Here is a 72,089-nt window from a genome sequence, read left to right as displayed (position 1 = left end):
ACACTGAAAATAAAGATAACATAACAATCCATAGTTTTCTTTTTCACTTAAATTCTTGTCCACAGTGTCTATTCTGATTCCTTGTTTGCCTTTTCTAAGATTCGTGCTAATAAAAAAAACAGAGGTAGAGAAACTGGTGATCACTTACCGACCCTCCGTGAACTTTCCAAAGTAATTTTGTCCACTTGGTCAATCTTTAAATCAAATTTATCCTATAACTCCAATTAACAAATTAAAAAGTGAGTGTGGAGTGTGTGTATGTATGCATGTGTATATACACATATTTGAAAAAATTACCCCAAATAATTCCGACCTCCAAAAATACACTATTGGATGAAGAAACCATAGCTTTCAGAAAGCATAAAATCACATTTAAAAAGTATTCCACTCCAGGAAAGGAATGTCATTTCTGATTTGTAAAGCACACAGGCAGAGTGAGGATCCCTTCATTTGTCATTCCTTCAGATTCTGCGGCAAGGGACCTTGCCGTCAACAGCAGAGAAAATCACTGTTCTTTCTGAATTTCCGTCATCATCACAGAGAAGCTGTAGGCTAAAATCATTCTTTTTTTCTCCCATGCTCAGATAAAATAATCTACATTAAAGACAAAAGATACTAAACACAAGCGTACATATCCCCAAGCCAACAATCTAATATGATTTGTTTAAAAAGTTCTTCTACACTGATCATAGTCCTCCAGATGAGGTCTTCTGAGGAAGGCCAACATGGGGCTGGGGTACCATCATCAATCTTTGTATCACAGAGCACTCAGCTATCATTAATCATTTAAAATAATCATTCAAAGTGATTCATGGTAGGCAAACATTTCAAAGAAAGTTAGGTCGCCCAGTCGTGTCCAACCCTTTGCGACCCCGTGGACTGTAGCCCACCAGGCTTCTCCATCCATGGGATTCTCCAGTCAAGAATACTGGAGTGGGTTGCCATTTCCTTCTCCAGGGGATCTTCCTGACTCAGAGATCAAACCCAGGTCTCCCGCATTGCGGGCAGACGCTTTAACCTCTGAGCCACCGAGGTTTACATTTCAAAGGCATTGACAAAATTTAAAGGTAAGTTATAAACAAGAATATTGAATTTATTTGACCTGGTAAAGTTCTTTCATTTATGAATTATTAGTGATGATCTCTAAAAATGTTCTTCTGGGACTTCCTGGGTGGTCCAGTGGTTAAGACTCCTTGCTGCACTGCAGGGAGCATGGGTGCGAGCTTGGGTCAGGAACTAAGATCCCATTTGCCAATGGCCAAAAAACTAAAAAAAAAAAAAAATTTTAATAAAATAAAAATATTTTTCTTCTCAAAAACCCAAAGCACTAAGCAGTCAAATTCTAGTTCCTTCTTAGAATGCCTGACTCAACAGATAGAAAGAAGACACTAAAGTGTGTCCACTTCCAACACAGAGACATCGAGGTCTTTGGTACATCTCTCTTTCTTTATCAACATTTGGACCCCTAAAGTGCTGTTTGAAAATTCAGTGATAATCAGAATATTTTCAAAGGAAACTTTATAAAATGTGGATGCCCAGGCACCACCCACCATCCAACCACGTATTCAGACATGGTGGGGATGATGATGCATGGCCTGCACTTGTTTAGTGAAGATGAGGCTGAACTTATTCTTTGGTCTTTGTGGGGTTTTCATGTTTGGGTTGGTTCAGGTTCTCAGTATCTCTTGGGACATTAAGCTTAAATTTCTTGGAAATTCAATGTGTTATAAGGTTGAACTCAGTGTAGCTATCCTCCAAGAAACACACCCCAGAGAGCAATTTCCAAAGAATTTAGGTCTATAACAGCATCAGAGAAAAAAGGAGGTTGGTTTTTCAGTGGGTACTGCGTGAACAACCACTTATTCACTTCTTCCTGAAGTAACAGTAGAAGCAACCACTTCTATGAAAAAAACAAAATGGAGGGGAGCTCAGACTATTATTTACCTTTACACAACTGCAATTATAAAATAAAATAAGAGTTTAAAAAAATCATTTCAAGTTGGAGCCAGGAGAAGCGCCTTAAGCATGTTGGAGCCAGGAGAAGTTACGGGATATTGGTAGAATTCAAGGCAGGAGAATATTGGCGGAGTTCAAACGTCTATTTTGTTCTGTGATAACATAGCTGTGCATACATTTGCAAGGAATTACTGGCTGTATAGTTATAATAGTAAAATTAGTATATGTGGCAAGAAGGTAATTCCAGCACATTGGAAATAATTCCTCTTTGGAATTCTTCAGGAATTAGAGTTGAAAGAGCACAGAGCAAGATAAACAAGGGGAAGAAAGAAGAGTTGATGGGACCTTTTCTTGAGCTCAGGACTGCCAAATATCCCTGGTCTGTGAAGAGAGTGATGCCAGATGATGACCACACGGAGAAACCGGGGAAAAACCTCAGGGGCATATAAGCTTCAAAATCCAGTTAGGGAGGCTATTGCTGACTATCCAGGGAAGCAAACTTGCAAACCCACTGTGCTTGCAAGTGGGTTTGGCCTTCATGAGTGGTTCCCAAACCATTGGAATCACCTCAGTTCAGTTCAGTTCAGTTGCTCAGTCGTGTCCGACTCTTTTCGACCCAATGAATTGCAGCACGCCAGGCCTCCCTGTCCATCACCAACTCCTGGAGTTCACCCAAACTCTTGTCGATCGAGTCAGTGATGCCATCCAGCCATCCCATCCTCTATTGTCCCATTCTCCTCCTGCCCCCAATCCCTCCCAGCATCAGAGTCTTTTCCAATGAGTCAACTCCTCGCATGAGGTGGCCAAAGTACTGGAGTTTCAGCTTCAGCATCATTCCTTCCAAAGAAATCCCAGGGATGATCTCTTTCAGAAGGGACTGGTTGGATCTCCTTGCAGTCCAAGGGACTCTCAAGGGTCTTCTCCAACACCACAGTTCAAAAGCATCAATTCTATGGTGCTCAGCCTTCTTCACAGTCCAACTCTCACATCCATACATAACCACTGGAAAAACCATAGCCTTGACTAGATGGACCTTTGTTGGCAAAGTAATGCCTCTGCTTTTGAATATGCTATCTAAGTTGGTCATAACTTTCCTTCCAAGGAGTAAGCGTCTTTTAAATTCATGGCTGCAGTCACCATCTGCAGTGATTTTGGAGCCCCCCAAAAGAAAGTCTGACACTGTTTCCCCATCTATTTCCCATGAAGTGATGGGACCGGATGCCATGATCTTCGTTTTCTGAATGTTGAGCTTTAAGCCAACTTTTCACTCTCCACTTTCACTTTCATCAAGAGGCTTTTGAGTTCCTCTTCACTCTCTGCCATAGGGTGGTGTCATCTGCATATCTGAGGTTATTGCTATTTCTCCCGGCAATCTTGATTCCAGCTTGTGTTTCTTCCAGTCCAGCATTTCTCATGATGTATTCTGCACAGAAGTTAAATAAGCAGGGTGACAATATACAGCCTTGATGTACTCCTTTTCCAATTTGGAACCAGTTTGTTGTTCCATGTCCAGTTCTAACTGTTGCTTCCTGACCTGCATACAGATTTCTCAAGATGCAGGTCAGGTGGTCTGGTATCCCATCTCTTTCAGAATTTTCCACAGTTTATTGTGACCCACACAGTCAAAGGCTTTGGCATTGTCAATAAAGCAGAAATAGATGTTTTTCTGGAACTCTCTTGCTTTTTCCATGATCCAGTGGATGTTGGCAATTTGATATCTGGTTCCTCTGCCTTTTCTAAAACCAGCTTGAACATCAGGAAGTTCACGGTTCATGTATTGCTGAAGCCTGGCTTGGAGAATTTTGAGCATTACTTTACTAGCGTGTGAGATGAGTGCAATTGTGCAGTAGTTTGAGCATTCTTTGGCATTGCCTTTCTTTGGGATTGGAATGAAAACTGACCTTTTCCAGTCCTATGGGCACTGCTGAGTTTTCCAAATTTGCTGGCATATTGAGTGCAGCACTTTCACAGCATCATCTTTCAGGATTTGAAATAGCTCAACTGGAATTCCACCACCTCCACTAGCTTTGTTCGTAGTGATGCTTTCTAAGGCCCACTTGACTTCACATTCCAGGACGTCTGGCTCTAGGTCAGTGATCACACCATTGTGATTATCTGGGTCGTGAAGATCTTTCTGTACAGTTCTTCTGTGTATTCTTGCCACCTCTTCTTAATATCTTCTGCTTCTGTTAGGTCCATACCATTTCTGTCCTTTATCAAGCCCATCTTTCTAAATTCCATATATATGCATTAGTATGCTGTATTGGTGTTTTTCTTTCTGGCTTACTTTACTCTGTATAATTGGCTCCAGTTTCATCCACCTCATTAGAACTGATTCAAATGTATTCTTTTCAATGGCTGAGTAATACTCCATTGTGTATATGTACCACAGCTTTCTTATCCATTCATTTGCTGATGAACATCTAGGTTGCTTCCGTGTCCTGGCTATTATAAACAGTGCTGTGATGAACATTGGGGTACACGTGTCTCTTTCAATTCTGGTTTCCTCGGTGTGTATGCCCAGCAGTAGGATTGCTGGGTCATATGACAGTTCTATTTCCAAAGTTTTAAGGAATCTCCACACTCAAACTATAACTTTGATTGGAAAAAAAGAAGTTAGATTTACAATTAAGAATTGATCCACATGTGTGAGCTCAAACGTTTGTGTCTGGTACAAATAGATACAAAATAGCATTTGTACCAAACAACTAATTCTGCAACAGATATTGATTTTTATTTTTCCAGCCTAGGCAGTGGTATTTTTGCTTCAAAATAGTCCAGATGCTAACAGTGAGTAGGCACAAATGTAGGGTTGTAAAAAATGTGTTTTTTTAAATAAGAATTTCTTTATTATGACTATAGAAAGCCAAATAAATGATTGAATCCATTAGTTGTACTTTCTCAGCATGATTTCCAAAACTGGGTCATGTATGGAGTCACCCTGTTGAAAATATAGCATCTTAGGTTCCACTGGATCAGAACATGCAAGGTGTTTCCTTCTTTCTCCTTCTTCTTTCTTTAAAGTTTTATTTTGGCTGTACTGCAGAGCTTGTGTACACTTCCCAGGAGACTGAACCCTGGCCCTGGCATTGAAAGCAGAGTCCTAACCACTGGACCACTAGGGATTCCCCAGGGTCTTTCCATCTTTGAAAAGACTTTAGGAAATCCTATAATCAAAGATTGTGGGTCTAACTGGTACATACTAGCAGAGAAGGCAACGGCACCCCACTCCAGTACTCTTGCCTGGAAAATCCCATGGATGGAGGAGCCTGGTAGGCTGCAGTCCATGGGGTTGCTAGGAGTCGGATACGACTGAGCGACTTCACTTTCACTTTTCACTTTCCTGCATTGGAGAAGGAAATGGCAACCCACTCCAGTGTTCTTGCCTGGAGAATCCCAGGGATGGGGGAGCCTAGTGGGCTGCCGTCTATGGGGTCACACAGAGTCGGACACGACTGACGTGACTTAGCAGCAGCAGGTACACACTAGAGGGACACTGAACACTGAAATCTAATTTGCAGAGAAAAATAAATTTTTTTCTTAAAAAAAACCCCACAGTTCTGAGTTACTAAGATGTATAAAAATATCAATCTATTTTATAAGCTTTCTTCACTTTGCTTCAGTTTGGAAATCTTTTCAAATAAGTAAAATGTATTAATCTCAGAAAAACTCATATCATAGTTTGCCTGGACATGGGCTATAAAGTATTAGCAGACCGGCTGCTGGAGAAGTTAAATCTTTAGGGAGTTTGCATTTTGGGAGGCAAATGCTAACCCTATGTTTATATCCTCACCATTTCCTGAGAAGGTATACTCTTTGAACAGACTAAAATAAAGATATTGCCAAGCCAACATTAAAAATAGGAGCACGGTTGGAACCTGCACACTCATTCGGCTCCGAGCACTTCCTGCAGACGCCCACAGCTCTCTCTAGCTTCTATCTGACGCGGCAGAAGCAGCACATCCCTTTCCTAAAGAGGCTTTTCTCTGGCTTCATATTAACGCAGAGACCACTGATGCTATTTCTGTGTCAGCAACAATTCTTGTCCTTCCTGTGTCATCCAAGGAGCCCTGAATTCTTTCTGAACTCGAACACGCTGGTCCTGTCCGCATTGGCACGGGGCAGCCGGGGGGAAGGGGTTGGGGAAGGGGGGTGATGGGTGAGTATTTTTTTGAAAGAGGCTCAGCATGAACTCAGCAGATTCACAGAGTAGGTCGATGTACAAGGTAAATCAAAACTCGGAAATACAAATATTTTCTGCTGCTATTTTATTTTTAAAAAAACAATATTTTTTCTAAATTCAGGGAGAAAAATCAGCCTAAAATCAACAATTTGCTTATTTCTGCCAGTTCCTGTTTTACTTAGTAATTTTCTCTTTGCCTTATTCTGAACATCCATTATTATCTTTGCATCCTCATACTATTAGACATCTGAATTAGCAATCATTTGTTAAGTGCTCTGTCAGTTAGTTCTTGCCGTATAACAAATTACCCCGCAACTTACTAGCTTGAAAAAACAAGCACTTAGGTAGCTCATGATTCTGGGAACTGAAAAGTGGTTCCCCTCCAGGCTGTCTTTGCTGGGCTCTGCTGGGCTTACGTGGCCTGTGATCACTGCTGGCGGGACTGGAGGCTGGCTGGCCTAGGATGGTCTCACCCGTACGTCTGGCTATTGGCAGGTGGCTGATGGGCATCCAGATGCCAGGGTACCTCGAATTTGCTCCTTATATCCTCTCATCTTTTAGCAGGCCAGTTTGGGCTCCTTGTAACCTCAGGGTTCCAACCCCAGTGAAAGACAGCAAGGCCTCAAGTGCCAGTGTCTGCTGTGAATTTGCCGATCTCCTTGTCCAAATCTAGTCGTGTGTCCACATCCAGACTCCAGGTGTGGTGAAACAGACTTCACCTCTTGATGGGAGGAACTTCAACTTCCCATTGAAAGGGTGTGCCTGACAGATATGGGAAAGTGATGGCCATTTTTGCAATATACCACAAAGGCCTAGTGTGTGAAAAGTTTTCCCGTTTAAAAAACAGATGAGGTATTTCCCATGGTGTAATGACTGGAGTTTATTTTTTATTTTAGCCTTATGTCTTGACAGAGTTCCAAACCAGGCAAATCCACAAAACCTCATCCAGCAACACAAATCCCTACTTTCCTTTCACCATTTGAGCTTTCGGATTATCCTCAGAGCTAGCTGCGACTCCGAGCTGCTGCAGATGGACCGCAGAGTGGTGAGTACGGCTGGGTGGACAGTGAGGAAGGGCTCCCAGCACAGGCTTCTAAGTGAGCCTTTACCCTTCCGCGATTCCACCACGGGTTCAAAAGTGACAGACACGGAAGGACACTGTTAGCTCACAAAAGCACAGGTGGAGTCCCTGAGCCGAAAAAAAAGAGCTCATTTATTTTGTTTTGTTTGCTTATTAGCTTTTTAAAAGTCCATATATGAGTGAAATCAAAGTATTTGTCTTTCTCTGACTTATTTCGCTCGCCATAATATCCTTAAGGCCCAAACCAAGCCAAACCAAAGCGAACAGCTACAATGAACAGCAGAGGTTACCGCAGGGGGTGGGGTGGGAGGCGAAAAGGGTAACGGGATTAGCCATACAGCAAGGAATGAAAACTACATTTTTGGTGGCAAGCACATTTTAGGGTATACAGAAGTATAGCATGATACTCTACATTCAAAATTTACAAAATGTTATAAAACAATGTTGCTGCTTCAATTAAAAAAAAAAAGTATGCGTGCCTGATTTTGCAACCAGGCATACTTGGTGACTGAAAGAAAGGCGTTGAGCAAGACCCAACCCTTGGATAAGAGACAGAAAGTGAGACAAAAACTCTGTCACAAGGCGAGCTCACGCTCCACGTGATAATGTCTGAGAGTCCTTCTGTCTGAGGAGGGTGGCGATTCTAATTAGTCTGGATGTCAGTGCAACTTGGCCCTGTTTTTTGATTTCCTGGTTTATAATGAGGGGGAATCAAGTTGTGCTAAGATCTCTTCTCCCTATGCCATCCTCTCCTTACCCATGAACAAGTTTTGCAGATTGTGGTTTTTAGAAAATATTCTCCACTTTCTCAAATGGCCCACTTGTTAAAGGCCCCTGATGGGCACAGAAGAAATAGATCCCTTTCTGAAATGTAGTAAGGTTCAGTTTTACTTAGTGTCCTCTAGGACAAAGTGTCTTCTAGGTATCAGTCATGGGCAAATAACAGTGTTGCCTGAATTTTCCATTACCTCAGTTTTAGAAATGTGGGAGGGAATAAATGTAAAAGCAGAGCTTTGAAATTAGGAGCTTTGAAATCAGTTTAGTTCAGTCGCTCAGTCATGTCCGACTCTGCGACTCCATGAACCGCAACATGCCAAGTCCCCCCCGTACGTCAACAACTCCCAGAGTTTACCCAGACTCATGTCTATTGAGCCGGTGATGCCATCCAACCATCTCATCCTCTGTTGTCCCCTTCTCCTCCTGCCCTCAATCTTTCCCAGCATCAAGATGTTTTCAAATGAGTCAGCTTTTCACATCAGGGGGCCAAAGTATTGGAGTTTCAGCTTCAACATCAGTCCCTCCAATGAATACCCAGGACTGATCTCCTTTAGGATGGATTGGTTGGATCTCCTTGCAGTCCAAGGGACTCTCAAGAGTTCTCTCATACAGTTCAAAAGCATCGATTCTTCTGTTCTCAGCTTTCTTTACAGTCCAACTCTCACAATCATACACAGCTACTGGAAAAACCATGGCCTTGACTAGACAGACCTTTGTTGACAAAGTAATGTCTCTGCTTTTTAATATGCTGTCTAGGTTGGTCATAGCTTTCCTTCCAAGGAGTAAGCGTCTTTTAATTTCATGGCTGCAGTCACCATCTTCAGTGATTTTGGAGCCCCCCAAAATAAAGTCAGCCACTGTTTCCACTGTCTCCCCATCAATTTGCCATGAAGTGATGGGACCAGATGCCATGATCTTAGTTTTATGAATGTTGAGCTTTAAGCCAACTTTTTCACTCTCCTCTTTCACCTTCATCAACAGGCTCTTTAGTTCTTCTTCACTTTCTGCCATAAGGGTGGTGTCATATGTATATCAGAGGTTATTGATATTTCTCCCGGCAATCTTGATTCCAGCTTGTGTTTCTTCCAGCCCAGTGTTTCTCATGATGTACTCTGCATATAAGTTAAAAAAGCAGGGAGACAATATACAGCCTTGACATGCTCTTTTTCCTATTTGGAACCAGTCTGTTGTTCCATGTCCAGTTCTAACTGTTGCTTCCTGATCTGCATATAGATGTCTCAAGAGGCAGGTCAGGTGGTCTGGTAGCCCATCTCTTTCAGAATTTTCCACAGTTTATTGTGATCCACACAGTCAAAGGCTTTGGCATAGTCAATAAAGCAGAAAAGGATGTTTTTCTGGAACTCTCTTGCTTTTTCGATGATCCAGTGGATGTTGGCAATTTGACCTCTGGTTCCTCTGCCTTTTCTAAAACCAGCTTGAACATCTGGAAATTCATGGTTCACGTACTGTTGAAGCCTGGCTTGGAGAATTTTGAGCATTACTTTGCTAGCATGTGAGATGAGTGCAATTGTGCAGTAGTTTGAGCATTCTTTGGCATTGCCTTTCTTTGGGATTGGAATGAAAACTGACCATTTCCACTCCTGTGGCCACTGCTGAGTTTTCAAACTTTACTGACATATTGAGTGCAGCACTTTCACAGCATCATCTTTTAGGATTTGAAATAGCTCAGCTGGAATTCCATCACCTCCACTAGCTTTGTTCGTAGTGGTGCTTCCTAAGGCCCACTTGACTTCACATTCCAGGATGTCTGGCTCTAGGTGAGTGATCACACTATCATGATTATCTGGGTGGTGAAGATCTTTTTTGTACAGTTTTTCTGTGTATTCTTGCCACCTCTTCTTAATATCTTCTGCTTCTATTAGGTTGATACCATTTCTGTCCTTTATCGAGCCCATCTTTGCATGAAATGTTCCCTTGGTATCTCTAATTTTCTTGACGAGATCTCTAGTCTTTCCCATTCTATTGTTTTCCTCTATTTCTTTGCATTGGTCACTGAGGAAGGGTTTCTTATCTCTCCTTGCTATTCTTTGGAACTCTGCAGTCAAATAGGTATATCTTTCCTTTTCTCCTTTGCTTTTTGCATCTCTTCTTTTCACAGCTATTTGTAAGGCCTCCCCAGACAGCCATTTTGCTTTTTTGCATTTCTTTTTCTTGGGGATGGTCTTGATCCGTGTCTCCTGTACAATGTCACGAACCTCCATTCATAGTTCATCAGGCCCACTGTCTATTAGATCTAGCTAGTCCCTTAAATCTATTTCTTACTTCCACTGTATTTGATTTGGGTCATGTATTTGAATGGTCTAGTGGTTTTCCCTACTTTCTTCAATTTAAGTCTGAATTTGGCAATAAGGAGTTCATGATCTGAGCCACAGTCAGCTCCTGGTCTTGTTTTTGCTGACTGTATAGAGCTTCTCCATCTTTCACTGCAAAGAATATAATCAATCTGATTTTGGTGTTGACCATCTGGCGATGTCCATGTGTAGAGTCTTCTCTTGTGTTGTTGGAAAAGAGTGTTTGCTATGACCAGTGTGTTTTCCTGGCAAAACTCTATTAGCCTTTGTCCTGCTTCATTCTGTATTCCAAGGCCAAGTTTGCCTGTTACTCCAGGTGTTTCTTGATGTCCTACTTTTGCATTCCAGTCCCCCATAATGAAAAGGACATTTTTTTTGGGTGTTAGTTCTAGAAGGTCTTTTAGGTCTTCATAGAACCATTCAACTTCAGGTTCTTCAGCATTACTGGTCAGGGCATAGACTTGGATTACCGTGATATTGAGTGGCTTGCCTTGGAAACGAAGAGAGATCATTCTGTCGTTTTTGAGATTGCATCCAAGTACTGCATTTCAGACTCTTTTGTTGACTATGATGGCTACTCCATTTCTTCTAAGGGATTCCTGCCCACAGTAGTAGATATAATGGTCATCTGAGTTAAATTCACCATTCCAGTCCATCTTAGTTCGCTGATTCCTAGAATGTTGATATTCACTCTTGCCATCTCCTGTTTGACCACTTCCAATTTGCCTTGATTCATGGACCTAAAGTTCCAGGTTCCTATGCAATATTGCTCTTTACAGCATCAGACCTCACTTCTATCACCAGTCACATCCACAACTGGGTGTTGTTTTTGCTTTGGCTCTATCCCTTCATTCTTTCTGGAGTTATTTCTCCACTGATCTCCAGTAGCATTTTGGGCACCTACTGACCTGGGGAGTTCCTCTTTCAGTATCCTATCATTTTGCCTTTTCATACCAAGTGGTTTGCCATTCCCTTCTCCAGTGGACCACATTCTGTCTGACCTCTCCACCATGACTTGCCCGTCTTGGGTGGCCCCACATGGCATGGCTTAGTTTCATTGCGTTAGACAAGGCTGTGGTCCGTGTGATTAGATTGGCTAGTTGTCTGTGATTGTGGTTTCAATCTGTCTGCCCTCTGATACCCTCTGTCAGCACCTACTGTCTTAATACACACTACTGTATATAAAATAAATAACCAACAAGGGCCTACTGTATAGTACAGGGGACTATACGGAATGTTTTGTAATAACTTACACAGGAAAATGTGATGGTGACTGCAGCCATGAAATTAAAAGACGCTTACTCCTTGGAAGGAAAGTTATGACCAACCTAGATAGCATATTCAAAAGCAGAGACATTACTTTGCCAACAAAGGTCCATCTAGTCAAGGCTATGGTTTTTCCTGTGGTCATGCATGGATGTGAGAGTTGAACTGTGAAGAAAGCTGAGCACCAAAGAATTGATGCTTTTGAACTGTGGTGTTGGAGAAGACTCTTGAGAGTCCCTTGGACTGCAAGGAGATCCACCCAGTCCATTGTGAAGGAGATCAGCCCTGGGATTTCTTTGGAAGGAATGATGCTGAAGCTGAAACTCCAGTACTTTGGCCACCTCATGCGAAGAGTTGACTCATTGGAAAAGACTCTGATGCTGGGAGGGATTGGGGGCAGGAGGAGAAGGGGACGACAGAGGATGAGATGGCTGGATGGCATCACTGACTCGATGGACGTGAGTCTGAGTGAACTCCAGGAGTTGGTGATGGACAGGGAGGCCTGGTGTGCTGTGATTCATGGGGTCACAAAGAGTCGGACATGACTGAGCGACTGAACTGAACTGACTGACACAGGAAAAGATCTTGAATAAGAATGTATTACATACACTTCTCTGGTGGCTCAATGGTAAACAATCTGCCTGCCAACTCAGGAGACGTGGGTTCAATCCCTGGGTCTGGAAGATCCGCTGGAGAAGGGAATGGTGACCCACTCCAATATTCTTGCCCGGGAAGGCCCATGGACAGAGGATCCTGGCGGGCTACAGTCCATGGGGTCCCAAAAGAGTCAGACATGACTTAGTGACTAAACAATAGCAACAGCATATGCATACATACATACATATTTTTATTTATATGTAACTGAATCACTTTGAAACTAACACAACACTGTAAATCAACTACACTTCAATCAAATAAATAAATAAATAAATTTTAAAAATAAGAATAAAAACAGAGCCTTGGAAGGGCATTACGGTTCCATGGACCAATGCCCTAGGGTGAGAAAAGGGCTCTTGTGAGCTATTGGTCCCCTTGGAAGGAGTACGACCCAGGGGGTCTCAGGTACCCGGCCTCTCAGGCCCTTCTCTTTCGGAGGACTCTGCTCTTAACCATTTTGTACATTGAGATTTTGCAAAATATTTCTTCTGATAAAAGATTTCTGAAGCAAAGACTTCATTTTGTAGGTGAGGAACTGGAGGCCCAGGGATGTGGGGTAACATGCTCAGGTCCACAGTGGTTGTCAGATGCAGAGCTGAGGGCAGAATTCAAATCTCAATTTCTAGGCCAGTCTTCTTTGTTCTACCACATGCCATCTTCCACTTCTATGCCTAAGCTGGGCATCTTCTTTTTAATAGATGCTCACTCGGATGGCACTATAAATATTGCCAAAATGTTTGACACAGATTAGAAGATGAAAATTGTTATTTCTCATTTGAACAACTGCTATGACGTGATCTGAGTTCTGGCTTCAAATTCTTACCCTGTTTTCCACGAGCTGGGTGACCGAATTTCTCTCTGTTGCACTCTCATTGTAAAATAGAGGCACTGACACTCAACAACTGCTCAGCTTTTTGTAAATAAGCAGGTAGCTAATACAGAATGCAGCTATGATTACTGGTTTATTGCTTTGATTATACAAAAAACAATTACTATTCATGCATTGTAAAGGCTCCACTACAGTGAATTGTCTCTTAACACTTTTGGAAAAACTAAAGCAATAATCAAAACAGTCACCCTTTGTATGGAACATAACTTGAGTTAATCAAACCATGATCAAAGGACCTGTGTTGCCTGCAAACCATGCACTCTGAAGGGCAATAAGAACTAAGGAATGAGCCTTGAGAAATCATCTGACTGTCCTGAATCTTATAAAGCCTGGAACACATATGAAAGCAATACTGGAGAAGAATTCACTGGGGCTGTCTCTTAACTAATAAACAACATAAGCACCAGAAACTTCAGTTGGTCCTGAAATTCACTGCTTCCCATTTAGAAGCTGCTTCTAAATGAGGCAGCTCTCCCACTACCTAATTAAAATGCCTTCCCAGAACAGCTTCAAATCTGACAAGGATGAATTGTTGCCAAAGGGGCCCCTTTCTTTGCTGGGCCTGCAGATCATTCGCCTCCAGCTAACAGGAACTGAGCCAAAAGTGGGGCATCAGAAGGTTTCAGTCACTGAGTAAGGACTGTTCTATGATGCTCAAATGTGGACTGAGCTCTGTGGTAGCTCAGATGATTCTGTAATATCAGTAAATTGTGCATAGCTATGCTACAAGGCAGGAAAAACGGTGTTCACATGAACGTGACTCTAGTGTGTGCAATGGTCTCCGATTTCTTTCATGATTGTGTAAAACATCCAGAGTATGTCAGATTACATCTCCATTTGTAGAGCATGGATTTGAAATCTTCATGGGGTAATGGATTGGTGCTGGGAGATTTGTGCTCAGATTCTGGGCCAGTTACTGAGTATCTTTGCTGGATTAAACTTTGGGCCTCTGTTTCCTCATCTATGAAATAGCCAGTGAGGCAGAAAGTTAGGTTAGCAATTTTTAAAGTACTTTTCCAGTTCTAATAGCTTCTTAATTTATGGTTAAAGGTAGTAACTACCAACAGCTTTCCTTCTCTCTTTGGATTATTTAAATTGTCTCATATATCAAATTACAATGGACTTAAAAATTATATTGAGTCTGTGGCCTATTACCCATCTATGTAGTATGTTAAGGAAGTTTATTGCTTTGATTACTGCCTGGGCTAGTGATTTGGTAAGAACTAAGCTTCCCTGGTGGTTCAGATAGTAAAGTGTCTGCCTACAATGCAGGAGACCTGGGTTTGATCCCTGGGTCGGGAAGATCCTCTGGAGAAGGATATGGCACCCCACTCCAGTACTTTTGCCTGGAAAATCCCATGGACGGAGGAGCATGGTAGGCTATAGTCCATGGGGTCACAAAGAGTCAGACACGACTGAGCTACTTCACTTTCATAAACTGTGCTGTAAGAAACAAAATCTGGAATTCCCTGGCAGTCCAGAGGCTAGGACTCTGTATTCTCACTGCTGAGAGCCCAGTTCAGTGCTTGGTTGGGGAACTAAATGACCATAAGCTGCAAGGTATGGCCAAAACAAAAAAGAGAGAGAGAGAGAAACCAAAATCTGACTACTGCAGTTTAAAAACACAAGGTTTTCTTCTCTGACATGAACTCTAGAGGTAGGAAATCCACAAACACTGTGGCTTGATGAAGAAGTTCCACTGCATGTGGCTACTAGCCTCTTTTACCTCCTGTGAAGCGAGGTGAAAGTCGCTCAGTCGTGTCTGACTCTTTGTGACCCTATGGACTATACAGTCCATGGAATTCTCCAGGCCAGAACACTGGAGTGGGTGGGTAGCCTTTCCCTCCTCCCAGGGGATCTTTCCAATCCAGGGATTGAACCCAAGTCTCCCGCATTGCAGGTGGATTCTTTGCCAGCTGAGCCACAAGGGAAGCCCAAGAATACTGGAGTGGGTAGCCTATCTCTTCTCCAGCAGATCTTTCCAACTCAGGAATCGAACTGGAGAAATCGAACTGCTTTGCAGGTGGATTCTTTGCCAACTGAGCTAATCAGGGAAGCCCAAGATTACCTCCTAATACAATATCATTGCTAGCATGCCGACTCTTGCATCTATATTCCAGGAGCAAGGGGAAACTGACGAAAGCGGGGCACCCTTTGACTAGGGAAGGCTGTTCATCTCTGGACATGCTGCCATCCTAAATAAGACTGGGGTCCTGTTGCTAAGAAGAAATAGGACCAGCCATCTGGCTCTGCCACAGCCAGTTATTTCAGCTGGATTCCTTGGCCATTTCTTCAGTCCTGAATAGCTTTCTCCAAGAGCCAATCTAGACAAACTCCTCTGCTTTTCAACACCTATAAGTCATGTAAGGAGCCTGGGAGGGAAGGCGCTATCTTGCTGATTGAGGATTTGAAAACTCATTTTCAAGGTGAAAGGCAGCAAATTTATTCTAGGGTAGGTGCCACTTGAAGGATTTGCTGTTTTTGAACTATTACAGTAAGAGTATTTTCCAGTTTTCCTAGGAAATAAACTAATTTTCACCTTCCTAAAAAATATTTCAAAACTATTTAAAGTAATTCTGTTCTTGCTATGAATAAGTTCCACAGCTTAGCAACAGAGAACAGAGGGGAGACATACAAAGCTTTTTCTTTTTTAAAAAAATAATAGCTCACCCCCAACTTTGGATTAGGTAAAATAGTCACTTGGGCAAAAGGAATTCACTTCCTAAAGTTCTGTTTTTATCTTTGCTGCTAAAAACCCACCGGCTGCATATCTCACTATGGTATTTTGCTTTTTTAATAATCATAGTTCATCTGACTAGTCAAAAATGCCAAAGAGGTATATAGGTTTTTAAGAAATTAAAAACAGAACCCCATCAAAACCTAAGCAGACCAAAGGCTGAAGCCATTTGGGGACAGTGCTTCAGTTCAGACACTTTGGTTCCAGGTTCATATTTACCGCAGATCCCTGTTCCCCATCTGTGACAGTTAATTCTATGTGTCATCACGGCTATGCCACAGTTAGTCAGATATTTGGTTAAACAACAATTTATTTTTTGTTTATTTTTTAATTGGCCATACTCTGCAGCTAGCCAGCTCTTAGTTTCCTAACCAGTGATCGAACCCATGCCCTCTGCAGTGGAAGCACACTGTTCTAGCTACTGGAGTGCCAGGGAATTCACAAAACAGCAGTTTAGATTTTGACGTGAAGGCATTTTCTAGATAAGTACATGTATACATGTATGCTCAGTCATGGCCGACTCTTTGTGACTCCATGGGCTATAGCCCACCAGTCTCCTCTGTCCATGGAATTTCCCAGGCAAGAATGCTGGAATGGGTTGCCATTTCCTACTCCAGGGGAACTTCCCAACCCAGGGATCAAACCCATGTCTCCTGCATCTCCTGAATTGGCAGGCAGATTCTTTACCACTGCACCCACTGGGAGGCCCCCTTTTTAGATGAGACTGCCATTTAAATCAGTAAATTTCGAGTAAAGCAAATTACCTCCACGGGGTAGATGGGTCTCATCCAATCAGTTGAAGGCCTTGAGAGATAAAGACTAAGTTTGTCAGAGGAAGCAGGAATTCTGCCTTCAGGCTGTCTTCTGATTTATGACTCCAACATCAACTCTGCCCTGGTCCCTAGCCTGCTAGCCTTCTCTGAAGACCTCAAAACTTGCTCCCACAAATGCATGAAGCAATTTCTTAAAAGTTTAATAGACAGATAGGTACACAAACACTCAGAGGACACAAACAAAACCTTGTGTGCACCAGGACCCAGAGAAAGGAGCAGTGACCTTCATAAGAGACTGACTCAGACCAGACTTTGAGTGTTTCAGCATCTCCTGCAGAGGCACGGGTCAGGAGTGGTCTGTCACGGGGACAGGGACTCTGGCTGCAGCAGACCTGGGAGGTGGGGCATGTGGCATAAGTCCTCTTGGGGGAGCTCGCCATTACCTCCACCATAGAGCCACTGAGCAGATGACCCACAAACGGGAGAACAATTACACCAAAGAAGTTCTTGCACTGTTGCAAAAGTTCTAGGGCCCACAACAGATTTCCCAACCTGGGCATCTGGCAAAAAGACTGAGAATCCCCAGGGAACTTGACTTTGAAGGCCAGAGAGATTTGATTCCAGAACTTCCACAGGACTAGGGAAACAGACTCTTGGAGGACATAGACAAAACCGTGTGTGCACCAGGACCTGGGAGAAAGGAGCAGCGACCCACAAGAGACTGAAACACACTTGCCTGTGAGCGTCCAGGAGTCTCTGTCGGAGGTGTGGATCTACTGGGGCCTGCCTCAAAGTCAGGGGCACTGCATACAACAGTCCTGGGAGCCAGCGTGACTGCCTAAGTTCTTTTGAAGGAGGTTGCCATTACCGCCATTGCTCCTACCACAGTCCGGCCTCAGGCCAAACTACAGTGAGGGAACACAGTACCACCCATCAGCAGAAAATTGGATTAAAGATTCACTGAGCAGGGCCCCCTCTCACCAAAGCGGGGCTCCCACAGCCAGTCCCTCCCATCAGAAAGCTTCCACAAGCCTCTTATCCTCATTCATCAGACATCGGACAGAATGAAAACCACAATCACAGAAAACCAACCAAACTGATCACATGGATCACAGCCTTGTCTAACTCAGTGAACTATGAGCCATGCCATGGGGGGCCACCCAAGATGGATGCGTCATAGTGAGAGTTCCAACAAAACGTGGTCCACTGGAGAAGGGAATAACAACTACTTCAGCATTCTTGCCTTGAATGGTATGAAAAGGCAAAAGGATATGACACTGAAAGATGAACTCCCCAGATCAGTTCAGTTCAGTTCAGTCGCTCAGTCGTGTCCAACTCTTTGCAACCCTATGAATCGCAGCACGCCAGGCCTCCCTGTCCATCACCAACTCCCGGAGTTCGCTCAGACTCACGTCCATCGAGTCAGTGATGCCATCCAGCCATCTCATCCTCTGTCGTCCCCTTCTCCTCCTGTGGAGAAATAGCTCCAGAAGGAATGAAGAGGCTGAGCCAAAATGGAAACAATGCCTTCTGGATGGTCTGGTGGTGAAAGTACAGTCCGATGCTGTAAAGAGCAATATTGCATAGGAACCTGGAATGTTAGGTCCATGAGTCAAGGTAAATTGGAAGTGGTCAAACAGGAGATGGCAAGAGTGAACATCAACATTTTAGGAATCAGTGAACTAAAATGGACAGGAATGGGCGAATTTAATTCAGATGACCATTATATCTACTACTGTGGGCAGGAATCCCTTAGAAGAAATGGAATAGCCATCATGGTCAACAAAAGAGTCCAAAATGCAGTACTTGGGTGTAATCTCAAAAACGACAGAATGATCTCTGTTCATTTCCAAGGCAAACCGTTCAATATCACAGTAATCCAAGTCTATACCCCAAACACTAATGCCGAAGAAGCTGAACGGTTCTACGAAGACCTACAAGACTTTCTAGAATTAACACCAAAAAAAGATGTTCTTTTCATGATAGGGGACTGGAATGCAAAAGTAGGAAGTCAAGATACACCTAGAATAACAGGCAAGTTTGGAGAACAAAATGAAGCAGGGCAAAAGCTAACAGAGTTTTGCCAAGAGAACGCACTGGTCATAGAAGACATCCTCTTCCAACAACACAAAAGAAGACTTGACAGATGGACATCACCAGATGGTCAACATTGAAATCATATTGATTATATTCTTTGCAGTCGAAGATGGAGAAGGTCTATACAGTCAGCAAAAACAAGACCAGGAGCTGACTGTGGCTCAGAGCATGAACTCCTTATTGTAAAATTCAGATTTAAATTGCAGAATGTAGTGAAAACCACTAGGCCATTCAGTTATGACCTAAATCAAATCCCTTATGATTATACAGTGGAAGTGACAAATAGATTCAAGGGATTAGATCTGATAGATAGAGTGCCTGATGAACTATGGAATGAGGTTCGTGACATTGTACAGGAGACAGGGATCAAAATCATCTCCAAGAGGAATAAACGCAAAAAGGCAAAATGGTTGTCTGAGGAGGCCTTACAAACAGCTGAGAAAAGAAGAGAAGCAAAAGGCCAGAGAGAAAAGGGGAGGTATACCCATCTGAATTCAGAGTTCCAAAGAATAGCAAGGAGAGATAAGAAAGCCTTCCTCAGTGATCAATGCAAAGAAATAGAGGAAAACAATAGAATGGGGAAGACGAGAGATCTCTTCAAGAAAATTAGAGATACCAAGGGAACATTTCATGCAAAGATGGGCATAATAAAGGACAGAAATGGTATGGACCTAACAGAAGCAGATGATATTAAGAAGAGGTAGCAAGAATAAACAGACGAACTATACAAAAAAGATCATAATGACTCAGATAACCACAATGCTGTGATCACTCACCTAGATCCAGGCATCCTGGAGTGTGAAGTCAAGTTGGCCTTAGGGAGCATCACTACAAACAAAGCCTAGTGGAGGTGAACCTAAAAGATGATGCTGTGAAAGTGCTGCACTCAATATGCCAGCAAATTTGGAAAACTCAGCAGTGGCCACAGGACTGGAAATGGCCAGTTTTCATTCCAATCCCAAAGAAAGGCAATGCCAAAGAATGTTCACACAATTGCACTCATTCCCCATGTTAGCCAAGTAATGCTCAAAATTCTCCAAGCCTGGCTTCAACAGTACATGAACCGTGAACTTCCAAATGTTCAAGCTGCATTTAGAAAAGGCAGAGAAACCAGAGATCAAACTGCCAACATCTATTGGATCATAGGAAAAGCAAGAGAATTCCAGAAAAACATCTACTTCTGCTTCATTGACTATGCTAAAGCCTTTGACTGTGTGGATCACAACAAACTGGAAAATTCTTCAAGAGATGCAACTACCAGGCTACCTTACCTGTCTCCTGAGAAATCTGAATGCAGGTCAAGAAGCAACAGTTAGAACCAGTCATGGAACAATGGACTGGTTTAAAGTTGGGAAAGGAGTACCCTGCTTATTTAACTTATATGCAGAGTACATCATGTGAAACGCTGGGCTGGATGAAGCACAAGCTGGAATCAAGATTGCCGGGAGAAATATCAATAACCTCATATACACTATGACACCACCCTTATGGCAGAAAGTGAAGAGGAACTTAAGAGTCTCTTGATGAAGGTGAAAGAGGAGAGTGAAAAAGCTGACTTAAAACTCAACATTTAAAAAATGAAGATCATGGCATCTGGTCCCATCACTTCATGGCAAATAGATGGGAAAACAGTGGAAACAGTGACTTTATTTTTGGGGGGGCTCTAAAATCACTGTGGATGGTGACTGCAGCCATGAAATTAAAAGACACTTGCTCCTTGGAAGAAAAGCTATGACTAACCTAGACAGCATTTAAAAAGCAGAGACTTACTTTGCCAACTAAGTTCCATATAGTCAAAGCTATGTTTTTTCTAGTAGTCAAGTATGGATGTGATAATTGGACCATAAAGAAAGTTGAGCAGTGAAGAATTGGTGCTTTTGAATTGTGGTATTGGAGAAGAATCTTGAGAGTCCACCGGACGACAAGGAGATCCAGTCAATCTTAAAGGAAATTAGTTCTGAATATTCATCAGAAGAACTGATGCTGAAGCTAACACTTTGGCCACCTGATGCAAAGAACTGACTCACTGGAAAAGAGCCTGATGCTGGGAAAGATTGATGGCAGGAAGAGAAGGGGATGACAGAGGATGAGATGGTTGGATGGCATTACTGACTCAATGGACATGAGTTTGAGCAAGCTCTGGGAGTTGGTGAAGGACAGGGAATTCTAGTGTGCTGCAGTCCACGGGGTCGCAAAGATTCGGACACGACTGAGTGACTGAACAACAACAGATAGACAGACAGACATGTTGGTTCTTTTTTTCTGGAGAACTCTGACAAATAAACCACACCAAATTTTGGCTCATGAATGTTTGTAAAGCCCGTTTGCACTACTTCTCATTTCTGCAATCCACTATTCAAAACAGACTGAATAAGGCTTTTAGGTCTAAAGGAGTAGAGGGTATGGATCATGGCATGAGATTGGCTTGGTATCACAGTAGCAAGGTTATATTCCCTGGATAAATCTCTGACCTCTCTGGGCCTGCATGTCTATTCCTGTAAAATGGGTTATGATGCTGATTGAGGGATAAAATGATAATGACAGCAAAAAATACATTACTTTTTTGGAGCATTTACTAAGTGACGCGAACATAGATTCTCTTTTCTCTCCCAAACAGCCTTAGAAGTTGAAACTGAGGTTCACAAAGGGTTAAGGAGCTTTTCCAAATTCACACAGCGGCATGCGGTAGACGCAGCATCAGGACCAGCACCATGCTGTCTCCACAGCACACGTGAAGGCTCCTAGTCTATGCCTGCCCAGAGCAGACAGTCTATATTAACTCCTTCCACTTCCCTCTTCATTATCTTTTGTCTGATTACTCAGCTGTTTCTGCAAAGGTCAGAGCCTGTGAAAGCAATAAAATGCTGTACCCTTCAATTTGTAGCTCTCAGGCAGTCAGGAATCTGCCCTAAGGTGATTCACTCTGCAATTTCTTGCCAGGAGTTGAATCTGAAAGCAAAGACTGCCTGTTCCACCACAGCATCTAGAGTGGCCGATGGTCAGGGTGGGATTGTCTAACCGACTGGACACAGCCACTGTCTATACTGCTGAGTTCACGCCCAGAGTCAATCACAAGCTGATGTGTTTGGATGTATACCTCATTGCCTCCATTTTCCTGGTGTAATTTCACCGTGAAATCACACATGGAAAGTAAGACTAAAAAGAGTGGACGGTGGTCAGACTCTCCCTTCCTAACTTGGTGCTGCCCAGGGGCTGTGATGCCTTTTCTTACTTGGTTATGTTGATAGGGAAGCCATGCAAAATGGCACAAGAGCCACCCTTCTGCTGTCTCTTCTCTCTTCTCTTTGGAAAACACTGAAGAGATCTGTTCCATTAGCATGAAGAGTGCATTTATGCATTTTTTAAAGTGGTTTTTGGCAAACCAGAGAGCTGTTCTATGACAGGCTACAGACACAGTGTCTGGCTATTTATCATAATAATAGGCATCCTTACAATATGGATGTCTCTGAGTGTAACATTAGCTCTTTGAAAATTCATTTTGTGTGAGGATGTTGATGTTGGTAACCAAGTTATTCTCTAATTCTAGGGACGAGGTTTTGAGAGTCCTCTGTAGTTGACATAACAACTGCTATACTCATGCTCAGATTTTGATCAACTTAAACAATTTAAATTTTAGCAAAGATTGGCTTAATTCCAGCTAATTACTTTAGGGCTTCCAATATAAATGGTAATGTAGGCAGTAGTATTTTTATTATTAAGCTTTTGCTATAAAACATATTTTTCAAAGATAATTTAAAAATTTAGGACTTGAATTACACATTTTCATAGCACAGCTATATCTACAAACACGATGTGTGGCACGGGTCAGAAGTCACAGACATTGGGGTGTCAATTCCTTTCTGGCCTCCTGTCCCTCCATTCTTCTACAGTGATGCCAGGCTTCTTCTTGGGTCATAGAGAACATGTCCCTCTTCCCAATGCTACGCATGTGCTATCTCCTTGGTCCACGTGACCCTCCTGTCCTTCATCCCCCTCTTCCCACTGTGCAGCCCAAATTCTTCTCCCTAGACATTCAGATTCCCTGATTTTCCCATACTACTTCTTCGGAGCTTAATGTCTATTTATCTCCTACAAGTCTTCAAAGACATATAAGTCCAAATGTAGTTAACTCTCAGCTATCCACCTGGACATTCCTGGTGGTCCAGTGGTTCGGAATCTGCCTGCTAATGCAGGAGACACAGGGTCTATCCCTGGTCTGGGAAGATCCCACATGCTCTGGAGCAACTAACCCCGGGCACCCCAACTGCTTCAACCCACACCTAGAAGCCCCGCTCCACAACAAGAGGAGCCACGATGGTGCCCCCGCAGCAAGGAGGGCACAGCGCCACCACAAATACACAGGCGACCTATCTACCTAAGCATCCTAGAAGGCACGTAGAGACTAGGAAGGAAGCCATGCTCCTTGCAACAAGGAAGTGGGAGATGATTCTATACAGTTTGATCCAGTACCTTAAGAATAGAACCATGTCTTCTAGGATTCTGCTTATCCCACAGGACCAGATGGCAAGACTAATACAGACTGTTGAAGAGAATTTAGAAAGTGCTAACAAAAAGGGAAAAACAACTCGATCCAGTTACCCGGTGATAACCTCTGCTGATATTTAGTGGATATCTTGGTGCTTTGTTTTGCTTTCAGTGTGCATGTCTATATGAATTTTGATTCTCCTCATTCCTTAGACTGTAGGACAACCACTCACCATGACCACGCTCATTGGACCTAGCCTGTTCTTAGTAAAAGCTGTATTAGAGGTACATATGATATGTACCGGAAGGTTCACACACAAATCGAGTGTACAGCTTGATGAATTTTAATAAAATGAAGACACCCATGTAACCAGCACCTGGATCAAAAAGTAGCATTTTACCAGTTCCCTAGATGCCCCTCTTCTGTCCTCTTCTAGTTACTGCCCTCCCCCAAAGGTAATCATTATGTATACTTCCAACAGATTGTCATTTTGCCTGTTTGGGAACTTTACATAAACAGAATAATACAATATGTACTTTTTTATGTGTGTATGTAATGACCACGCTGAGTTTAGGTTGAGGAAGAAGCTGAGGGTATCCACCAGGGTGAAGCAGATATTGGACTAATTTGTGTACATAAATGTGCTTGCGATATAGGGACTAACTCATTGATCCCCCAGAAAGTGCTCCAGGGCCCCTATGTTCATAGCCTAAGTTCTACCATATCATTTGGGACAGTCTCAGAGCCAGAGGATACCACCATACCAGCCTAGGCTTAAGTAGCACGAAGTGAAGGATAATTTCCATTTGTACAAACTGAGAATAAAATCCAGTTATTAAAAAAAAAAAATACAGGACTAACCCCCCAAATTATTTGAAGCATGAGAGAGGGCTTTGGCTTCCTGGGAAGCTTCTAGATCTGTGTGTGTTGAATACATTTTCCTGTGCCAGAAATTATGGTCCTATGGATTCAATGAATCAGATCTATTTCTAACAGGAAAAATGAGGATAAATCCAGTAAAAATAGCTACCTTTTATTAACCACTTCTCTTATGCGCCAGACACTGGTATATATACACGTCAACTGCTTTATGTGAACGTAGTGAGTGCACAGTCCTCAGGAGAACCTTAGGAGGTAGAACTCATTACCCTCGTTCTACAGTCGAGGAAGCTAAGGTAAATCCGCAGTTCTGATCACTGCTGCTGGCATGGGGCTGGCTGGTGAGCCGGTCAGCAGAGGGTTTCGAAGGAAGGACCTCCCTGGCAATCCAGGAGCTAAGACTCTGCAGGGGGTACAGATTTGATCCCTGGTCCAGGAATTAAGATTCCATGTGCTGGGTGGCATGGCCAAAAAATTAAAAAAAAAATTTTTTTTAAGAGAGAATGACAATACAGTAAGAATCTGAGGGTCTACTCCGTGAGAGTGGTTCCTTCCCTGAAACTGGATGGAAAGGAATTCAATCTGTCTAGCTAATATGGAGTGGAACAGATCTCCTTGAGAAAAAGAGCCCATGTCCACGGAGGCCTACAAAGGAGCTCAGTGCTGGTCTGAGGAGGGGAGGTAGGGTGTGATGGTCTGGTCAGGATTCTGTTCCTGTGGCATGCCATCCAACTATCCCCTGGACACTTGGGCAAAAGATGCCAGCCTGAATCCCTGGCATCAGAACTTTCTTAGAATCCTGGAGAGGCCCATGTCTTATGAGCATATTACGAGGGAATTCTCTATGATCTCCTGGAAATCCACTCCTCTGAGCAGGCCTCAGTGATCGAGCCTAGGATTTAAAATGTAAACCAACCCTCGGGCTTCCCTGGTGCTCCAGTGAGACTTCCCTGGTGGCTCAGATGGTAAAGCATCTACCTACAGTGCGGGAGACCTGGGTTCAATCACTGGGTCAGGAAGATCTCCTGGAGAAGGCAATGGCAACCCACTCCAGTATTCTTGCCTGGAAAATCCCATGGATGGAGGAGTCTGGTAGGCTACAGTTCATGGGGTCGCAAAGAGTTGGACACGACTGAGCGACTTCACTTTCCAGTGGCTAAGACTCTGTGCTCCGATGCAGGCGGCCCAGGTTTGATCCCCGGTCAGGGAACTCGATGCCATACGCCATAACTGAGAGTTCACAGGCTGAAACGAAACATCCTGCACCCTGCAACTAAGACCCGGTGCAGCCAAACAAATAAAAATAAATATATTTAAAAAAAAAGTAAACTAACCCTGAAGCAAGAGGTTGAGTGTTCCTCTTTTTAAGACTCTGTGAAACTGCTGTCAGCCCACACCCTTTGGCTTCTAGCCCTCAGGACAAGGAGTAGAATTGAGGCGAGACACAGCCAGAAGACTCTTTCACTCACAAGTGCCAAGAAGGGAAGGGAAACGTCCTTGAGGATCGCAGCGGTTTAAAGTGGCGCCAAGACAGTGGCCAGATTCCTTTGGAACATCCTATTTATTGAGAAGCTAGTTAGCACCTTACCTGACAAATCAGGCCTGGAGAATCCCTTCAAGGGTCTCCTCCTGGGCAAGAAACTGGCACATCCGAGGACTAGATGGTAAGGGATATTAACAAGCAACACTGTTCCAGCTATCAAATATAAATACAGCACGGGGCTTGTTCCCCTGAGAACTGACTGAGGTCAGCAAATCTGCAGGGAGGTTCTCAGAACAACCATCCTTAACAGGTCCGAGGAATAATTTGATGAAGGAGCCTTAAGAGGTTGAAGCAGGGAAAACTGGTGGGAAAAAGACAGCTTTTATCCTTTCAAGTCGAGAAAGCAACTCTGTCCACTGTCTATATTAACTTCTAGCTTTCTGCTCACTGCAAATGCAAGTGGAAAGTAAGAGTGGGAAGATGGGTGTGAGAGGAACAGCGGGGCAAAGAATAGGGAAGGAGAGGATGGGGGAGGTGAGAGGAAATGGGGTAAAAGTCCAAATAAAAGATAGCTTAGATGGTGTGTCAATTAAATTAAAAATAAGCGAATTAACAAAGTAATGATCAAGTCTGAGAGAATGACGCCTACTTTAAAATGGGATACAGGAAAAACCAAAAGCAGTAAGACAAAAGGGAATTAAGCACAGAGCAAAATATTCCAAATTAAGATTAGGAATGAATGAAAATAGAATCAAATAGATATAATTTTTGAAAAGACAGGGTCAGGAGACAAAAGCAATTAAACTGAAGCTAAACCCAAATGAGAAAAAGAAAAATAAATAAGGTGAAGTACAAGAAAGTAAGAAAAAAGGAACTCATAACAACACAACTCAAAACAACAGCCACCACCTGACCAGCCAGACCACTCAAGGGAAAGGAGGAATGAGGAAGTCCTTTGGACAGCCAGGCTCTCCTCCTAAGAGAATTCTCCCGAGGCCCATCCCTGCCGTCAGGTTTTTTTAGTCTGGTTACATAGTCATCTATTTCTATCTCCATTCATTCATTCCCAAATATTTATTGTGCTGAACTGGAAATTCAACTGTGTAAGTCAAACAGAGAAGAATTTTGCCTCCATGAGGCTCACAGTCTAGTGGCATGAGAAGGTGGTGGGAGAGAACACAGATTTTAAATAAATGACTACACAAGCAAATTAAAAATTACAGGGCAATGAAGAAAGGGCTTCCATGGTGGTTCAAAAGGTAAAGAGTCTGCCTGCATTGCAGGAGACCTGGGTTCGATCTCTGGGTCAGAAAGATCCCCTGGAGGAGGGCATGGCAACCCACTCCAGTATTCTTGCCTGGAGAATCCCATGGACAGAGGAGCCTGGCAGTTCACAGGGTCGCAAAGAGTCAGACATGACTTTCACTTAAGAAAATCCCATAGCGCTAGGGGGATATATGAATTGGTCATTGATTGAACATACATTAGGAATGGGGGATGTGGAGTTGGTGTGGAGATAGATGGACATCGGGGGAGTCTTTTCTGCCAACATATTTGTCCTGAGATTCAGAGGATATATTAGGAATTAACCAAAGCACAGTAGGGGTAGAGATAGGCAATATACACCAAGGCCCTGAAATAGGAAGGCTTTAATCCATTTGAGGAACTAAAAGAATGCTGTGGCTGAAGCCGATAGGCCTAGCAGGGGAGAAGTGTTGGATGCAGTAGGGGAGGATGGTGAGGGACAGAATAAGATTTTTGATGTTTATCTAGGAGCAATGGGAAGCCAATTGTTTGTTTCCTTCAGGCAACTGAGGCAACAAAAAGTGTTTCATCCATTTTTTTGCCCTTTTCTTGGTGGGTGGGAGTTCTCTTCCTTTGGGGCAGGGCACCATATCTGACACAGTATTCCCAGCACCTATGCAGTGGACAATAAGTATTTTGAATGAATTAATGGGAATTATTTTGGTAGGACCACAACCAAAGTCCAGGTCTTCTGCAAAATCTGTTTCCTCCAAGAAGTCATATTACCACCTCCGTAGTTTGCTTAGAGTCCTATCTGCTCATCAGTAAGGTGGATATTAGATGTCTCGCTCAATGCTGTTGCCATCCTTAAAATAACAGCTCAGCTTCTGAAGCACTGGTTACTTCTGAAAGTTTTGAGAATCACTAATGAATTCTGCCACCTTCCATGATGTCAGATGGATGCCATGGCTGGCTACTGGCAGCCAAGTAGGGGGAAGGAATTTATCATTGCATGTCCATGTGCCCTGGCATTCTTTTCCTGAAGAACTAACCCACGCAGTGGCAAACTGCTTTCCCATCAACAATTTTCACAAGTCTCAGGGAAAACTTAGCAACACTTGGCTTCTTAGCAAGTTTTTTCCCCAAGCGATGGGGTACCTACGGTACTTGACACCTGAAATAGATCAGTTTTCAACAGCCTCCTCTTGTAGAAGACAACGTTATTTTTAGTAATAGTCATATAATAATCAGGAATGTTAATCCTTGTTTCCTTTTTTGTTTTGTTTAAAATAAACAATAGTTTTTTTTAAAGAATAAATATGAGTTTTAAAAAATAATACTTTAAAATTAGTAAACTATGTAAATCAACTATGCTTCAATAAAAAAGTTGTTTGTTTTGAAAAAAAATTGAGGAGAGTGCTAAAAAACATCAGTGAACCACTTCACACATGAACTAAAATTTGCACTTACTAAACAGAAGTATCACATCTTGCATTTTGCACTCTTTATCACTATTTAAAATTTAAATACAAATAAAAAACTCAGAGTGGTCACAGAGAATGTCAGAATTAAAGTAGCAACTTCTGTTTCTTTGTTTTTAAAATCACTATGTCATGATTGTCTACTTCAAATCTACTTGTTTAAATCAGGTGATTGCCTATTTTCCATATTTTTTAAAAGCACTTTGGCAAACATTCTTTTGTTCTTCACTTATTGCTTAAGTGTTAAAGTTGCTCAGTTGTGTCCGGCTCTTTGCAATCCCATGGATGGTAGCCCACCAGGCTCCACATTCCATGGGAATTTTCCAGGCAAGAATACTGTAGAGGGCTCAGTTCAGTTCAGTTCAGTTGTTCAGTCGTGTCCGACTCTTTGTGACCCCAAACTCATGCCCATCGAGTCGGTGATGCCATCCAACCATCTCATCCTCTGTCATCTCCTTCTCCTCCTGCCTTCAATCTTTCCCAGCATCAGGGTCTTTTCTTCACATCAGGTGGCCAAAGTATTGGAGTTTCAGCTTCAGCATCAGTCCTTCCAATGAACACCCAGGACTGAGCTCCTTTAGGATGAACTGGTTGGATCTCCTTGCAGTCCAAGGGACTCTCAAGAGTCTTCTCCAACACCACAGTGCAAAAGCATCAATTCTTCAGTGCTCAGCTTTCTTTATAGTCCAACTCTCACATCCATACATGACCACTGGAAAAACCATAGCTTTGACTAGACGGACCTTTGTTGGCAAAGTAATGTCTCTGCTTTTAATATACTGTCTAGGTTGGTCATAACTTTTCTTCCAAGGAGCAAGCATCTTTTAATTTCACAGCTGTGGTCACGATCTGCAGTGATTTTGGAGCCCCCCAAAATAAAGTCTGGCACTGTTTCCACTGTTTCCCCATCTATTTGCCATGAAGTGATGGGACCGGATGCCATGATCTTAGTTTTCTGAATGTTGAGTTTTAAGCCAACTTTTTCACTCTCCTCTTTCACTTTCATCAAGAGGCTCTTTAATTCTTCTTCACTTTCTGCCATAAGGGTGGTGTCATCTGCATATCTGAGGTTATTGATATCTCTCCTGGCAATCTTGATTCCAGCCTGTGCTTCTTCCAGCCCAGCGTTTCTCATGATGTACTCTGCATATAAGTTAAATAAACAGGGTGACAATATACAGCCTTGACATACTCCTTTTCCTATTTGGAACCAGTCTGTTGTTCCATGTCCAGTTCTAACTGTTGCTTCCTGATCTGCATACAGATTTCTCAAGAGGCAGGTCAGGTGGTCTGGTATCCCATTTCTTTCAGAATTTTCTACATTTTATTGTGATCCACACAGTCAAAGGCTTTGGCATAGTCAATAAAGCAGAAATAGATGTTTTTCTGGAACTCTCCTGCTTTTTTGATGATCCAGCGGATGTTGGCAATTTGATCTCTGGTTCCTCTGCCTTTTCTAAATCCAGCTTGAACATCTGGAAGTTCACAGTTCACATACTGTTGAAACCTGGCTTGGAGAATTTTGAGCATTACTTTACTAGTGTGTGAGATGAGTGCAATTGTGCAGTAGTTTGAGCATTCTTTGGCATTGCTTTTCTTTGGGATTGGAATGAAAACCGACCTTTTCCAGTCCTGTGGCCACTGTTGAGTTTTCCAAATTTGCTGGCATATTGAGTGCAGCACTTTCACAGCATCATCTCTTAGGATTTGAAATAGCTCAACTGGAATTCCATCACCTCCATTAGTTTTGTTCGTAGTGATGCTTCCCAAGGCCCACTTGACTTCACATTCCAGGATGTCTGGTTCTAGTGAGTGTGAGTGATCACACCATCATGATTATCTGGGTCATGAAGATCTTTTTTGTACAGTTCTTCTGTGCATTCTTGCCACCTCTTCTTAATATCTTCTGCTTCTGTTAGGTCCATACCACTTCTGTCCTTTATTGTGCCCATCTTTGCATGAAGTGTTCCCTTGGTATCTCTAATTTTCTTAAAGAGATCTCTAGTCTTTCCCATTCTGTTGTTTTCCTCTATTTCTTTGTATTGATCACTAAGGAAGGCTTTCTTATCTCTCCTTGCTATTCTTTGGAATTCTGCATTCAAATGGGTATATCTTTCCTTTTCTTCTTTGGCTTCTCTTCTTTTCACAGCTATTTGTAAGGCCTCCTCAGACAGCTATTTTGCCTTTTTGCATTTCTTTTTCTTGGTGATGGTCTTAATCCCTGCCTCTTATGCAATGAGACATTGTACTGGATAGGGTAGATACCGCTTAAAGACAAACTCCTAAATGTGGAATTGCTGAGTCAAAGGTTACAAATGTGTAAGGCTTTTCAAGCTGTTTCACTACATATCAGACAAGCAAATATGAAGAATCATCACAGCTCCCTCTCTCCAAAGTTTCCAATAATGGTACCATAGAAACTATTCCTTTAAAAAGTAAAATGTGCAGGGGGCCTTCTCCAGTGGGCCAGTGGCTAAGACTCTGCATTCTCAGTGTAGGAGCTCAAGGTCCATCCCTGATCAGGGGTCTAGATCTTGCATGCTGCAACGAAGGGTTCGCACGCCACAACCAAAAGAGGCCGTTATAGCAACTAAGACCCAGAGCAGCCACAGTCAAAGAAACACATTTTTTACTTTTTAATTTTAAAGTGCAGCATTTAGAGACTCAGAAGGATACAGAGGGGACTTCCCTGGCCATCCAGTGGTTAAGACCTGTGCTCCTAATACAGGGGTGTGGGTTTGATTCCTGGTCAAGGAACTAAGATCCCACATGCTGTGTGGTGGCCAAAAAAAAAAAAAAAAAAAAAATGGGCAGGGAATAGCCAAGGTCAGCAGGGAGGCCGAGGGGAAGGCGGGATGGCTCCTGGTGTGGCTGTCTCTGGAGGACGTTCCACCCATCTCAGAATAACGTGCCTCCTCTCTCCCAACTGCTGAGACTTTTCAGCTTCTCTTGACAAGTTCCTCACTGGAGACCAGACTCCTCTGAAGAGGTATCTGAAGTTTCTACAATGGGCAAGGCAAATTTTGCTTGAAGGTGGGGTTTGAATCGTGAGGCACATGGGAGGAGCTTGCTAAACCCTATGGAGTATCAGACTGCCAAGCCAAGGCCACAGGGAGACACTGGGTGTGCTGGGAGGCGGGGGCCAGGGGAGAACGCTGAGACACAGAGGGGGACAGAGAACTTGTCAAAGACCCCATTTCCCCTCCTTCGAAACGGCCCAGAATAAAAGCTTTCTCTGACCCCTACTCTTGTATGATCAAATGATTCTCTACTCATAGGAACTCAAACTGAAACTAGCACATTGGTTTCATTTATGGATTAAATAGCACTTTAATGGATAAACTGGGAACTTCAGCTTTGTATCATATATACTTTTATATATGGGCATATATATGAAATATGGTTTATATAGAAAACTACATTCTAAATAACCAATTTATTAATAAGCAAATAACCCAACAAATGCTGGAATCCATGCAAAGGGTTTAGTACCCAACACACAGTAAGCACTAAGTGTAAGCTATACTATGCTAATAGAACTAACATTATACTCTGATTGCTCACACACAGTATAAAATATTTACTCCAGTAAATAAATAAGATACAGTTGTTGCAAACGACACTGAAACCCCTCAGCGGTAAGACCTCCTTAGCCTAGGCAGGGGGTGCTCCTGTGAGAGTCTCCAAGGACAGATAAGCCCAGGGACTGAGGTGGGTAATAAAGGCTCTGGGAGCCACACTCTGCTTCTGCAGCAAACCCAAAGAGAGGGCTTGCGGAGCCAGTGGGGAAAGGTTGGGAGTGGCTACGACCTTCATCGGCCTCGTCCTAGAGGGAACGGCAGGGAGCGGGACCAGACTGGGCCAGGAGAGGAGGGGAGGTTAGGAAACCTCAAGGTTTGTTACAAGTCTCTCTGCAAAGGGAGCAGGCACATGGGAGGTCATTACCTGGGACCTTCGGCGCCATGTATCAACTGCACTGGTCGGCGGGGTTCTCTCGTGTCGACACCCTGACAGCCTGTGGGATTCTCTTGCTAAGGAGGCTGGGGGGTGGATGCCAGGCAGTCAACCAGCATGTGGGCACCCCAGGGCTTGCGCCCCCGGGGAGGGCTTCCACTCTGCCTCTGGGGACAGACAGAGCTGCTCTAGATCTACTTCTCACCTGTGGGGGCGCCTGAATAACTTACTTTACTTTTCTAAGCCGCATATGCAAATAGAGATAATAATAGATGTTTAGCTCTTAGGACAGTCATGAGAGTTAAATGAGACATACAGTAACTAGCGTGGCACCTGGCCCTGAGCAGGAACCCAGAAAATATTGGTAATGATCATATGTTCAGCCTGGATGACCTTACTGGTTTTATTTTTGCCCAGATTACATGATTTCTCTGTTCCACGATTTAACAAAAAGAAACATGCCCTAGAAACTAGAGTTGCTTTCCGGTGAGGCACAATTGTTTAAGAAGGTCACCTTTAAAGGCATTTCAGTAAAACTTTTTATCTGTAGCTGCAGAAACAAGTCTCTCACCATCTGTCTGCAGAGCCGTCACTTATTCTTCCCCCTTTTGTGCAACTGGGTTATTTCATCACACTTCATGCCCACTGGAAGCTACAGCTGACAAGCACCATTGTTGCTTCGCAGGGTACCTGGCAGCATCGTGGGCTCATTTTTCCTCCTGCTGCCAAGCTGAAGAATCCTCAGAACTCTCTCTTTGTTGTGTTTCAGAGCTGGCATTTATAAATATGAGAAAAGATGTGAGGGCAAAATCAGTCTTTCAATTATGTGAAGGTTGGCTTTGCCGGTGAATGAGAAATAGTGGGTGGGGGGGTGGGAGGCGGTGCTGGTCGAGGAGTCTGACCAGGAATATGTCTCTGGCCTGGATGCTGGATCCTAAGACACTCCTGTCTCCATGCTGAGCTCTCAGCTACCTGACCCCTTCAGCCCTCACCCCAGGCTTCAGGACCACAGCAAGGAGGAACTCACAGAGCCCACGTGGTTCTGCAAAAAGACAGCCAGCCACCTCCAAGGTCGGCTCTGACGTCCCATCCCAGCTCCAGCCACGTGACTGAGTCCTAGCATTGTTCTCTTACCCTTAGATCTGTTCTGATATTACAGTTCTTCTCCCAAGGCTGAGTTCTGCCTTGTTCCAAGCATGCCTCCAAACTGGGACTGGGCCCCTACCCCTGACTTCCAGCACTGTGGCCGGGGCCTGGCTAATCAGTTTCCAAAGTCTCCCCAGTGCCACAAGCCACAAAGAACGGCTTGCTCAGTTGCTGTATCACTGTGCTCTCGTCGTTTTCCTGAACCCGCAGGTCCCACTGAGCGGTTTGGATGACCACCCACCACCTACCCCTTCATCGCCCTCACCGGAGCTGGCTTCGCCATCCTGGCAGCACGCGCCTTCTAACCTGGCTCCACATGCAGCAGCACTTCTGGGCCGGGCGGGGGTTGCTGGTGGGTCCTGGTCCCTCTGTGCTGTCCTTGCCAGTGCCACTTTCAGTTTTGACGTGGGTTCCTGCCCAAGTGTGTCACTAGCTGCGAGACTCTGGGTGAACACCATCACTGGGAAGCCACAAACTCAGTTCTCTACAGGGTCCATGTGGGCAAGACAGCCCAGACTGGGTGGCATGGGGCACAGCACACTGTGGCTGTGTGGTTACTGCACGATCGTATGGCTGTGTGGTTACTGTAACCGCTGGGTACTTACTGCCGAGCTAGACTACAAGCCTCTTGTGGCTGTGTCTCCAGCTTTCCGAAAGGGGTGTGTGTGTGTGTGTGTGTGTGGGAGAGAGAGAGAAGCCTGCTTTTTCAGTCTTTACAACAAATTCTTGTTCTAAGGCTGTGCGGGCCACCTTTGGTCTACGAGTCGCCAGTACATAAGCAATTCATAAGGACCTCTCTGTGCCACATTTTCTCATTTGTGGGAGAAGGAAGCTTTTCTAGATAAAGCCTAGGGTCCCTTCCAGGTCCTATGTCCTGCTTCAGGGAAGAGAGAACTCTGGACAGGAATGCTGCGGCTGCTGCTAAGTCGCTTCAGTCGTGTCCGACTCTGTGCGACCCCATAGATGGCAGCCCACCAGGCTCCTGTCCCTGGGATTCTCCAGGCAAGAACACCGGAGTGGGTTGCCATTTCCTTCTCCAATGCAGGAAAGTGAAAAGTGAAAGTGAAGTCCCTCAGTCGTGTCCGACTTTTCGCGACCCCATGGACTGCAGCCTACCAGGCTCCTCCATCCATGGGATTGTCCAGGCAAGAGTACTGGAGTGAGCCTTCTCCGTGGACAGGAATGGGTCATGGACAGTTTCCTATCCCTTCAGTAGGAATAAGGAAAGGATATAACAGGGGAGGGAAAGGAGGAAGAGGGCAGGGGAAGTCCACCTGCTGTCTGCTCCTGTGTTTCTCTTCACCCCTGACTAACTCTCGCTTCTCTGGAGTGTGGCTCCCTACCCCGGGATTCTTTGGGACATGAGTGATACGCCATCACACCAGGTCACCACCTCTCCTCTCTGAGGCTCCTAAACGGTGAATCCTGAATACCAGATTTCTCAAGAGCTGTTCTAGCTCCAGCTGGGTCACGGAGACTCGAAGTCATTCTCTGTGGCTTGTTAATTCAGTTTACCTGATGAGCTTGCTTTATGATGAGAAAGTCACAGGGCTGTTCCAGTTGACCGTGGACAGTATCTCAAGCAGGGTCTGCTGAGGAAAGAGTGTGAAGAGCATGGGTCCGTCAGGGCTTCCAGGGAAGTCACTAGAATTCTGAATTCACTCACCTTTATGAGCCCCATCCTGTGGGTTTAGTTATCAGGCTTGTGGTCACTGATATAAAAGAAACACCTGAACACTCCCCAAAGCTGAGAGGATGGTAGAATGGAACGTTGCCTGCCTCTGTTTCGACCGAGGGGGTGAGATGAAAGACATGGAAGAGGTCAGATGCCCACATGAGCGAGACAGACACACCCGCTCCTAACTTGTACAAGGAAAATGGAATGTCTCTAAGAATCTGTTTCAGAGTCCTGGGACTGCTCCAGGAGGTCGAGATGAGACTGAGGAGACAACGTCTCCTTAGAGGGAGTGGGGAGCGGGTGGGTGTCGTGGATCCTGTTAACACCCCTGCAGAGCCCCTTGAAAACTGACTCACTGCCTGCCCCACCATCCTTCTCTGGAGAACGGCCCTTAGCTGGCAGGCCCTGTAGGCCACACCCCCCGTCCCGACCAGCCCAGCACACCTCAGCTCAGCCAGCGGAGGAGGACCCGAGCTCCTGGCCTCCAGGTGGGTCTGTCTTCGCCATGCCCTTCGTCAGCAATCTTTCCCTCAGGAATCAGACTGAAGCTGGTCTCTAGCTGGGACCAAAGTCCTGCTTGGCTGCTCTCTCCTCCAGCTTTACCCTGCTCTCTTCACTCCCCTTCTAATGAGAACAGTTCCTCAAAAAATCACTTGAAGAGGAATCCCCATTTCAGGCGCTGCTTGTAGGGAGGCTGACTGAAGACAGAGCCCTCCTGGATCCTGAAGATGGAGTTGTCGTGTGGGTCGCTCAGTCATGTCTGACTCTCTGTGACCCCACGGACTGCAGCCCGCCAGGCTCCTCTGTCCATGGCATTTCCCAGCCAAGGATACTGGAGTGGGTTGCCATTTCTTTCTCCAAGGGACCTTCCTGACCTAGGGATCGAACCCATGTCTCATGTCTCCCACCTTGGCAGGCGAGGTCTTTCCCACTGAGCCACCAGGGAAGCCAAAGATGGAGACTTTAAGGCAATTGCATCGAGTGCCTCTTAAGTGTCCCCTACAACTGGAGGCCAAAGAGGATGGGCCCCTCCAGGCTGGAGGAAGGCTCACTCCCACCTCGGAATTCCAGCAGCAGCAGCTCCAGGGTGGAGCCAGGAGGGTGCTGCTGCGTGGACTTGGCTGACACCAGGTGGGGGAGGAAAGCAATGTCTGATGCAGGATGGACCAGCGCGGCGTCCTCTCAGCCTAACAGGGCCGCCTGCAGGGGCACGGAGACCTCAGGCAAAGAGTCAGAGGCCTGACCTCCCAGTGAAGATGGCATCACAGATGGCCACCAAGAACAGAGATTGATCACGCCAGGCCCAGGGAACTGCGAGGGCAAGGAAGTCTGGGACGTCCCTGCTGATCTGGTGATTAAGACTCAGCACTCCCAATGCAGCGGATGCAGTGTGAGTGCTAGTTCGGGAACCATATGGCACACAGTGTGTGCCCCCACCAAAAAAAAAGCAAGGAAACCAATAAGAAACCCCTGAAGAACCAAAAAGCCCCCACAAGAAGAGAATTCATCGTGACCACCTGCCAACCCCATCCAGAAGTTCCAGCTTTCAAGATTCAGCCAAGAGACAACAGGGCTTTCTGTCCTTTTCCCTCACTTTCCCTACACTCAGGCCAAGAGAGAAATCACAGGCACTGCAGTGGAGCTGGGAGAAAGGGAGAACGGAAGGATCACAAACTCCTTCCCCAGCCACAGCTGTGAGGAGCAGGCTGGCCTGGAGACTGCGTGATGGTTTAACCTTGACTTCAGGTGCAGATTTTTTTCTGTGGATTTTTTATTATTAGATGAGACTGAATATATTGCTTTTAAAATGAGGCTGTTGTTTTTATAAGTCCAAGTAAATAACACTCAGAGTGATGCAAGACTTTATCAACAGAGAAATTTCTCCCCGCTGAATTCAGTTTAAAGTGGTGGAGGGAGATGAAAGCAATGTCTAGATCCCATACTCGTGCAACATATGGTTATGTAAAGGCAGAGCGGTGGCAACTTCCCTCTGCTTCTCCAAGCAAGCCCTGTGCCGACTCAGGCAACTGCATCCTTGGGCCTGGCTCCTGGGATAAAAATGTCCATTGGGTAAGGATCTGAAACAGCAGGCTCTGAAACTTTTGACGGGCCAAGTGCCAGGTGACTCAGAGCTATGTATGTAAATGAATCATGTCATCTCTCTGTAGGAATCTGGAGGAATCTACATTTTTTTTTTTTTTTTTGCCACATGGCTTGCAGGATCTTAGTTCCCCAGCTAGGGACTGAGCTCGGGCCACCGCAGTGAAACGGCTGAGTCCTACCACTGGACCACCAAGGAATGCCCGGAATCTGCTATCTTGAAAATGGTGGCAACCTTCCTCCATGACCCTGGTTAGAAATAGATGTGTTGCCACTGCTTTGCTGAATTCCTATCAGGTACTGAAGATTACAAAACAATGAAACAGAGCCCTGACTTGCAAAGATACGACTTGCTATGTGGTCTCCTTTTAGTGTGGAGGACAGAATGATTCTAACAGAGGTGATGGTTAAAGTGAGGCTTGGTCAGGGACTACTTGAATTGGTGGATCTAAACTTTGACGAAACATGGTCAGAAATATCCTCTGAAGGAGGGCATGGTAACCCACTCCAGTATCCTTGCCTGGAGAATCCCACAGACAGAGGAACCTGGTGGGTTACAGTCCATAAGGTCGCCAAGAGTCAGACACAACTGAAGTGACTCAGCGCACACATACGGGAATCACCTGGCATTCTTTTTCAAAACACCATGTTCCACTAAAAGATTCTGATTTATCGGCCTGAGCCGCTGCCTGGGGCAGCAGGATTTTTTTGTAAATCCCCTGGATAATTCTAATGTGCAGTCAAGGCTGTGAACTACTTTAGATCATCATAACAAAGCTAAGTACCAAGGCACCAAAGTGATAATAAGTGTTTTAAAATGTTATATTTGTATGAATAGTTTTAGTAGGAATTTTCACTTTATGAAATGAAAGCCAATATAAACATTTTAATTGTATGCACGGGCCTTTTGCAATCTTTCGTGTTCCTTAGTCAGTTGATTAGTAAAAGAAACACTAGAGCATGTTTTCATCTCCCTGGAACAAAAGGCTTTTCAATTATCATTAGAGTACATTACTACTTTCCACTTTTCTATAAAATCTATTTTTGCCAAGTGACCCAGGTGTCAAACTAGTCTATTAAAACAAATTTCCTATATTAAAATATTGAGTAGAATTATAAGACACATCTGTTTAAAAAAAAGAATAAGTAGGACTTCCCTGGTGGTATGGTGGATAACCGTCCACTGGCCAATGCAGGGGACATGACTTTGACCCCTGGTCTGGGAAGATTCCACATGCCGAGGAGCAGCTAAGCCCAAGAGGCGCACGGGCTGAGACCACGCGCCCCAGAGCCCACGCGCGGCAGCGAAGAGGAGCCCCTGGCTTGCTGCGCAGCAAAAACCCAGTGCAGCCAAAAAGAAATCAATACAATAAGAAAATAAAGAATAAATAATGTCTTGTTTTTTCTGTTTTGCTATTAAGGCTAAAGGTTAAAATTACTCAGCAGTAATCTCCGGTCCGTCATTAGTCATCTGGCTTGTTCTACACTCCGGAGGCAAATGCACAGAGTGAAAGAGCACCAGGCTCTTTCACTGTCTGCTTGCTAAGTCGTGTCTGACTCTGTGACCTCAGGGACTGTAGCACGCCACTGTCTCCCAGAGTCTGCTCCAGTCCACGCCCACTGAGTCAGTGATGCCCTCTAACCGTCTCATCCCCTGCCGCTCCCTCGGGAGGGTCCCATCTCTGATCAGGGACTTAAGATCTTACAGGCCTCGGGGCCAAAAAACTAAAACAGAATACAGAAGCAACCTTGTAACAGATTCAAGAAAAGACTTGAAAAATGGTCCACATTGAAAAACATCTTTGGGGACACGACTGAGCGAATTTCACTTCTCCTTTTGCCTTCAGTCTTTCCCATCACCAGGTATATTACTCAAGTAATTTAAATAAATTGTTTTTATACACACACACACACAGCCATATGTAGGAGTGATTTTTGCCTACACAGTGAAATTTATAAGTGGGGTGGGGTAGAACAGGACCATGGCTTCTTTTTTTCTTTTTATATCATTACGTATTTTGTTTACAACCTACAACCTATTCTTTTAAGTTCTCTGCATCAATTTCTCTCTCTTTTTAAAGCAGTCTTTTCCTTTTGATTTTTTTTTTCTGCAGCCTTTCCTTCTATTAGTCAAACTGTATTCTCAGTTATAATAGACATGTCCACCCACTTAGTTCACTCATTCATCCCTTAATCCACCATTCGTGATATGACAATTCATTCTATTGTAGTCAACTGTCACACCACAGATAATGGCTTCAGAACTTTGAAAAGAAAGGACATGATTTCTTTATTGATAGATCGGGTCGCCTGCTTCATAGCACAACTTTCTGTGAGCAAAATTTAATTGCCAAGAGAGAAACTCCTTAGTGGATAATAAAACCCAAAATGAGTGCTTCTGGGCAGCCCATCTTCACACCTCTTACCTTCTCCCACCCCACCACACCTCCCGGTGGCTGGGAACCGGCTATAATATAAAAAAAGAGCAACAGGCTTCACTACATTCAGAGGTTGGAGAGTATGAGTCATAAACTGTTCCTCTGCTTTTATTTTTTAAAAAATTCCTTCCTGTCTTGTATTTCGCCTTCTTCTTTTTACTCCTATTGCTTTGCTGTCTATATGTGTTTATTTTCCTTCCGTCCTTTTCCACCTTCTACTGTCCCCACTGATGTCAGGACCAGGGGTCCCTGGGCATCGCTGATCATCAGTAGTAGCCCTATAGCTGGACCAGTGCCCTGTGACAGGCCCTGAGCCAATCCTCTCTCAGTTTAGAGCAGTAAACTGGGACAATTAAGGAGGCAAATACTGAAAGACAGAGGGGTGCCTGGTGGGAGCTATACTCTATGGAGCGTGACTGCAAAGGGATGTAGTGAATTTTTTTTTTTAACAGGGATTTATAAGCCAGTTACAAGAATAAATGGGCTTCCCTGGTGGCTCAGAATCAGTAAAGAATCCACCTGCAATGCAGGAGACCTGGGTTCGATCCCTGAGTTGGGAAGATCCCCTGGAGAAGGGAATGGCTACCCACTCCAGTACTTTTGCTTGGAGAATTCCACAGACAGAGGAGCCTGGCAGACTACAGTCCACAGAGTCGAAAAGAGTCAGATATGACTGACACTTTCACTTTATAAGAATAAATATCCCAAAATGTTTGGAGCATTGTTAATAAAGTGTTGAGCCTCTCAAGGCGATTGCTTTGAAATGGACAACACTAATTCAGCTCTGTATCAGAACAAAAATAATTCCTGTGTGGAGGTTCCCTGTCATTTCCTTTCCCTCCATGTGCCAAACACAATTCTGACTTGATCATTATGGCTGCCTGCCCTTCCTGCCACAGTTCTGGACCTTTCTGACGCATAATGGGGAGACAAAGGGAGAGACGAGACGAGAAACAGGGAGCCAGGGAGTCTTCCTGGGAGTTAGCTGAAACAGAATCTTAACCCCCAAGGGTGACAGAATTAGTAGGTGCGGCCTTGGGGAGGTGCTTCCGTCCTAAAGGAAGGCTCAGAAGGGGATTAGTGCCCCACCATAACAGACCCACAGAGATCCCTTGCCTCTTCCGGCGTGTGAAGGCCCAGTAAGAAGCGACCAGCATCAAACCAGGAAGAGGACCTTCAGAAAGTCACTATGTGCAGCAGCTTGATCTTTGACTTCCCAGCTCCAGAGCTGTGTGAAATAAATTTCTGTGGCTAATAAGCTACCAAATCTGTAGTTATTTATTTCTTTTTTTATAGCAGCCAGAACAAACCAAGACAAGAAAGTGTGTTTCAGGGATTCGCTGGGAGGACACTGTCTTATTCAAGGCTGAGAGTCCAGCAAAAGGATGCAAAGCAAAATCAGCAAAGAGAAGAGCCATGTGGGGCAACGCTTAGAGGAAACCAAGCAAAAGTTTCTAGGAGTCCTAACTCACACAGGACGCACTTCATTCTCCCACTGCTGGGCGTGGTGACACGGGAGAAGCGCTGCTCACGGGAGAAGCGCGTGAGAGACTCGGTGCCTGGCACTGTCCCTGGGGGCTGGACACACAGGCACTCTGCCAAGCGTGCGCCCAAATTCCAGACTCCAGAAGGGAAAGCAGGTGGTCAGCACAAACCACATTACTTCCCAAACCAGTTTAGGCCCAGGGAACCAGTATCATCAATTAGGAAATGGTTGAAACCCTCCTCAAATCCCCAATTCCCAGACACCAGCCAAGGGCCGACCTTGTAATCAAGTCTTTCTCATGACAGCTGCCACAGGCTTGCTACGTAACTCTTTTCTGCACAGTAAGTATGTGTTTATCCCCACTCCACATATGAGGGAAAGGAGGCTAGAGAAATCAACTACAGTTGACCCTCGAATAACACGGGTTTTGAAATATGCAGGTCCATTTATACATGGATTTTTTTTTTTTTTTTCCAGTAAAAAAGTACTACAGTACCGAAGGGCTTCCCTCATAGCTCAGTTGGTAAACAATCTGCCTGCAGTGCAGGAGGCCCGGATTCAATTCCTGGGTCGGGAAGATCCCCTGGAGAAGGAAATGGCACCCCACTCCAGTACTCTTGCCTGGAAAATCCCATGGACAGAGGAGCCTGGCGGGCCACAGTCCACGGGGTCGCAAGAGTCGGACACAACTTAGCGACCAAACCACCACCGCAGTGCCAAATAATCAGAGGCTGGCTGAATCCAAGGATGGGAAACCATGGATATGGAGACCCAACTGTAAGGTTAGACTCAAGCTTTCAACTGCATGGGGATTGGCGCCTCTAACCCCCAGGTTCTTCTGGCGTCAGCCCTGATTACTCAGCTCACGAGTGGTGAACTGGACTCTAAACCCAGGTCTCTTTGACTCCCAAGCTCACGTATTAGCTTGTGACTCAAAGCACACTGGAATGTGATGAGGGAAACTTGAGAGGAGCAATGGTTCCAGCAGAATAAGCGGTACTCAAGGAGTTCGGACATGTCGCCCCAAATTATGCTGCTTTGGTATATTAATTGAACTAAAGGCATTTGAAGAGAATAGCAGATGCCAGAATCTGACCTTCTTTTTACCTCCTAAAAAGCAAGAGAGAAAATTTCTATGTGAAAGGTGCCCTCTATGCCAGGAGGAAGAAACATCCTTATTGACAGAAGTGGTGTCGAGGCTGAGAGAAAGCTGTACACACAGACCTTATTAAAATAACCCTTTCACCTCCTCAAATATTTTTATTTATTTATTTGTTCATTTGGAAACTGAATATCATGAACATCATGATCAAGATTCCTCTAGCTTTAGGGAAGAGATGCCTGTGTTTCTGATGAGTGGGAAAGGCCACAAATGGAATTAATTAACATGCTCATTTATCTCTTAGATCTTTTTATAGGGAACACACAGGGCTGATGGGTGGAAGCCACTGAGGTTATGTGTTAGATGCACATATCTCTGCTTTTAAGATTTATTGGTTGGATTTTTTTAATCTTCTTTAAAAAATATTTTTTGAAACATATTTTGCATAAAAATGTATGTTAATATATAACAGCTTTCTCATTGTTTGTTGTTTTAAAGTGATTTAATAAATATTTTAAAAGCTCTCAGTTTTAATGTCTAATATAGTAAATAAACCTTGCATATTTTAGTTACCTTTCCTCAACTGCTACTCTTTGTTCAACCTAGGATGTACACACTTGGGCCTAGTCACTTTGTTGTTGTTTGGTCACTAAGTCGTGTCCGACTCTTTGTGACCCCGTGGACTGTAGCCCACCAGGCTCCTCTGTCCATGGGGATTCTCCAGGCAAGAACCCTGGAGTGGGGTTGCCATGCCGTCCTCCAGTGGATCTTCTTGACGCAGGGATCAAACCTACATCTTCTGCATTGCTGGCAGATTCTTTACCACTGAGGCATCTGGGAAGCCCCGTCTCTTCTTCAGTTCTAGTGAGGGCTCCCATGTACATGCTATTAAAGCTTGTATGCTTTTTTTCCCCATTAATTCTGTCTAATGTCAGTCCCATCCAGAGACTCTAACATGATAAAGGAAAAGTGATATCTCCCCTCCTGTGCATTTAGAGAAGTGTTTTTTATTTTTTAAAATCACTGTTATGGATGTCTATTTAACTAGGCTTGTACAGCTTAGAAAATGCAAGTCACATTTAATGAATGCAGGAAACTCTGCCACAAATGAGTGGAGAATAAAGAAACCAGTGTGCCAAAGCTACGAGTTCTTAGAAAATATCTTAAAATTAGAGGAGATTGTGGAGCTTTGACTTATCCTAGCTCCTGGAGGTAACAGACAAAGCTCACACAGGAGAAAGGAGGTGATTCTAGGTATTTCAGGCAGAAGGACATGAGCACAGGGCACTCCTAGCTTGGCACCTACTGTGGCTTCTCCTTTCTCCTGCCCAGGGGCGCCCCGACATGGCCCCAAGGTGCTGTCGCCCCTGCTCGGGAGAGGAGTCCTGACTTCCCTGATTCTTTCTTCCCTGCTTGGCTTCAGTGCCAGTCAAGGATAATCCTTATGAGAAACTGTCACTTCTACTCAGATGTTCCCCTCACACTCCTTCCACTCTTGCTTGTGAATTCTGGTCAAAATGGTATATATTTTGATGGGGGGAAAAAAGGAATCCTAGCAGAAACATAGGCTGCATTCCTTACCACCCCCCACCCCCCAAGTTTGCCTGCTTTTAGTCTGAAATCTGGTAAAGAGAATAAAACAAAGGACGAGATGAGACACAGAGTGAAGAGCCACACTTCTTTGTTTCCAAATCACAGATTTAAAAGAAAAACCAAACAAAATCCTCTCTGACAAGAGATTCCTGCAGCCTTGAAAGGCCTCACTCAATTCCCTCCCCTGCTTTCCAAGGGCTTCCCAACCTAATGCTCCTCAACGAGGAGGTTGCAGGAGCCAACTTTCCTGGTCCCAAACCTCTTCCTTCTGTCTATCTTTCATTCACTTTGCCTTACTAGGGCCACAATAGCTTAAAGTCCCCAGATTTTCTACATGTGGACCATAAAGGTGAGTGACAAAAAACTGAATAAGAAAGTAAAAACCGAGTTATTAGATAATTCAGGGTTGTCTGTGGATTCAATATATTCCTTCAACTATAAAAACTTTTTGTCAAAATTAATATTAATGTTATCACTGCCTCCTAAGGCCACATTCAGGAGTGGGTGGATAATGTGCAGAGCAATCTTCAAAGCCCCTGAGCTGCCTCCTTTTCCCCCAACATGGCTAACCTAGTTTTGGTAGTACAGTGAATTGAACGGTTCCCCCCTAAACAAGTCCTAGCCCATGGTACTTGTGAATGTGATTTTATCTGGTTTTTGCAGATATAATTAAGTTATGGATCTCAAGATGAAATCACTCTGGATTTAGGTGGGCCCTAAATTCAATGACATGTCCTTATAAGAGACAGAAATGGGGAAGACACAGAGAGGCATGGGGAGAAAACCACATGAATACAGAGGCAGAGACTGGAATCCTGTGTCTCCAAGCCCAGGACTGCTGACAGCCACCAGAAGCCAGGAGAGAGACATGCAATCCATTCTCCTTCAGGACCTGCAGAATAACCAGCCCTGCCCACATTTTGATTTTGCAATTCTAGCTTCCTGAGCTATGAGAGAACAAATTTCTGCTGTTTAAGTTACCCAGTTTGTAATAATTTGTTACAGAAGAAATTAATACTCCTGGTAATTCTTGGTATTTATCTTTGTTAAAGCTTACTTTTTACACTCAGAACTGTTACTTCATATAGTTAGGAAACTAATACACTTGGTAATTGTTGGCATTTCTCTTTGGTAGATTTTACTTTTTGCACTCAGAAGTGGTGCTACAATTTTGTTATATCAGGGATTGGCATATTTTCCTGTAAAGAGCAAACTAGTAAATGTTTTAGGCTTTATGTGCCATACAGTCTCTATCACAGCTACTCAGCTCTACCACTCCAATGCAAAACTAGTCATAGACAACATGTATATTAATGGACATGACTGTGTTCCAATAAAACTTTATTCATAAAAGCAGATGGTGGGCCAGATTTGATATATGCCATAATCAGCTGACCCTGGGATTATAATGTTCTCATCTGAGATCCTGGTGCCCTATCTCTTGGCCATCCTCCTAAAGTCCTCCCTATACCATTTCTCCCAGAAGCACTGGAAGGTCTTCATGCAAACAGACTTCATGTGGATTGTTTTGGTGCCCCAGATTCTCTGATGTAGATTTGCTTTTAGTTCCCACTCTCACTAGTGGTTATTTTAAAATAAACATGGCCCAGTTTATTTCTCATTTCAAAAACTTGCAGCCACAGAATATCATTTTCTCTTTTCTCTTTCCTCCCCCGGACCCGTTTCCATAGTGGATTTGTGAGCAGACGATGGCGGCACTCACCACTGCCGTTTGATTGTGTCGCGCTGTCGGATGCCGGAGGCGATATGTCAGAAGTGCGTGGGTGCGTCAAAGCCTCGAGGGCAAGCAGCCTGACAGCCCTAAAAGGAGGAAATCACAGGAAGAGAAAAAGGAGGCTGTTCACTGTATGTGACTTTTCAGATTAAGCACAGTAGAAGGGGAGGGGGTAGGGGAAAGAGGCAGAGAGATAGAAACTGATTCTTCCCAAACAATGTATGACTGTTTGGAGGTAGAAAATGTAAGCCGAAGGGGAAGGAGCCAAAACAAACAAAATATTAATAGAATTCTGTACTAGCGAATCAAAATCAGTTAGTCTGTAGAGGACAGTATCAAGGTGAGACAAGATTCACTGGGATTCAGAAAGAAATATTTGGGGTTGAAAATGGAAAGCAGAAACCTTCTTGAAAAACCCTGAGACAAATAGGCTCTGATCTGGATTGTTCGCAGCCTCTTCTACTGACTAGTTGAGACCGCAGTTAATTTCCCATGACTACTGCAAAAAACTTCCACTAACTTGGTGATCTGAAACAACAGGAGTTTATGCTCTCCCAATTCTGAAGGCCAGAAGTCTGAAATGAGCATCACTGGCCTGCAGCCAGGCTGTCAGCTGGGGCTGCGCTTTCGAGGGAAGAGCCCTGTTCATTTCTGGTGACTGTGGCTGTCCCCCAACTTATGGTCACGCCGCTGCAGCCTCTGCCTTGTGGCCACATTGCTGCCTCCTCTCTATCTGCCTTCTCCTCTGTGTCAAACCTCCTTCTGCCTCCCTCTTATAAGGATCTATGCAGTGGCCTTTAGGGTCCATGCAGATGATCCAGGTTGATCTCCCCATGTCAAAGTCCTTAATCACATTTGCAAAGAGCCTTTGTGGTCCTGTGAGGCCAAAGGCCACATACGGTGACATTCACAGGTTCCAGGGATTAGGATGGGGGTATCTTTTTGGGGGGCATGTTTCAGCACTCTATAGCCCCCAAACCTTACACCCAACAACAAAGAAAAAGCAGCACAGCTCACAGACTCAGCTTCCTCAGAGGGCAGTTTAGCCAGTCCCTTGAGCAGGCTGATGGGGTGGGGAGTAGAAGATTTGTTCAATATTTCTTTCAACCACATTTAATATTTCAGCTTCTCCCCTTAGCCTGGCTCTCCAGACATCTACAGGCCTGGCCTTTTCTTTAATCGGGCTCTGCAGGAGAGAGTGATTATGAAAAGGACCTTAAAAAAGCAAAGGGAGGGTCATATTTTAAGTAAACAGAAACCCAGGAAATTTTTTTACAATGAACATTTTTCTAAGAAAAAAAATTTTTCTAAATATGGACACAGGAGAATGTGGACTCCTGGGATGGGGCCCATTGTGCTGATGCATACCCACCCACTTCCAATTAAGCACAACAACAACGCAAAGTCAAACAAAACCAGGAAGCATTTGAAACTGCTCCTGGGACGTTTCCACCTGAACATCCTCCCACATGCACCTCAGACTCGTTATGTCCGAGACAGGACACAATGCCTCCTACCAGGAGCATTTCTTCCTTATCCACTGTTAGAATTTATTTATTTTTTTATAAACTAGTTGACTTACAATGTTATGTTAGTTCCATTGTTATAGTTTGAGCACAGCAGCACAGCTGTGTTTACCCGAGATGGATGCACGTTGGAACTGGAAACCCATGAACTGTATGCAAATGTTTGAATATAAGTGCATCATTGCTTTTTTCCCTTGTTGCTCAGATGGTAAAGAATCTGCCTGCATTGCAGGAGTTCGATCCATGGGTCAGGAAGGTCCCTTGAGAAGGGAAGGGCAACCCACTCCAGTATTCTTGCCTGGAGAATTGCATGGACTGAGAAGCCTGGCGGGCTACAGTCCATGGGATCGCAAAGAGTCGGACACGACTGAACGACTTACACTTTCACTTTGCTTTGCCTTTTTCAGGAGAGGAGTCCCTTGTCTTCATTAGCTTCTCCATGGAATCTTTGATCTCAAAAAGGAAATGAAAGTCTGCCCTGGTGTGGCCCTCAGCCAGGTGGACATAAACATTTGCTGCATAGCCTTATGCATTCTCAGTGGAGAATACTCACTGCTCTGTTTCTGAATGCCCTTGTTATAATTCTTATAATGCATTTGCGATCATGCACTTGCTGTCAGAGATTTGCAGGAGAGCTGGTTGGCGCTTATCGTTCAGTGACCTGTAAAACAATTCTGCCACCATTCCCGTCCCGCTAAGTAGGGCTACGTGTTCTGGATCAAGTGTAAGAGAAAGGCTGCGATGACTCTGAAAAGAAGGGAGGAAAAGATGGTAGTGAGTACTTTTTCTGTATTCACTAAGTCTGAGGATTATTTTGGCGTCAGCTTACACCCCATAGACCTTCACGTTCTTGGAATGCTTGCCCTCACCTTTCCCAACTTTGCCTAATTCATATTTCAAGTCTCAACCATCCCTTTCCCTAGAGAAGCCTTCCATGATCAATATCCCTGGGAAAAGACCATAGACTCATGTTGTGAAATATGGATTTTGTTGCTTACTGAGAATCTTTATGCAGGAAAAGGAATTGGCCACCAGCTGGAAACTGGAGGCTGTCACTTCAGTCTTAATTCTTGGATTAACCCAAGGTTACCCTTCAACCCCAGCTCTTCCCAGAATCATTCTGGTTTCCACAGGGAGGGTAGGGCTTGTGTTCAGCAGCAAACAAGCTTCAATAGGCTATTATATTTCGGAAAAGAGAATGGACAGTTTGAAAACAAGGAGAGTCACAATGTTCCTTTGGAAAACCAAGGACATTCTTATTATCTGCCCATATATTTTGTTTATGGCATTACCACAATTATAATGAAATAATAACATTTGTATAATTTTATGTTTAATGGTCTTTTGTTTGCTTTTGCCCATAAGCTCTGCAAAGGAAGAGTCTGTCTGTCTTGCTCATTGCTTAGCAAGGCTATGAACATGGTAGATACCGAAAAATATTTAATACATGAATGGAATGATTAGTTAGTTCATTAGTTAACATAGAATTGTGATTTTGTCTCTTTTCCAGTGAGAACCAACCTTTGACCACACCAGTTAATTGTCATACAGAATATGGTTCTCAAAATAGGTTCTCTCAACCTCAGCAAAATCGACCTTTTGGGCAGGATAACTCCTTGTTGTGGGGGGCTGTCCTGGGCACTGTAGGATGTTTAGCAGCATCCCTAGCCTCTACCTACCAGATGCCAAAGGCATCACTCTCCCTAAGCTGTGATGACTGACAAAGTGTTTCCAGATCTTACCAAAAGTCCCTGAGGGCCTAAAATCACCCCCCACCCACTCCCTGGGTGAAAACCACCACTTAAAGCAAGAAGAAAATCACAAGTGGTATTTCTGACTCTGGGACAGGATGACACCATCCCTGAAAGGAAGCCATCACTGACTGCCCTAAAAGCTGTGCCACTGAGGTGATATCTACCAGGGCACTGCCCTCCCCTGCACCACTGTTTGCTGCAATAAATCTATAATCCAAAAAAAATCCTTGGTTTTTATACATTAGTGTTTTTTTTTTTAATTATCTTAGTTTCTTACTGAAAATACCTTTTGAAAAATTCCAACTTTATCTCAAACTAAGAGGAACTTTATTTTTATTTTATTGCAATTCAGCAGGACAGTTACCTGAGGCTGAGGCAGATGCGACCCTAGAAAAGACCACAGAATTGGGTACACTGGGATGTGGCTCCCAATACACCTGGGCCACGCCACACACAGAGCTTCTGGCAGCTCCCCCCAGACAAGCAGCAGACCACAAGGAAAGGCGGCTGAGCTCCTGGGAGTCAAGTTCATCAGAGCGGAGGCACCAGAAACTTCTGTGTGACCTAAGGTTCGTGTTTTCAGTTTCGGGTCTTTCTAAATAAAACATGAACAATGGGGAGTTTGGAAGGAATAATGGTTTCTGATGAGGTGGGAAGAAATGTTTTTGCTTTAAAAATTAATTAGAGCTACATCTGCATCCTGGGGGAGCTGAAGAATTCATTTCTGTAGGAAACCTGGTTATTTATTGAAGAACACACGAAGAATGAAGGTGCAAACTGAACAAAAAGTAAAACTGAAATGTACGAGACTATGTAATTTTAAAGTTTTTGGTCACAGACCAAAAGTCATGAGCTCCCATCCTATTGGGTAGCAGCCAATTTTGGGGGTGGAGAGAGCACTTTGACTTTTCTAGTTAATGGTACACTCGACAGGAGTGTTCTGTGAGGACTAAACACTCCATCAATTGAAGTGTAACTCGCTATCAGAGCTGGGTTGCTCCTTTCACTTTCTCCGATATGGCTCTAGAAGCGAATAAGGCGCACATCCCCTCGGCACCAGGGAGATGGCGTTGGGATTGGTGTGTGCTTGTCTTCCTGCTGTCTCCCTTGCAGGCCAGTCAGCGCTGTCCCTGGGCGTGGGCTGGTTGGCACCCACTAAGCTGGGGGTGAGTCTGGGTCCTTCTGAGCATCCCGCTAACATCTGCGGCCGGGGAGCTCACCCGCCTTCTCTCTCAGCTTGGTTAAGGTCGTCAGCACTTGGCCACCTCACTCCTCGGCTGGTGGCTAAAGAGCCAGTGTAGGTCTGGCCACTAATCTCAGCTGCCCCCTGGTCCATCACGAGTTCCGAACCACAGGCAATCTTTGCCTCAGCTTCACATAGTGACATCTTGTGTGGCAAGTCCCCCAGCTTGAATCTCATCTACTTTCACGCAGCTGTTCCTGAGAAGGACAAACCCCCTTTGCTATCTGCTCTGACTGACTTGAAGACCTCCCTGTTCTAGGACTTGAGCATGGAGAGTAATACAGCGTCTCAAAACATCCTTTTGCCACCTGCTCCACAAACTTGAGCTCCTTCTTCTCCCCATATCCCCTCTGTGTCAGGCGGCGGGCTTCCCACGCCATCACCTTCCAGCCGCCTACCCCTTTGCAGCAGGTACTTTTCTTCCCCTAAGTTCTCTCACGCTAGAATAATACTTTGCTTTTAGCCCACTGGATTCTGGTCTTGATATGTTAATGATGGCTTTTGGAGTAGAGAAATTTCCTCTCTTGACAAAGACTGGCGTTTAAGACTATTGTTTCATTTCTGACAGCTCTGGAAGTCAGAAGCTGAATCCTGCCTTCCCCTTCCTCTTTGCCTTCCTACTGCTATGACCTTCATCCTCCCCAAGGCAGGCAGACAGCTCTGGCAGAGCTGAGGAGAGGCCATGGAGAAAAACCAGGAGAAAGGAAGGTGAAATTTATTATATTCATAAAAAAACATAAAGTCTACTCTTGTCATTTCCACATCCCTTGTTAGTGGGACAGTAGGTGTGAAAGGTAAGGTCCAGGATCACTACTGTGGTGTGGGGAGGACAAGGGCATGACAAGGTCGATATGCTTCTCTCTGGCGTAAGGAGATTTTTCTCATGGAAAATTACTTCTGGCCTCATCTGGAGACTTATCAGAAAGTAAACCATGTGTGAGAGAGGAAAGGGAACTGGAGGGCTGGGGCGATGGGTCTTCAGCGAGCTGGCAGGAGACAGGACCTCGGGAAGAGGGGCAGCTGCCGTGGGCGCCCCCGGTGGGAGTGGAGGCTGAAGATGGGAGGGAGAGGGGCATCGACATCTGGCTTCCCCCCCTTTGCTGCTCACTGTCACCTCTGTGGCAGCACAGCCTCAGAGAAGGAAGCTCCAGCTGTGGGCCTGTTTGGGGAAGAGGTGGTCCTGAAAAGAATGGAGGTTTAGTAATAAAGTGACCAGAAGCAACTGAGAAGCAGCAGGGAGTGTGGAGTTGAGCGCTGACAGGCTACGACTACGACAGGTCTCTTTCCGCCAACAACCCTCACCTGGGTACTTCCAGGTCTATACGAAAGGCTTGAGTTTTTTTTAAATATTAAATGGGAATGTGGTAGATTTTAAATGGCCGCTCACTCTTGGTCCACCCTGCCTCCATTGAGGGGTGGCTTTTATTTCCCACAATCTCAAGCCTGGTCTGGCCCTGTGACCACTTCAATCAAGAGAATGCGGTGGAAGTGATGCCCTGCCCATCCCAGACCCAAGTCTTTGAAAAGCCCAGCAGCTTAGCTTTTCAGATGCTGCGTCATCATGTAGCTATGTAGGGGAGGAGAAAAAGCTTTCCTTCTATCCTCCTACGTTCTCTTTACCTCAGCAGGACGCACCATGTGTGACCAAACATAGATTAACAGGACAAAAACAAACAGACATGTATTGACATGTACACCATGCATGAGCTTCCCTTGTGGCTCAGACGGTAAAGAATCTGCCTGAAATGCAGGGGACCCAGGTTTGATCCCTGGGTTGGGAAGATGCCCTGGTGAAGAAAATGGCAACCCACTCCAGTATTCTTGCCTGGAGAAGCCCATGGACAGAGGAGGCTGGCGGGTTACAGTCCATGAAGTCACAAAGAGTCGGACACAACTGAGCGACTGACACTTTCACACCTGAGCGCACTCAGAGGTGGGTAAATCAAAGGAGCGGTTAAAACTTGGGCTCGGATGGCATCTTAGTAAACGAACGATAAATTTTGTAGAGAAGTGGCAGGACAAAGGAAATGAAAAAGAACTGAAATGCTCCCGACTCTGACTTAGGCACTTTCAGAACCACTTAGGCAGAAAAATAAATGTTTGCACAAAAATGTCACAGAAAGACAAAGGAAAAGGAACATTTCAAAAAGGTAGCAAATGTGTGGCCATCTGGGTGGTCCCAAAGTTCTTGCCAAGTTGTGCTTTGGGAACCTCTTGGAGGAATGGAAAGAAACGACCTGATCCCAGGTTCATGCTTTGAGTTCCCTTCTTTCTACCCAGGGTGTAGTGTAGGTAATTACCTGGTATTTTCTCCTCTTTCTTCTGAAGTTCCCAACTCAGCTCAGAGCTTCTTCATTGTTGTTAAAATTAAATCCAAAATAGCAACTCTCTTTTGTCATTTCTATATTAATGGGAAGGTGAAATTCTAGGAAAATGCTTAACCATTTTCAAAAGACTTCTCCTATTTTGCCCTCAGAAGAATTTTATCATTTTTATTTGACTTGCTAGAAAATCAAGGTTAATAGAGGTTAATTTATCAAATGTCACACAATGCATCTGAAATTAAATCTGTCCACCTTTATGGCCCATTAAATTAAACTACCATGATATTCTGACTTTCAAGGGTTTGATGCATTGTTCTTAACAGAACCTGGATCCAGCAATTTTCTGGAGAGCCTGGCCAGCATGTGCTGTCTGATTCCAGAATACAATTTCTATTTCCCACTCTGTATGGAAATGTCTTTAGTATCCTCCCACAACTACGTCACTTTTGCTTTCTCTCTACTTTTATCCTTATCCAAATGTTCTCCACTACACTCCCACGTAACAATTACGGGCTTCCACATAAGTGGATATCATCTTGGCATACTGCATTAATCTCTTTCCCCTCCACCCTAGCCGTTTCCTTTGACAAGGTACAGCCATTTGTGGCCAAGCCTGCTTCTACTTGCTCCACTATATGATATCTGTATTTCCTTTCTCATATTGAAACCTCAAATTCACCTAGTTTTTGCCTCTGCTCTGCTGTCTCTCCCACTCCAGCCCCTTAAAATAAATCAGATTACCCAACAAGCCTGCCCTGGCTTTGAGTAAAACCTTGATGGAATTCATCCTCACTTTGCTCTGCCAGCCAGATCCATTGCTCTTATATTTCTTAGTTCTTTTGGGCCTTGGACCTCATTCCTATTTTCCTCCTAGCCCTGTTGACCCATGGCTTGCTGTTGCTCTCTCAGCTTTATCTATGGCCATACTAGTGAACGCTTTATTGAAACATCCGATAATGATAACTTACATGTCTACTATGTGTCAGTCTGTGGGCTAAGTATTTTACATGGAATATTGCATTTATTCCTGTAGAGGAGGAAAAATAATTTTCTCTCTGCTCTTCTAAGATTTCTCCTTGGAACCCTGTAACAAGAGACAGAGTAACAAGAAAGAAGTAAACAGAAGTTTACTAATATGTATACTCATGTATTTTGGGGAGATAGGCAGGAAAAATTGAATGACACTCGGGGTAGTTGAGAATTAAGACTTAAATACCATCTTCAGCTAAAGACAAAAGGGAGAAGGGAGTGTAAGAATCCAATTATGGGGACGTGACCAGGAGACTTATCGTAAACAAAAGGAAGGTTTGCTATGCAGATTTAAATTGGCACCTTCTCCACTGATGGATTTCTTGTGATTTAGTCATCTTTCTCTTCTGATACAGAGAGGAAGATAACCTTACAAAGGGGGATTTCCTTATAAATGTAAATTTCCCTTAAAAATGGTAACTTCTGTGTCTTCAGAGCTTCTCTTATGTCTACTTTTCTCAAAATAATCCTGTGCCAAAGAGGCCTATTTTGGGGCGGCTTATTTCGCTAACCTTTACTCCTCAGGAGAAACCTACAGTGTATTTTTCTTTCCTTCATTTTCCAGGAAGAAGAAACAGAAGCGGTAATCAGTGCTATGAAACATCTTTTATATTGTAATTAAAGCTCTTACCTGGATGCCTGGCATTACGCTGTTTCTTTACCTTTACTATTTCAGCTACATGTAAATCAGTGAGATTAGAACATTATTACACACCATATACAAAAATAAACTCAAATGGATCGAAGACCTGAATATAAGACCTGAAACCATAAAACTTCTAGGAAAGAACACAAGCAAAACACTCTTTGACATAAACCACAGCAGTATACTCTGGATCTGTCTCCTAAGGCAAAAGAAATAAATATTTAAAAATAAATAAGTGGGATCTAATTAAACTTAAGACCTTTTCACAGCAAAGGAAACCATCAACAAAAAAGACTACCTACAGAAGGGGAGAACATATTTGCAAATGATATAACTGAGAAGGGGTTAATAGTCAACAATACAAACAGCTCTTAAAACTCAATATGAAAAAAAAAAAGCACAAACAACCCAATCAAAAAACGGGCAGAAGATTTGATAAGACATTTTTCCAAAGAAGACATATAGATGGCTAACAGACATTTGAAAAGATGTTCAATATCAGTAATTATTGGGAATGGCTACCCACTGCAGTATTCTTGCCCGAAGAATTCCAAGGACAGAGGAGCCTGTAAGGCTCACAAAGAGTCAGACACAACTGACTGACTAACACTAATAATTGGAGAACTACAAATCTAAACGATAGCACAGTATCCCTTCATACCTGTCAGAATGGTTATCATCAAAAAAGTCTGCAAATAACAAATATTGGTGAGGATGTGGAGAGAAGGGAGTCCTCATACACTGTTGGTGGAATTGTAAATTGGTGTAGCCACTATGGAAAACAGTCTGGAGATTCCTCAAAAAACTAAAAATAGAACTATTATATAGTCTAACAATTCCACTCAAGTATATATCAGGGGAAAAAAATGAAAACACTAATTTGAAAAGATACATGTACCCCAGTGTTCAAAGCAGTACTATTTACAGTAGCTAAGCTATGGAAACAACCCAAATACCCATCAACAGACAAATGGATGAAGAAGATGTGATATATATATATGTCATGGAATATTGCTCAGCCATAAAAAAGAACAAAATTCTGCAATTTGCAGCAACATAGATGGACGACCTAGAGAATATTATGCTTAGTGAAATAAGTCAGAGAGAGAAAGGTAAATACTGTATAAAGTCACTTATATGTGGAATCTTAAAAAAAATGCTACAAATGAGTATATATGCAAAACAGAAACAGATTCACAGACACAGAAAACAAACTACTGCTGCTGCTAAGTCGCTTCAGTCGTGTCCGACTCTGTGCGACCCCATAGACGGCAGCCCATCAGGCTCCCCCATCCCTGGGTTCTCCAGGCAACAACACTGGAGTGGGTTGCCATTTCCTTCTCCAATGCATGAAAGTGAAAAGGGAAAGTGAAGTCGCTCAGTCGTGTCCGACTCTGTGCGACCCCATGGACTGCAGCCCACCAGGCTCCTCCGTCCATGGGATTTGCCAGGCAAGAGTAGTAGAGTGGGGTGCCATTGCCTTCTCCGAAACACTGCATCACTATGCTATTCACCTGAAACTGAGACAGGCTGGGACCTGGGACCCTTTTGCTACAATGTTTGCCCCTGGACAAGTGTCCTCTCCAGCAACAAAATACAAAGAAACTATAAGGGACTAAAAGTAACTGTGAGCATGTGCAATTGGGGCACATTATGAACGAGATACCTAAAGACCAAAACCCAGTAACAGCAGAGAGCTGCCCTGGCACCCTCACACCGCACAGTGAAGGCAGGAGACAGACCGCCACAGCCACCCCTTCTGACCCAACCCCAGGACCCACTCCTAAACTCACCCCTTACCCCCACCCCTGCCCCAGGACGCAAACAGGGCAAAGTGTTACTTGATTTCTTTCTCTCCTGCTGTAGCACCAGTCCCAATAAATTCTTGCTTGAATTTCTAGTCTGGTCTTTGATCAATTTCCATTGTTTAAGGAGGCCAAGAATCCTGTTCCCTAACAAAACTCCTATAATGTTGTAAATAACTGTACTTCAATAAACAAATGTAAACACATTAAAGTAACATCAGTTCAGTTCAGTTCAGTCGCTCAGTCGTGTCCAACTCTTTGCGACCCGATGAATTGCAGCACGCCAGGCCTCCCTCTGCATCGCCAACTCCCGGAGTTCACTCAGACTCACGTCCATCGAGTCAGTGATGCCATCCAGCCATCTCATCCTCTGTCGTCCCCTTCTCCTCCTGCCCCCAATCCCTCCCAGCATCAGAGTCTTTTCCAATAAGTCCACTCTTCGCATGAGGTGACCAAAGTATTGGAGTTTCAGCTTTAGCATCATTCCTTCCAAAGAAATCCCAGGGCTGACCTCCTTCAGAATGGACTTGTTGGATCTCCTTGCATGGACCCAGCTTAACCGCCAGTAACAAATCCAGCTACCAACAAGGGAGCTACAAAGCCCTTTAGCTTAACATTGGTGCCATGAGATCAGTCATGAAAAGTTAAATCATGCCAATTAGCATCTTACATACAGAATTCTAATATTAATTGTAATAGATTTTAAGCCTCTTTAGAGTAAGAATAATATTTTTTTCCTTTTTGTGTCCTCCACAGCACCTTTTTCAATACTTGTTTAAACATAAATAGACTGTGGGCTTCTTAGGAAAGGGATTTTTTTCCTCTTATTTTAAAGTATATCTAACAGTATCTAATATGAATTTGGCACAAAATAACATTCAATACATTTTTTCATAAATTGAAAAAAGATTCGACTTGACTGAACCTAGACTCATGAAAAATTAAACATTTGGGTTCTTGTGATGAATCAGTAAAATAAACCATAAACAAAATATTGTTCAAATATTTTATAAAAAGATACTGACAGGTCTTAAGATAAAAATTTTGAATCCGCTCTTGGAGGGGAGGGTGGCTTAAAGCAATTCATTTGTGTATTCTGGGCTTTATTTTCCTCAAAAAGACCAAAATCTCTGGGTTAGAAGATCATTTCTACAGTCTCTTCCAGCTCCAAATTCCTATGTATAATCCAAAAGGAAGTAGGTGTATAAGCAGATGCTGGTTCATTAACTGAAGGCCAAATGACTTTTTGTAAAAGAATAAACCATAAACAAAGCCGGAAATCCCATCTCCTGATAGTCAAACCCTGCATGGTCACCCATCTCGTCTTAATACGGTTGGTCTGTTTGACTATTCACATACAGCAGAAGTAATTGTCATTTTCTAGGTCAGGTTATAAAAATAAAATGTGAAGAAGTGAAGCCTTGTGACCACATCTCAGTGAGTGCATCTGAAAGTGGATTCTCCTCAAAGCCTTAGTCAAGCTTTTAGAAGATGGCAGCTTGACTGCAACTTCAAGAGCCAGAACCATGTGACTAAGCTGTTCCTGGGTTCCAGATCTTTAGAAACTATATGAGATAATGTATTTTTTGTTGTCTTAAAATGGCTAAATTTGGGGGAAATTTGATACACTTTTTCATCCCAAATTCCTCTCCCCACCCCCATTTTAGGGCACATGACCATGTTAATTTCACCATTTCTGAAAACTATGCAATTATTTGGCATCATAAGCTTCTTAAGAAAAGATACAGGTTAGTACCAGCATTTCCTTAGCCACTTCCTTTTAAAACTCAGCTACACTCAAGACACAACTTAAAAAGAAAAAAACAAGCTACATTATTGCATGTAGCTGTGGTCTCATTATGCTTTCCATCTCTCCTGTTTCATGATTACACCTTGCCTTTGCCAAAAATTCCCTTCTTTCATGGTTGTCCAACTGCTGTATTAATCCCTGTCATGTTTCTTTGTTTGGTCTTTCTATGGATCAATTGATTGCTTTAACAGAAACATATTCAGAAATAAACATATTTCTCTTTCAGTACTTCTCCAAGTCATATAACTGCTTTTTATTTCATGACAAAAGGACCTTTAAGAACTTTGAAGGCTGTTATTAGGTCTAAGAAATTTTAAAAATCAAAATGTATGAAATTCAACTGCTTTATGCATTCAAACCCCCACCTTAGAAAGGTCTTAGAACAGCTCCTGGCATATGTGTTCAATAAAACTAACATTTATATAGAAGTTCTGGTTGACACCCTATTATACAGACAAGGAAATGATTAATGTAAGAAAGTGCTTAATACCTGGAGACCAAACATGAAAGACATATCCACTTAGGCTGTTTGGTGGATGTTAAGTTCAGAATAGCTCCCTTAGTTCCAATCAAAACCCCTCCACAACAGTGATTTCTTCACCGTCTGCTGTAAAGAGTCATGAATAAAGTTGCTCTCTCGTAAATGCATCCTGATATGCCAGAGGAAAGTCAGTGTACAACGACAGAGCACAAAGTGACTCAAAAACTTCTGTGGACAGGAATGGTTATTGACACATCACTAGGCCTTTGGGCAAACACATTTCTTAGATTTTAAACTTGCAAATTTCTGTCCCATGTCTGTAGGAAACCAGATATGCATCGAACCCAATCTGTAAAGCTACGGGCTTCAAATAGGACCTTACATTGGTGTACACATAGACTACTAGTGATGCAGGCTGGTGAAGAATACAAATTCTGGTAGAACTGGGAATTACTAAACTTACACAAAGAAAGCACCATTAAGGGCATAGGGTATCTGCTCTGAAATGGAAATGTGAGGGCAATCAGGGAGGGGAGAGAAGGAAAGTCCTAGGGATCGTGACCCTAAGGAGAATCACAATAGCCTAACCCCTCAGAAAAGAGAAGAGGAATGAATACAAAGCCAGATGTTCTGCGCTTAGAGACTCACTAAGGCATTGCTGTGGAGAAGGCAATGGCACCCCACTCCAGTACTCTTGCCTGGAAAATCCCATGGACAGAGGAGCCTGGTAGGCTGCAGTCCATGGGGTCGCTAGGAGTCGGACACGACTGAGCGACTTCACTTTCCCTTTTCACTTTCATGCATTGGAGAAGGAAATGGCAACCCACTCCAGTGTTCTTGCCTGGAGAATCCCAGGGACGGGGGAGCCTGGTGGGCTGCCGTCTATGGGATCGCACAGAGTCGGATACGACTGAAGCGACTAAGCAGCAGCAGCAGCAGCAAGGCATTGCTGATGTTTAGTCGCTAAGTCATATCCAACTTTTTTGTAACCCCATAGACTGTCACTCACCAGGTTCCTCTGTCCATGGGATTTCCCAGGAGATAATACTGAGTGGGTTGCCATTTCCTTCTCCAGGGGAACTTCCCAACCCAGGGATCAAACCCTCATCTCACCACTGAGCCACCGGGGACAGTGAAGTAGCTCAGTCGTGTCCAACTCTTTGCAACCCCGTGGACTATAGCCTATCAGGCTCCTCCGTCCATGGGATTTTCCAGGCAAGAGTGCTGGAGTGGATTGCCATTTCCTTCTCCAGGGGATCTTCCCGACCCAAGAATCGAACCTGGGTCTCCCGCATTGCGGGCAGATGCTTTACCCTCTGAGCCACCACCGGGGAAGCCCTCATTAAAGCATAAAATGCTGCAAAATAAGGTCTTACTCCAAATTCACTTACACTTCTGGCCTCCTCATCCTAGACTTTTTGAGAAAAGGAATGTATTAATCAAGAAATGTATTCCAAGCTTCTATTTCTAGATTTTAACAGTTACAGCTGAAAGATGAGTTTATAGCCATCATAATTTTTCTTGCACCGAAGTCATACCCTGAAAGTAATTGGGCAGACAATTACTTATGGGTCAGAACTAAAGCCAATTAAGGTTTTGGAAAATGATATTTCCTTTCTCTTTCTTCCTTTTTTCACCTGATGAATTCATTTTGAGGAACCAAATTTTATTTTGCTTTTTTTTCTTGTCTTTATGAGGAAATAACTGACAAAATTTGTATATACTTAAGACATACAATCTGATGTTTCAGCATACATATATATTGTAAAATAATCATCACAATCAAGCTAACATAGGAAAATGATTTTTTCAAATATATTCGAGATACAAACTTCCCTCATGATTTTTCAAAAGAAATGAAAGCAAAGTGTAAAAAATTTAAATTATGGCACTATTACAACATGAAAAAGCATTTACTTGGTGTTGCCTAGACAAGCATTGAGAGAACAGTAATAGTGTTATTTATTCTTATTTTGCCACCTATTGAGAGAAATATATATCAATTTCCATGTCGTAAATAAGTCGCTGAAGGTGACTATATTCCTATTTTTTTTTCCAGTGAAAAAGGAAATTAGAAATTTAGCATAAAGTATACATTTTCATACCTAGGCAGACCTTGGAGAGCAAAAGGCCTCTTACAGTCTCATTCTAATGAAACTAATAATGTCCTCTGCATGTATTAGTCAGCTGCGGTCGTGAACTTACGTGGTCATGTGCACCCCAAACACATGTAGCTAATTTGACCCAATACCAGTTTTGTTTTGCTTTTCTTTTTCTTTTTTTTTTTTTTACATAAAAGTCACCCATAAAGTTAATAGATTAAAACAGCAAACATTACTAAGCTGGTCTTGGTTGGGTTCACTCATGACTGTCTGGTCAGCTGCTGAGTTAGCTAAGTGGCTCTGTTTCTGGGGGTGGGTTTGTCCTTCAGCTGGGACAATTCAACCCTGTTCTACATGTCACGTGACTGGAGCAAGCCACCGAACCTCTCTGGTCCTCTCTGCTGGTCATTCTCATTAACACAAGATGCGTTGTTATTTCTCTTGATCACACTCAAACAGGCTACTTTCCTCTCCAGCTATCCTGCTCTCTGCTCATTTTTATGATGAAATTCTTTCAGAAAGGAGTCTATACTCGTCTTCAGTTCCATTCTCACTGTTCCTGCTAAGATCTACAACAGGTTTTGGCCCTCACCACTCCACTCAAACGGCTCTTGTCAAGATCACCGATAGCCTTTACGGTGTTCAATCCCCCGACACATCCCCATCCTCCTCTCACCTGACCCATCGCAGCACGTGATGTATGTTGTCACCCCTTCTTGGGACACTTCCCTCGCCGCACCCCCTGGTTGTGCTGCCTCACTAGCTTCTCCCTCCAGGCCTCTTTCACTGGCTCTGTCACATCTTCCTGATCTCAGACTGGCAGAGTTTCTTCAAGCTCAGGCCTTGCCTTCCCCTTTCCCCTTCCCTCCCTCCCCTCTTCTCTCCTCTGTACTGATTTCCTTGATCTCATCAGTTCTCCTAGTTTTTTGTTCATTTGCTTGTTTGTTGGCCATGTCCTGTGACATGCAGGATCTTAGTCCCTCGATCAGGGATTGAACCCACGCCCCTTGCATTAAGAGTGCAGAGTCCTAACCACTGGACTGTCAGGAAATTCCCCAGTTCTCCTGGTTTTAAGTATCATCAGTAACTCTACATTTATACCTGCATCCTGAACCTCTACCCCAAATCCAGACACTTACATCCACCTACCTACCAGATAGCTCCACTTGGATGCTCTACTTCCTATTTGCGTTTGCAACAAATGATCGCAAACCTAGTGACTTTAAAACAACACCAAAGACTTCCCTGGTGGTCCAATGGTTACGAATCCACCTACCAAGGCAGGGGACACAGGTTCTACCCCTGCTCCAGGAAGATTGCACACGCTGAGGGACAACTGAGTCCTAGTATCACAACTGCTGACGCCCGCCTGCTCTAGAGCCTGTGCTGTGCAACAAGCGAGGCCATCGCAAGGAGGAGCACGAAGAGGAGGAGGCACGGCGAGGAGGAGGAGGAGCACGGCGAGGAGGAGGAGGAGCACGGCGAGGAGGAGGAGCTCCGGCTTGCGGCAGCTGGAGCAGGACCGTGCACGGTAACGAAGGCCCAGCGCAGCCAATGCTGAATAAAGAAAACATTAAAAAACCCACCACTGTGTTACCTTACGCTGCTGAAGGTCAGAAGTCCAAAATGGGTCTCATTGGTCTAAAGTCAAGCTGCCAGCAGGGTGGCATTTCTTTCTAGAGGCTCCAGGGCAGAATCAATTATCTTGTCTTTTCCAGCTTCTAGAGACTGCTTGCACTCCCTTTCTGTTGGCCGTTGCTATCTCCGAAGCCAGCACCGTCCAGTCAAATCTTTCTCACACTGCATCACTCTGACACTGCCTCCTCCGTGGCCCTCTTCCACATTTAAACTTGTGATTGCATTGCGTCCACCTGGATAACGCTATCCCAAGGTCAGCTAATTAGCAACCTTCATTCCCTCCGCCCCCTTGATTCCCTTTTGCCATGTAGCCGCAGGCATTCACAGGTCCCAGGGAGTGGGATCCAGACGGCCCCTTGGGAAAGCCATCGTCCCGCCTCCCACACATGATTTGTCATCATGTCAGACCTAACAGATCAAAACTGAACTCCTGATCTTAGCAACCCTGATCCTCTCCAAGTTTTCCCCAACTTCAGTCAAGGCCAACCTCACCCTTTCAGTAAGTCAGGACAAAAAGTTCAGAGTTATTCTTACTCTTCTCCATCTCATATCCAAGTGAAGTGAAAGTTGCTCAGTCGTGTCCAAATGTTTGCGACCCCATAGACCATACAGTCCATGGAATTCTCCAGGCCAGAATACTGGAGTGGGTAGCCTTTTCCTTCTCCAGGGGATCTTCCCAACCCAGGGATCGAACCCAGGTCTCTTGCACTGTGGGCAGATTCTTTACCAGCTGAGCCACAAGGGAATCTGCTAGCAAATCCTAGGGATTCCACCTTCAAAATAGTCTCAGAATCTGATGATTCTCACCACCTCCATACAACTATACTGGTACAACCCCCTCTCATTACTGTCTGCGTTATTGTTAATAGTCTCCATAACCCCCAGATTATTATAATAGCCTCCTAACTCATCTCTCTGGTTCCTGCCCTAGCCTACCAGCACCCCATCTACTGCCCGCCCACACACAGTCTATTCTTAATATAACATCCAGATGATATCTTTACAACACAAGTCACATATAGTTTCTCTGTTCAAAACCTTCTCAGCTCCAAAAAGGTAATGTCTGCAAAGCCCAGGGAATCCAGCTATTTTTCTGACCTTTTCTATTTCTTGCTTCACTCCACCCATGAAGGCCTTCCTGCTTTGTCTGCGACACTCTAGGTAACTCCTTGAGGCTTTTGCACTCGACAGTTCTCTCTTTGTGGCATGATCTCCTCCCAGGGCTTTCCCTGGGTCTTCATCTGCCTCCATCTTTTGCTCAAAAGTCACCTTCTCAGTGACGCTCTCACCGCCCATAATCCTTTACTTTGAATTGCACGTGCATACATGCACACAAACATACACAGAACCCTTTCTTAATGCTTTACTGTTTTCGATATCACCACTTTCTAACTTACCATATAACTTCCATATTTGTAGTTTTTTTTTTCTCTTACCACTAGATGGTAAACTCCACGAAGGCAGGAATGATTGATGTATTCCTAATTCTTAAGCCAATTATCAGGTCATAGTAGAGACTCAATAAATAATAGTTGAATAAATGACTCTGCCTCGGTTTCTTTAGGGGCTTCCCTGGTGGCTCAGTGGTAAAGACTCTGCCTGCAATGCAAGAGATGCAGGTTCAATTTATGGGTCGGGAAGATCCCCTGGAGAAGGAAATGGCTACCCACTCCAGTATTTTTGCCCGGGAAATCCCACAGATAGAGGAGCCTGGCAGGCTACAGTCCGTTGGGTCACAAAAGATTAAACCACCACTTTAACCAACTTTTTTATCACTAAAATGGGAATGACTGGACTAGTAACTACATCACTGGGTCACTGGAAGAATTAAATAAGTTAATCTATGAAAAGTGCTTATCCCAAGCATCTCTATCCCACTGGCATAGAGAAAGCATGTTTGCTCTTATAACCTCTCTACTGTTTATACTGATTCTTCTCTTATTACTCAATAAGCAACCAAATAGTACCACTCAAGAGGTAACAAACAGTATTACATTGAGACTAGAGCTGTCCTAGCAACGAAGATATGTGTAAATACTTGGTTCGTTAATATTTTTCTTTTGGATTTATCATGGTAACAGGGACAAAGGAATTAAACTTTAGGCTCTCACCTGTTCAGAACTAACCACAAAGGACCAAACCACAAACAGCTGACACAGATTAACTAAATCCTCATGACTGCCATGGTTGCATATTCTTTGGTCATTAGTTGAATTTAGGTGATAACTTTCAAGCCTAGAACAGGCACCATATTTTCCCAGTTTGGATACTGGCACAATCTGAAGACCATATTAATGTTATTTCAAAATGTCAAAATTCAAGTATTCAGAGCATTTGAGGCTGTGCAAATATTCTTTGATCATACTTAAAAAAATAAAATTATAATTGGTTTTATTCCTTTAACCTCTTGTGGAATCTTACCAAATTAGACCCCAGAGTTTCGAGCAGAAAACTTATTACATTTTCACATCAATGAGGCTTAAAAAAAAAGTTATTGTCTAGAAGCAGAATCTCAATGAAGAGTCAAATCTCAAAGTTACACACCCATGAAAATGAAAGTTTCTCCTGACAAGGCAGGTTGAACATTGCTGATGTGTGCCTATTGGGTGGTCAGTCCTATTCATTCCCTAACAAATATAAAGCACTTAAAAAATCAGTTTTATAATAGATAAGATCCTGTTATCTGTATGTGTTTCTTGAATATTGTCTCTGATATTTAATAATGTTACTTCAGACAGATCTCTATGACATTTGACTCTTATAACACACTCTAACCCCGGGTTGTCAATACTGCTCTGTGTGACTGCTCAGATAATTCACTGCACGTGGCTATCTAGCTAAGGGGGCAAGTGAGGCTGAAAGATACTTGGTTCTGTTTATTTTTAATTCTAAAGCTTGATTGTTAGTACAGGCATATCTCATTTTTTTGCACTTTGCAGATACTGTGATTTTTACAAGTTGAAGGTTTGTGGCAACCCTGCAACAAACAAGTTTCTTGGTGCCATTTTTCCAACAGCGTTGCCTCACTTCCTGTCTCTGTGTCACATTTTGATAATTCTCACAGTATTTCAAAATTTTTCTTTATTGTTATATTTATTATGGTGCTCTGCAATCAGTGACCTTTGGTGTTACTATTGCAAAAAAGATCACAACTCTCTGAAGGCTCATATGGTGATTAGCTTTTTTTTTTAGCAATAAATTATTTGAAAATTAAGGTATGCACATTGTTTAGATGTAATGCTATTGCACATTTAAGAGGCTACAGTACAGTGTAAACGTAATTTTTACACTTTTTTTTTGACCACACCTCATGGCATATGGGATCTTAATTCCCTGACCAAGGACTGAACCCACGTCCCCTGTGTTGGAAGCATGAAGTCTTAATCATTAGACTGCCAGGGAAGTCCCTAAACATAACTTTTATATGCAGTGGGAAACCAAAAAATTCATGTGACTCACTTTACTGCAATATTAGCTTTATTGCAGTGGTCTGGACCCAAACCTGAAATGTCTTTGAGGTATGCCTGACTATGCCAAAGCCTTTGACTGTGTGGATCACAGTAAACTGTGGAAAATTCTGAAAGAGACGGGAATACCAGACCACCTGATCTGCCTCTTGAGAAATTTGTATGCAGGTCAGGAAGCAACAGTTAGAACTGGACATGGAACAACAGACTGGTTCCAAATAGGAAAAGGAGTACGTCAAGGCTGTATATTGTCACCCTGTTTATTTAACTTATATGCAGAGTACATCATGAGAAACACTGGACTAGAAGAAACACAAGCTGGAATCAAGATTGCCAGGAGAAATATCAATAACCTCAGATATGCAGATGACACCACCCTTATGGCAGAAAGTGAAGAGGAACTAAAAAGCCTCTTGATGAAGGTGAAAGTGGAGAGTGAAAAAGTTGGCTTAAAGCTCAACATTCAGAAAATGAAGATCATGGCATCTGGTCCCATCACTTCATGGGAAATAGATGGGGAAACAGTGGAAACAGTGTCAGACTTTATTTTTCTGGGCTCCAAAATCACTGCAGATGGTGACTGCAGCCATGAAATTAAAAGACACTTACTCCTTGGAAGAAAAGTTATGACCAACCTAGATAGCATATTCAAAAGCAGAGACATTACTTTGCCAACAAAGGTCTGTCTAGTCAAGGCTATGGTTTTTCCAGTGGTCATATATGGATGTGAGAGTTGGACTGTGAAGAAGGCTGAGCGCCGAAGAATTGATGCTTTTGAACTGTGGTGTTGGAGACGACTCTTGAGAGTCCCTTGGACTGCAAGGAGATCCAACCAGTCCATTCTGAAGGAGATCAGCCCTGGGATTTCTTTGGAAGGAATGATGCTAAAGCTGAAACTTTAGTACTTTGGCCACCTCATGCGAAGAGTTGACTCATTGGAAAAGACTCTGACTCATTGGGGGCAGGAGGAGAAGGGGACAACAGAGGATGAGATGGCTGGATGGCATCACTGACTCGATGGACGTGAGTCTCAGTGAACTCCGGGAGTTGGTGATGGATAGAGAGGAGTGGCGTGCTGTGATTCATGGGGACACAAAGAGTCGGACACGACTGAGCGACTGATCTGATCTGATCTGTACTAAGGATAGACCCTGGAAGACTCAGAGCAGAAGTGCTTGGCAGAAGTGACAGAACTGGGAAGAACAGGTGATAATATCACAGAGAACACAGGATGACAGTGAGCCATACACTACCAATACCTGTGTCATTCAGGAGACCCTTCCAGAAACTTAGACCAGGCCTGAGAAGGGGAGAAAATGGAGAAGAAGGTGGAAAGGAAAACCCTGAATGTGGCAATTTACCTAAAGAAAATGAATTTTTAAAAAAATGACTGAACTATACTGATTTAGTAAGACTGCTTTTGCAATCTGCCAAACAGAGATTGGGGACTTTTGATCCAAACTCAGTTTTTAAGCATATTTTAAAAAAACTGAATATATACGTGCCTGAGTAATAAGTCTGGGACTGTCAAATTTACATCCAGCACATTAGCATTTATTAAATATCTAAGGCAATGGCACCCCACTCCAGTACTTTTGCCTGGAAAACCCCATGGACGGAGGAGTCTGGTAGGCTGCAGTCCATGGGGTCGCTGAGGGTCGGACACAACTGAGCGACTTCACTTTCACTTTTCACTTTCATGCACTGGAGAAGGAAACGGCAACTCACTCCAGTGTTCTTGCCTGGAGAATCCCAGGGACCGGGGAGCCCGGTGGGCTGCCGTCTATGGGGTCGCACAGAGTCGGACGCGACTGAAGCGACTTAGCAGTAGCTGTAGCATAGCATTGCAGCCGGTACACAAAGAACCTTATATACATTATTACACTTAGTCATTCCAGGGAGATATTAATAAGTAGTCTGAGAAGCTGGCTGTGTTTTCTATTTGCCTCTCCAGATCCTTACCTTCCTCCCTCTACGGTAAGAAAGGCTGACTGATAAGAACCAGATCAACGAGCCACCTTACCCTCATGCTTCTTGGTGGGTCTGGCCAATAAGAGAGCTGTGGAAAGGGAGCTCAGGGTCCTTATTCCACTGGGCGCCTTTTGTCACATTGCCATGGGTTGTCTTCATCCCTCTATTGAAGGCGATAGGCTCCCATCAGGCAGCCCTCCCTATTGGCGCTGATTTGGAGTAAATATCTGTGTTCCCCAAAGTTCATACATTTAAGTCCTAACCTCCAGAGAGATGGTATTTGGAAGTGGGGCCCTTGCAGAGTAATTATGCTTAGATGAGGTCATGACAGTGGAGCGCCCATGAGGGGATCGGCTTCCTTGGAAGAAAAGGAAGAGAGAGCAGAGCTTGCTTTCTCTGTCACGTGAGGACATGACGAGAAAGCCACCGTCTGCAAGCCAGGACGTGGGCCCTCACCAGGAACCCAATCTGCCAGCACCTTGATCTCGGACTGCCCAGCCTCCAGAAGAGGAGGGGAAAATGTCTGTTGTTTAAGCCACCTCGTCTGTGGTATTATGTCAGACCAGCCCCAGCCCACTAACAGCTACTGCCTCAGACTTCCAAGAACCATGGCCTCTGCTGACCAGTCAGGCACAGGGAAGGCGAGGGCCTCCTGATACTGCTGCTCTGGAAGTGTTGCGCTATTCCCTGTGGCTTCCATGAAGCCTGCCCACAATTTTGTAAATGACTATTTTCCAGTGACCCAGCTGGAGTGTGCCTTCCCTTTCCTGCTGGGACACTCACTGACGGGTGTGTATTTCCTAAGCAGAGACTAGGGAATACTTCTCAGCAGGGATTTATTTCCTTAATCTTTGGGTTAAGTGATTTTTAATGCTCTTTCAACTCTGAGAATCTGTCTATGCTGCTTACAGCTATACTTAAAAACAAAACAAAACAAAAAAAACACTCATTATGTTTTTACCCACTTACACATGGAACAACATTTTCCTGTAAATACTCTTTACATTCTATTGAACAGAGCTACTTTGTCTGTCCTCCAAAAGCTGCTATTCTGGGATCCCTGCATTCAGTTTAAAGAAAATAGAATAAAGAGCGACTAACAGAGGACTTCCCTGGCAGTCCAGTGATTAAGACTCCGTCTTTCCAGTGCAGAGGGTGTGAGTTCCATCCCTGATTGGAACGAGGATCCCACAGACTCTGCAGTGCAGCCAAAAAAAAGGAGAGAGAGAGAGAAAGAAAAAAAGAACGAATTGACAGTCAGTGTTAGAGCTGGAGGGCAGCCATCAATCCAGAGTTCCCAAGGATGGAGGCCCTGGAGAGTCTGAGCCCTCTCTGCCTGGGATGGCTAGTTTCCTAACTAGAGATGGGACTCAGAACCCAAGAATGCAGCTCACCAGACGAGGAAGGGTCTTGTCCACATGCTCAGCCAGGCGCAGGGCTCACGCCTCTTGTTTGCAGGTACAGGTAACACTCCTGAGAGCATTTACTGTGTGTTCAGTGGCTCCATCAAGACAGAGTCTGCAAACTCTATGATAAAACATAGTGAGGAAAAGTGAACACCAGTCCCTTCACAAACGACATGTCATTTGATCTAAGGACTTTCGACTTCAGCTCTCCCTTTAATTTTACACACACACACACAAACACACACACACCCACACAAACACACACACATACGCCACATTCCTGCCAAACACCATTTTCAGGACAGTGGTTCTCAAACCATCTGAATGAAGAACCAGGTTTTCTTTTCCCAACCCAAAATGAACTCACGTTTTAATAAACCACAACAAAAAAGAAGAGCAAAATGGAATGAAAAGACATACAAAATATAAGCCAAGTTTTCTGTTTTTAGATTCAACATATATAAATTACTGACATATTGCTTTTAAAGTTTCTAAGTGCTCACTTTCAACGCAAAACTTATTTCCTTATGGACTGGGTTTTAAAACGTTTAAAGAAGACTCATTTCACATGCCAGCAAGATTATGCTCAAAATTCTTCAAGATAGGCTTCAGCAGTATGTGAACTGAGAACTTCCAGATGTACAAGCTGGATTTTGAAAAGGCAGAGGAGCCAGAGATCAAATTACCAACATAACACTGGATCATAGAAAAAGCAAGGGAATTCAAAAAAAAATCTACTTCTGCTTCATTGACTATGCTAAAGCTTTTGACTGTGGATCACAATGAACTGTGGATAACTTTTAATGAGATGGGGAAATCAGACCACATGCCTGTCTCCTGAGAAACCTGTATGCAGGACAGGAAGCAACAGTTAGAGCTGGACATGGAACAACAGACTGGTTCAAAATTGGGAAAGGAGTATGTCAAGGCTGTATATTGTCACCCTGCTTATTTAACTTATATGCAGGGTATATCATGCAAAACTCCGGGCTGGATGAAGCACAAGCTGGAATCAAGATTGCCGAGAGAAATATCAACAACCTCAGATATGCAGATGATACCACCTTAATGGCAGAAAGTAAAGAGGAACTACAGAGCCTCTTGATGAAGGTGAAAGAGGAGAGTAAAAAAGCTGGCTTAAAACTCAATGTTGAGAAACCTAAGATCATGGCATCCGGTCCCATCACTTCATGGCAGATAGATGGGGAAAATGTGAAAACAGTGTCAGATTTCATTTTCTTGGGCTCCAAAATCAATGTGGACAGTGACTGCAGCCACAAAATTAAAGATGCCTGCACCTTGGAAGAATAGCTATGACAAACCTAGACAGACCTAAAAAGCAGAGACATCACTTCACTGACAAAGGTCCATATCGTCAAAGCTATGGTTTTTCCAATAGTCATGTATGGATGTGAGAACTGAACCATAAAGAAGGCTAAGTGCCAAATAATTGACGCTTTCAAACTGTGGTGCTGGAGAAGACTCTTGAGAGTCCCTTGGACTGCAAGGAGATCAAGCCAGTCAATCCTAAAGGAAATCAGTCCTGAATGTTCATTGGAAGGACTGATGCTGAAGCTGGAACTCCAATACTTTGGCCACCTGATGCGAAGAGCTGACTCATTGGAAAAGACCCTGATGCTGGGAAAGATTGAAGGTGGAAGGAGAAGGGGTGACAGAGGATGAGATGGTTGGATGGCATCACTGACTCAATGGACATGAGCTTGAGTAAACTCAGGGAGATAGTAAAGGTCAGAGAAGCCTGGTGCGCTGCAGTTCATGGGGTTGCCAAGAGTTGGACCTGACTTAGCAACTGAAAAACAACAACAAAGAGGAAGATGATTTAGGTCATACAAACAGCCTTTATTTAACACTTCATGAAGCAGACAGTCTCCACTCGGAGAACTGCAAAATAGGGCAGAAGGCAGGATGATTTTATAAGATAGCAAATACAGAACAAGAAATAGAAAAACAGAAAATATCTGTTTGGCTGAAGCCACACAGTCAACCTCATATGGAGTAAGAAGGAACAAGAAAGTAAGTATGAAACCGAGTTGGCTTGGCGTTTGGGGTTGGCTGACTGAATAGCCTGCGTTTCTGGTCAAGCAGAGCATTTACAGGGACATGAAAGTTATGGCAACCCACTCCAGTATTCTTGCCTGGAGAATCCAATGGACAGAGGAGCCTGGGAGGCTAGAGTCCACAGGGTCACAAAGAATTGGACATGACTGAGCAACTGAGCAATAGTTATGAAAGTTATCTAAGTTTTGGTTTGCTGACATGGCACCCAGGGCAGAAGTGGGACCATCTTGGGCCTAGACATTTGTTCAACAATTGATAACAAATACTTGCAGTTGCTGCTCAGTCACGTCAGTCCTGTCTGATTCTGTGCGACCCCATAGACGGCAGCCCACCAGGCTCCCCCGTCCCTGGGATTCTCTAGGCAAGAACACTGGAGTGAGGTGCCATTTCCCTCTCCAGTGAATGAAAGTGAAAAGTGAAAGTGAAGTCACTCAGTCATGTCCCACTCTTCGCAACCCTATGGACTGTAGCCCACCAGGCTCCTCCATCCATGGGACTTTCCAGGCAAGAGTACTGGAGTGGGGTGCCATTGCCTTCTCCAAACAAATACTTAGTTATGTGCTAACTGGCCATGTTTGAACAGCATTGACTTAGATGAACGAAGATTCATCTCTGCAGTGGGTTGTATATATACAGAAATGTATTATTTCTATCTGTGATTTATGTCAAAGCAATCAGGCAATGGCACCCCTCTCCAGTACTCTTGCCTGGAAAATCCCATGGACGGAGGAGCCTGGTGGGCTGCAGTCCATGGGGTCGCTGAGGGTCGGACATGACTGAGCAACTTCACTTTCACTTTTCACTTTCATGCATTGAAGGAAATGGCAACCCACTCCAGTGTTCTTGCCTGGAGAATCCCAGGGACGGGGGAGCCTGGTGGGCTGCCGTCTATGAGGTCGCACAGAGTCAGACACGACTGACGGGACTTAGCAGTAGCGGCAAGCATACATATCATACTACATAGACATTATCTTTCTGATCTTCAATTACTTATACCTTTAAAGTAAAGCAAATCATTTTCAATATCTGCCGGGGTCCAGCCCCGGTGGATTCAGGGAATTCGAAGTGGGGACGGCATCGGCAAGGATCAGGAAACAACTGCTTAGTTAAACGTTAATTAAGGACATAAAGAGTAATAGAATAAGGATAGCTCAGTGAGGAAATTCAGTGGAGAAAAGAGGCTGAAATAAGGATAGCTCAGTGAGGAAATTCAGCGGAGAAAAGAGGCTGAATAATTCAGCCAGAAGGTGAGAGAAAGAACGACATGGGGAGGC

At 43.9% G+C, this 72,089-nt stretch overlaps 1 long non-coding RNA gene across 3 annotated transcripts; it reads right to left on the bottom strand.

The window, feature by feature from the left end:
• Positions 1–32,645: 32,645 nt before the first annotated feature.
• On the bottom strand, positions 32,646–62,519 carry LOC123465703. 3 transcript variants are annotated; one of them, XR_006640981.1, is made up of 5 exons: positions 61,852–62,519; positions 45,523–45,620; positions 34,918–34,994; positions 33,668–33,815; positions 32,646–33,027 (listed from the first exon to the last, which is right to left on the bottom strand). It is a non-coding gene; the product is annotated as an uncharacterized LOC123465703 (long non-coding RNA). The 3 variants fall into 3 exon arrangements; XR_006640980.1 differs by having other exon boundaries at positions 33,668–33,862; positions 34,918–34,991; positions 61,852–62,518; XR_006640979.1 differs by having other exon boundaries at positions 33,668–33,862; positions 61,852–62,517.
• Between the last annotated feature and the right edge of the window lie 9,570 nt (positions 62,520–72,089).

The sequence above is a fragment of the Bubalus bubalis genome, chromosome 4, assembly GCF_019923935.1.
Source record: "Bubalus bubalis isolate 160015118507 breed Murrah chromosome 4, NDDB_SH_1, whole genome shotgun sequence".
In the NCBI taxonomy this organism is placed as follows: Eukaryota; Metazoa; Chordata; class Mammalia; order Artiodactyla; family Bovidae; genus Bubalus; species Bubalus bubalis.
Note: the sequence above shows the minus strand (reverse complement) of the source record. Positions and strands in the feature narration are given on the sequence as shown.